Source organism: Oncorhynchus tshawytscha, linkage group LG16 (assembly GCF_018296145.1).
Source record: "Oncorhynchus tshawytscha isolate Ot180627B linkage group LG16, Otsh_v2.0, whole genome shotgun sequence".
NCBI classification, from domain to species: Eukaryota; Metazoa; Chordata; class Actinopteri; order Salmoniformes; family Salmonidae; genus Oncorhynchus; species Oncorhynchus tshawytscha.
The window spans coordinates 88,241,303-88,313,391 of record NC_056444.1 but is presented as its reverse complement, the minus strand read 5'-3'; the positions used below and the strand labels follow the sequence as shown (position 1 = coordinate 88,313,391).

The 72,089-nt window shown below is 48.8% G+C and overlaps 3 protein-coding genes across 4 annotated transcripts in view; 1 reads left to right on the top strand and 2 right to left on the bottom strand.

The window, feature by feature from the left end:
• Positions 1-7,843, bottom strand: part of LOC121839711 (putative protein TPRXL) — an 8,274-nt gene extending 431 nt beyond the window's left edge. The window contains exons 1-2 of the mRNA XM_042299964.1: positions 7,712-7,843; positions 4,927-5,491 (exon numbers count right to left, since the gene is read on the bottom strand). Of these exons, the coding sequence (XP_042155898.1) occupies positions 4,927-5,491; positions 7,712-7,843 (697 nt within the window). The remainder of the gene's footprint in view (positions 1-4,926; positions 5,492-7,711) is intronic.
• An 18,907-nt stretch (positions 7,844-26,750) lies between these two features.
• On the bottom strand, positions 26,751-43,744 carry LOC112240843 (transcription factor PU.1). Of its 2 annotated transcripts, XR_006079180.1 has the most exons (7): positions 43,632-43,744; positions 41,534-41,569; positions 33,626-33,809; positions 33,243-33,361; positions 32,265-32,433; positions 28,058-28,934; positions 26,751-27,454 (listed from the first exon to the last, which is right to left on the bottom strand). XR_006079180.1 is itself a non-coding variant. In XM_024409078.2 (6 exons), exons 2-6 carry the CDS (start codon positions 41,552-41,554, stop codon positions 28,636-28,638), a joined length of 792 nt encoding a protein of 263 aa, XP_024264846.2. In that variant the 5' UTR covers positions 41,555-41,569; positions 43,632-43,744; the 3' UTR covers positions 26,751-28,635. The 2 variants fall into 2 exon arrangements, 1 of the variants encoding a protein (XP_024264846.2); XM_024409078.2 differs by having other exon boundaries at positions 26,751-28,934.
• Positions 43,745-61,782: 18,038 nt separating this feature from the next.
• Positions 61,783-62,334, top strand: LOC121839710 (circumsporozoite protein-like; the record flags this gene model as incomplete). Its single annotated transcript, XM_042299963.1, has 1 exon — positions 61,783-62,334. A coding segment is annotated over one exon (552 nt), but the record flags the coding sequence as incomplete, so codon positions are not given.
• Between the last annotated feature and the right edge of the window lie 9,755 nt (positions 62,335-72,089).

Sequence of the window (72,089 nt, the reverse complement as noted above, 5' to 3'; positions counted from 1 at the left end):
CATATTAGCAGGCAAAATCCTGAGTTGAAATCAAAACAGGAAGTCAGACATCTGAGCTTTGTATGTATTCACCAGAGTCCCCAATGAAATCCCCTTGGAATATGAATGATGTTGCACTGCCTAGGGGTTCCACTAGATGTCAACCATCAATAGAAATTATAATGAGACTTCTATGATGTTGTGGGAGTGAATGATAGCAGAATCAGTCAGGTGTCTGGCAGTCAGCCATTTTCTGATCACTCTTATTCCTCATGGTAGTCCCTTGTGTTCCATTGCTCACGTAGACAAGAAGGAGTACTCCGGTTGGAACTTTATTGTAGTTATATGTTAAAAACACCCCAATGATTGATTCTGTACTTAGTTTGAACTGTATCTTCAACCGGTAATATCACTTTTTGAAGTTTTTGTCCGATATAACGCTGACCAGAATTAGTGTTTGGATATGTATACTAAATGCTCTAACAAAAGAAGGTATTTGGACATAAATAACAGACATTATCGAACAAAACAAACATTTACTTGTAGACCGGGGATTCCTGGAATGCTTTCTGATGTAGAGCATCAAAGGTAAGGGAATATTTATCATGTGATTTCTTGTTTATGTTGATGCCATCTTTGCGACTGTGGTGTTTTTACTTTTGAGCGCCGTCTCAGATTGCATGCATTACTTTTTCCGTAAAGTTTTTTTTAAATCTGACACAGCGGTTGCATTAAGGAGAGGTATATCTATAATTCCATGTGTAGAACTTGTATTATCTTCTACATTTATGATGAGTATTTCTGTTGAATTGTAACGGTTTTCTAGTGGTGATGAAGGGTCGGACCAAACTGCAGCGTGTCGATTGCGATCCATGTTTATTTAAACAAACGTAAACACGACTAAACACGAACACTACAAACAATAAACGAAACGAAAACCGAAAAAACAGCCTATACTTGTGTCAACTAACATCAAACAAGGACATCAAGACACTAAGGACAATCACCCACGACAAACTCAAAGAATATGGCTGCCTAAATATGGTTCCCAATCAGAGACAACGATAAGCACCTGCCTCTGATTGAGAACCACTCCAGACAGCCATAGACCTTGCTAGACAACCCACTAAGCTACAATCCCAATACCACCACCAAAACCCCAAGACAAACACACCACAATTACAAAAAAACCCCATGCCACACCCTGGCCTGACCAAATACATAAAGATAAACACAAAATACTTTGACCAGGGTGTGACAGAACCCCCCTAAGGTGCGGACTCCCGAACGCACCTCAAAACAATAGGGAGGGTCCGGGTGGGCGTCTGTCCATGGTGGCGGCTCCGGCGCGGGACGTGGACCCCACTCCTTTAATGTCTTAGTCCCCTCTCCCTTCGTCCCTGGATAGTCCACCCTCGCCGCCGACCATGGCCTAGTAGTCCTCACCCAGAACCCCACTGGACTGAGGAGCAGATCGGGACTGAAGGACAGCTCGGGACCGAGGCAGCTCGGGACTGAGGGGAAGCTCGGGAGTGAGAGGAAGCTCAGGAGTGAGGAAGCTCAGGAGTGAGAGGAAGCTCAGGAGTGAGAGGAAGCTCAGGAGTGAGAGGAAGCTCAGGAGTGAGAGGAAGCTCAGGCAGGTAGATAGATCTACCAGCTCCTGGCTGGCTGGTGGTTTCAGCAGATCCTGGCTGACTGGCAGATCCTGGCTGACTGGCAGATCCTGGCTGACTGGCAGATCTGGAAGAGTCTGGTTGACTGGCAGATCTGGAAGAGTCTGGTTGACTGGCAGATCTGGAAGAGTCTGGCTGACTGGCAGATCTGGAAGAGTCTGGCTGACTGGCAGATCTGGAAGAGTCTGGCTGACTGGCAGATCTGGCGGCGCTGGGCAGACTGGCGGCGCTGGGCAGACTGGCGGCGCTAGGCAGCTTGGCGGCGCTGGGCAGACTGGCGGCGCTGGGCAGACTGGCGGCGCTGGGCTGGCGGCGCTGGGCAGACTGGCGGCGCTGGGCAGACTGGCGGTGCTGGGCAGACTGACGACGCTGGGCAGACTGACGACGCTGGGCAGATTGGCGGTGCTGGGCAGACTGGCGATGCTGGGCAGACTGGCGATGCTGGGCAGACTGACGGCGCTGGGCAGACTGGCGACGCTGGGCAGACTGGGGGCACTGGCGGCGCTGGGCAGACTGGCGGCACTAGCTGCTCCATATAGGCTGACAGCTCTGGCGGCTTCTTACAGACTGACCGCTCTGGCGGCTCCGTGCTGACTGGCAGCTCCTTGCAGACTGGCAGCTCCTTACAGACTGACAACTCCGTGCAGACTGACAGCTCCGTGCAGACTGACAGCTCTGGCTGCTTCATGCAGACTGACATCTCTGGCTGCTCCATGTAGACTGGCTGCTTCATGCAGACTGACAGCTCGGGCTGCTTCATGTAGACTGACAGCTCTGGCTGCTCCATGCGGACTGACAGCTCTGGCTGCTCCATGTAGACTGACTGCTTCATGCAGACTGGCAGCTCGGGCTGCTTCATGTAGACTGACAGCTCTGGCTGCTCCATGCAGACTGACAGCTCTGACTGTTCCATGCAGACTGACAGCTCTGGCTGCTTCATGCTGACTGGCAGCTCTGGCTGCTCCATGTAGACTGGCTGCTTCATGCAGACTGACAGCTCGGGCTGCTTCATGTAGACTGACAGCTCTGGCTGCTCCATGCGGACTGACAGCTCTGGCTGCTCCATGTAGACTGGCTGCTTCATGCAGACTGGCAGCTCGGGCTGCTTCATGTAGACTGACAGCTCTGGCTGCTCCATGCAGACTGACAGCTCTGACTGCTCCATGCAGACTGACAGCTCTGGCTGCTTCATGCAGACTGGCAGCTCTGGCTGCGCTGAACAGGCGGGAGACTCCTGCAGCGCTGTGTCGGAGGAAGGCTCTGGCTGCGCTAAACAGGCGGGAGACTCCGGCAGCGCTGGAGATGAGGAAAGCTCTAACAGCGCTAGATAGGCGGGAGACTCCGGCAGCGCTGTAGAGGAGGAAGGCTCTGGCTGCGCTGAACAGGCGGGAGGCTCCGGCAGCGCTGTAGAGGAGAAAGGCTCTGGCTGCGCTAAACAGGCGGGAGACTCCAGCAGCGCAGGAGAGGAGAAAAGCGCTGGCTGCGCTGAACATGCGAGGCACACTGAAGGCCTGGTGCGTGGTGCTGGAACTGGTGGTACTGGATCGAGGACACGCACAGGAAGCCTGGTGCGGGGAGCTGCTACCGGAGGGCTGGGGTGTGGAGGTGGTACTGGATAGACCGGACCGTGCAGGCGCACTGGGGCTCTTGAGCACCGAGCCTGCCCAACCTTACCTGGTTGAATGCTCCCGGTTGCCCTGCCAGTGCGGCGAGGTGGAATAGCCTGCACTGGGCTATGCAGGCGAACCGGAGACACCGAGCACAAGGCTGGTGCCATGTAAGCCGGCCCAAGGAGACGCACTGGGGACCAGATGCGTAGAGCCGGCTTCATGGCATTTGGCTCGACGCTCAATCTAGCCCGGCCGATACGCGGAGCTGGAATATACCGAACCGGGCTGTGCACCCGCACTGGAGACACCGTGCGCTCCACAGCATAACACGGTGCCTGCCCGGTCTCTCCAGCCCCCGGTAAGCACAGGGAGTTTGCGCAGGTCTCCTACCTGGCATAGCCATACTCCCTGTAAGCCCCCCAAGAAATTTTGGGGCTGACTCTCGGGCTTCCATCCGCTCTGCCGTGCTAGCTCCTCATAATGCCGCCTCTCTGCTTTTGCTGCCTCCAGCTCGGCTTTGGGGCGACAATAATCTCCAGGCTGATTCCAGGGTCCTTTACCGTCCAGTACGTCCTCCCATGTCCATTTCTCCAGGTGGTGCAGCCTCTCCCACTGCAGCTGCTGCTCCTGCTGTTGCTGCCTCTGTTGCCTCTGTTGCCTCTGTTCCTGCTGCTCCTTTGGGCGGCTACACTCCCCTGGTTTAGCCCAGGGTCCTCTCCCGTCGAAGATCTCCTCCCATGACCAGAAATCCTTGTTGAGCATCTCCTTTTTCGGCTGCTCCTGCCTGTTGACACGCCGCTTGGTCCGTTGGTGGTTGGGTGATTCTGTAACGGTTTTCTAGTGGTGATGAAGGGTCGGACCAAACTGTAGCGTGTCGATTGCGATCCATGTTTATTTAAACAAACGTAAACACGACTAAACACGAACACTACAAACAATAAACGAAACGAAAACCGAAAAAACAGCCTATACTTGTGTCAACTAACATCAAACAAGGACATCAAGACACTAAGGACAATCACCCACGACAAACTCAAAGAATATGGCTGCCTAAATATGGTTCCCAATCAGAGACAACGATAAGCACCTGCCTCTGATTGAGAACCACTCCAGACAGCCATAGACCTTGCTAGACAACCCACTAAGCTACAATCCCAATACCACCACCAAAACCCCAAGACAAACACACCACAATTACAAAAAACCCCATGCCACACCCTGGCCTGACCAAATACATAAAGATAAACACAAAATACTTTGACCAGGGTGTGACATGAATGATGTGGCTATGCAAAATCACTGGATGTTTTTGAAACTAGTGAATGTAACGCGCCAATGTAAAATCAGATTTCTTTATATAAATATGAACTTTATCAAACAAAACATGCATGTATTGTGTAACATGAAGTCCTATGAGTGTCATCTGATGAAGATTATCAAAGGTTAGTGATTCATTTTATCTCTGTGCCTTTTCTCTCTCTCTCTCTCTCTCTCTTTGGCTGGTAAAATTGGCTGTGTATTTTAGTGAGTTGTTGGTGACCTAACATAATAGGTAAGTTGTGGTTAGGTAGGTAAGTAGTGGGTAGGTAGGTAAGTAGTGGGTAGGTAGGTAAGTAGTGGGTAGGTAGGTAAGTAGTGGGTAGGGGAGCAGGCACTGGACGTACCGGACTGGGAAGGTGTACTGGAAATCTGGTGTGTGGAGCTGGCACAGGACTTACTGGGCTGGGAAGGCATACTGGAGACCTGGTGTGTGGAGCTGGCACAGGACTTACTGGGCTGGGAAAGCGTACTGGAGACCTGGTGCGTGGAGCTGGCACAGGACTTACTGGGCTGGGAAGGCGTACTGGAGACCTGGTGCGTGGAGCTGGCACAGGACTTACTGGGCTGGGAAGGCGTACTGGAGACCTGGTGTGTGGAGCTGGCACAGGACTTACTGGGCTGGGAAGGCGTACTGGAGACCTGGTGTGTGGAGCTGGCACAGGACTTACTGGGCTGGGAAGGCGTACTGGAGACCTGGTGTGTGGAGCTGGCACAGGACTTACTGGGCTGGGAAGGCGTACTGGAGACCTGGTGTGTGGAGCTGGCACAGGACTTACTGGGCTGGGAAGGTGTACTGGAGACCTGGTGTGTGGAGTTGGCACAGGACTTACTGGGCTGGGAAGGTGTACTGAAGACCTGGTGTGTGGAGCTGGCACAGGACTTACTGGGCTGGGAAGGTGTACTGGAGACCTGGTGTGTGAACCAGCACAGATTTTACCAGACTGATAGCACGCTCCTCAGGACGAGTACAGAGAGCTGACTCAGGTGGCATTAAACTGAGAACACGCGGTTTAGGGCAAATGTCTTGCACCAACTCAACAACTCTCTCTGTTCTCTTTCCTCCAATATCTCCATCCACTCACTGACGGCCTCGGACTTTCTCCGTTCACTCTCCTCCAGTTTCTCTCTCTTCTCCCAGACTCTGGTTCACTCCTCGGCTCCGCAACCACCCCTTGTGTCCCACCCCCCCAAATATTTTCGGGCTGATTTTTGGGCTTTCTTTGTGGCCGTGAATCCCGGCATTGTCGCTGTCCTTCCTTTTCTCCTTGCGTCTGCCGCCAAGGAAGGCTATCCTATCCTATCATGATTTCCTCCCAATTCCAGGATCCCTTCTCCTCCTGGGCACGCTGCTTGGTCCTGTTATGGTGGGATCTTCTGTCACGTTTGTCGTAAGAATTATCGGACCAAGGTGCAGCGTGATATATTTTCCACATGTTTTTTTAACTTGAAACGCACAAAAACAATAAAGAATACACAAAACGTGAAGACAATGGAGTGCTCACAGGCAACTACACAAAAACAATAACTACTTAAATATAATCCCCAGAGACAACGATTTCCAGCTGCCACTAATTGGGAATCATACAAAACACCAACATAGAAAAATAAACTAGAATACAACATAGACATAGATATACTAGATCACCCCCTAGTCACGCCCTGTCCTACTACGCCATAGAGAAACAATGGCTCTCTATGGTCAGGACGTGACACTGCCCCCACCTTTTCCTGGATTTTATACAGGTGTCTTCCCTGTCTCTCTCTGCCCTCCTGGATCTTATACAGGTGTCTTCCCTGTCTCTCCCTGCCCTCCTGGATCTCATACAAGTGTCTTCCCTGTCTCTCCCTGCCTCTACCTTATCCTGGATCTTATACAGGTGTCTTCCCTGTATCTCCCTGCCTCTACCTTTTCCTGGATCTTATACAAGTGTCTTCCCTGTCTCTCCCTGCCGCTACCTTATCGTGGATCTCATACAAGTGTCTTCCCTGTCCCTCCCTGCCCCTACTGGATCTAATACAGGTGTCTTCCCTGTCCCTCCCTGCCCCTACTGGATCTAATACAGGTGTCTTCCCTGTCTCTCCCTGCCCCTACCTTTTCCTGGATCTCATACAACTCTTCCCTGTCCCTCCCTGCCCCTACTGGATCTTATACAGGTGTCTTCCCTGCCTCTACCTTATCCTGGATCTCATACAGGTGTCTTCCCTGTCTCTCCCTGCCCTCCTGGATCTTATACAGGTGTCTTCCCTGTCTCTCCCTGCCTCTACCTTATCCTGGATCTCATACAAGTGTCTTCCATGTCTCTCCCTGCCTCTACCTTATCCTGGATCGTATACAGGTGTCTTCACTGTCTCTCCCTGCCTCTACCTTATCCTGGATCTCATACAAGTGTCTTCCATGTCTCTCCCTGCCTCTACCTTATCCTGGATCTCATACAGGTGTCCTCCCTGTCTCTCCCTGCCCTCCAGGATCTCATACAAGTGTCTTCCCTGTCTCTCCCTGCCTCTACCTTATCCTGGATCTCATACAGGTGTCCTCCCTGTCTTTCCCTGCCCTCCTGGATCTCATACAAGTGTCTTCCCTGTCCCTCCCTGCCTCTACCTTATCCTGGATCTCATACAAGTGTCTTCCATGTCTCTCCCTTCCCTCCTGGATCTCATACAAGTGTCTTCCATGTCTCTCCCTGCCTCTACCTTATCCTGGATCTTATACAAGTGTCTTCCATGTCTCTCCCTGCCTCTACCTTATCCTGGATCTCATACAATTGTCTTCCCTGTCTCTCCCTGCCTCTACCTTATCCTGGATCTTATACAGGTGTCTTCCCTGTCTCTCCCTGCCTCTACCTTATCATGGATCTTATACAGGTGTCTTCCCTGTCTCTCCCTGCCTCTACCTTATCATGGATCTTATACAGGTGTCTTCCATGTCTCTCCCTGCCCTCCTGGATCTTATACAGGTGTCTTCCCTGTCTCTCGCTGCCCTCCTGGATCTTATACAGGTGTCATCCATGTCTCTCCCTGCCCCCACCTTTTCCTGGACCCTGTCATTTGACCCTGTCATTTGACCCTGTCATTTGAACATAGTCCTTTGACCCAGTCCTTTGACCCAGTCCTTTGACCCAGTCCTTTGACCCAGTCCTTTGACCCGGTCCTTTGACCCGGTCCTTTGACCCGGTCCTTTGACCCAGTCCTTTGACCCGGTCCTTTGACCCGGTCCTGTGACAGGTCCTTTGACCCGGTCCTGTGACCCGGTCCTTTGAACATAGTCCTTTGACCCTGTCATTTGAACATAGTCCTTTGACTCTGTCATTTGAACATAGTCCTTTGACCCTGTCATTTGAACATAGTCCTTTTGACCCTGTCATTTGAACATAGTCCTTTGACCCTGTCATTTGAACATAGTCCTTTGACCCTGTCATTTGAACATAGTCCTTTGACCCTGTCATTTGAACATAGTCCTTTGACCCTGTCATTTGAACATAGTCCTTTGACCCTGTCATTTGAACATAGTCCTTTGACCCTGTCATTTGAACATAGTCCTGTGACCCGGTCCTGTGACCCGGTCCTTTGACCCTGTCCTTTGACCCGGTCCTTTGACCCGGTCCTTTGACCCTGTCATTTGAACATAGTCCTTTGACCCTGTCATTTGAACATAGTCCTTTGACCCTGTCATTTGAACATAGTCCTTTGACCCTGTCATTTGAACATAGTCCTTTGACCCTGTCATTTGAACATAGTCCTGTGACCCGGTCCTGTGACCCGGTCCTGTGACCCGGTCCTTTGACCCAGTCCTTTGACCCAGTCCTTTGACCCGGTCCTTTGACCCTGTCATTTGAACATAGTCCTTTGACCCGGTCCTTTGACCCTGTCCTGCAAATGTAGGAAAGGAACGTAGCAGACAAAGTCATTTCACTGTCGTGGAAGAATCAGAATTTGTTGGTAACATATGTAAGATGTTTTATATTCATCAAATGTGTGTAAATTACTTCTCATCAAGAATGTTATGTTTGTATAATACTGTGGCAGGGTTGCAGTTATCTGTTCTATGTCAAGACTAAGTTGCATGGGCTGGGGAGAGGTCAAAGTTTCATCATGTGTAAACATATCTTTTGCTCCACTGTGTCTGTGTGCCAGTCACTCCCTACTTTTCCCATCGGGGAGAGGAGGATGGCAGTGTCTGGAATCATTCTATCCTCTCCGTGAGTTTGTCCAGGATTGGTTGTATTTAGAGTTGGTTGTATCTAAATGACAATTTGATATATGCCTGTTGATATGGAGGATTGGTTTATGGTTCTAGGGTTTGAGTAAGGAGACAAAGCTGAACGATTTATTATGTCTATGCTGTCTGACTATGTGTGATCTTTGCTATAAAGGATCCCATTTTGCCATTGTGTGGGAACTCTCAACTTTTCATTAGAGATACTGAACTGTTGAAAGTCAAAAGGCTATTGCAATGTGGAAGGGGCTCTCAGAGAATTCATTGAGAGACACTGAATTACCTGAGAGTCACCGGATTGTGATAGAGCTGATATAATTAAAGATGGACTTTGATAACTAACTCTGACTTGTGTGTGTGGTTTGCTCCCATGATTTGGTAAATAGAGGAAATTTCCACGACAGAACTGAAACACTCTGTCAACCACACTCCAATGAACAGACATCAGTCAGGGTCATTTTTATTTATTTTATTTATTTCACCTTTATTTAACCAGGTAGGCAAGTTGAGAACAAGTTCTCATTTACAATTGCGACCTGGCCAAGATTTTTTTATTTTTTTATTTTTTATTTCACCTTTATTTAACCAGGTAGGCTAGTTGAGAACAAGTTCTCATTTGCAACTGCGACCTGGCCAAGATAAAGCATAGCAGTGTGAACAGACAACACAGAGTTACACATGGAGTAAACAATTAACAAGTCAATAACACAGTAGAGAAAAAAAGGGGAGTCTATATACATTGTGTGCAAAAGGCATGAGGAGGTAGGAGAATAATTACAATTTTGCAGATTAATAACACTGGAGTGATAAATGATCAGATGGTCATGTACAGGTAGAGATATTGGTGAGCAGAAAAGTAAATAAATAAAAACAGTATGGGGATGAGGTAGGTAAAAATGGGTGGGCTATTTACCGATAGACTATGTACAGCTGCAGCGATCGGTTAGCTGCTCAGATAGCAGATGTTTGAAGTTGGTGAGGGAGATAAAAGTCTCCAACTTCAGCGATTTTTGCAATTCGTTCCAGTCACAGGCAGCAGAGAACTGGAATGAAAGGCGGCCAAATGAGGTGTTGGCTTTAGGGATGATCAGTGAGATACACCTGCTGGAGCGCGTGCTACGGATGGGTGTTGCCATCGTGACCAGTGAACTGAGATAAGGCGGAGCTTTACCTAGCATGGACTTGTAGATGACCTGGAGCCAGTGGGTCTGGCGACGAATATGTAGCGAGGGCCAGCCGACTAGAGCATACAAGTCGCAGTGGTGGGTGGTATAAGGTGCTTTAGTGACAAAACGGATGGCACTGTGATAAACTGCATCCAGTTTGCTGAGTAGAGTGTTGGAAGCAATTTTGTAGATGACATCGCCGAAGTCGAGGATCGGTAGGATAGTCAGTTTTACGAGGGTAAGTTTGGCGACGTGAGTGAAGGAGGCTTTGTTGCGGAATAGAAAGCCGATTCTTGATTTGATTTTCGATTGGAGATGTTTGATATGTCTGGAAGGAGAGTTTACAGTCTAGCCAGACACCTAGGTACTTATAGATGTCCACATATTCAAGGTCGGAACCATCCAGGGTGGTGATGCTGGTCAGGTGTGCGGGTGCAGGCAGCGAACGGTTGAAAAGCATGCATTTGGTTTTACTAGCGTTTAAGAGCAGTTGGAGGCCACAGAAGGAGTGTTGTATGGCATTGAAGCTCGTTTGGAGGTTAGATAGCACAGTGTCCAAGGACGGGCCGGAAGTATATAGAATGGTGTCGTCTGCGTAGAGGTGGATCAGGGAATCGCCCGCAGCAAGAGCAACATCATTGATATATACAGAGAAAAGAGTCGGCCCGAGGATTGAACCCTGTGGCACCCCCATAGAGACTGCCAGAGGACCGGACAGCATGCCCTCCGATTTGACACACTGAACTCTGTCTGCAAAGTAATTGGTGAACCAGGCAAGGCAGTCATCCGAAAAACCGAGGCTACTGAGTCTGCCGATAAGAATATGGTGATTGACAGAGTCAAACGCCTTGGCAAGGTCGATGAAGACGGCTGCACAGTACTGTCTTTTATCGATGGCGGTTATGATATCGTTTAGTACCTTGAGCGTGGCTGAGGTGCACCCGTGACCGGCTCGGAAACCCGATTGCACAGCGTAGAAGGTACGGTGGGATTCGAGATGGTCAGTGACCTGTTTGTTGACTTGGCTTTCGAAGACCTTAGATAGGCAGGGCAGGATGGATATAGGTCTGTAACAGTTTGGGTCCAGGGTGTCTCCCCCTTTGAAGAGGGGGATGACTGCGGCAGCTTTCCAATCCTTGGGGATCTCAGAAGATATGAAAGAGAGGTTGAACAGGCTGGTAATAGGGGTTGCGACAATGGCGGTGGATAGTTTCAGAAATAGAGGGTCCAGATTGTCAAGCCCAGCTGATTTGTACGGGTCCAGGTTTTGCAGCTCTTTCAGAACAAGGGGAACCTGGAGAGGCTTGGGCAAGTAGCTGCGGGGGGTGCGGAGCTGTTGGCTGAGGTTGGAGTAGCCAGGCGGAAGGCATGGCCAGCTGTTGAGAAATGCTTGTTGAAGTTTTGGATAATCATGGATTTATCGGTGGTGACCGTGTTACCTAGCCTCAGTGCAGTGGGCAGCTGGGAGGAGGTGCTCTTGTTCTCCATGGACTTCACAGTGTCCCTGAACTTTTTGGAGTTGGAGCTACAGGATGCAAACTTCTGCCTGAAGAAGCTGGCCTTAGCTTTCCTGACTGACTGCGTGTATTGGTTCCTGACTTCCCTGAACAGTTGCATATCGCGGGGACTATTCGATGCTATTGCAGTCCGCCACAGGATATTTTTGTGCTGGTCGAGGGCAGTCAGGTCTGGAGTGAACCAAGGGCTGTATCTGTTCTTAGTTCTGCATTTTTGAACGGAGCATGCTTATCTAAAATGGTGAGGAAGTTACTTTTAAAGAATGACCAGGCATCCTCAACTGACGGGATGAGGTCAATGTCCTTCCAGGATACCCGGGCCAGGTCGATTAGAAAGGCCTGCTCACAGAAGTGTTTTAGGGAGCGTTTGACAGTAATGAGGGGTGGTCGTTTGACAGCGGCTCCGTAGCGGATACAGGCAATGAGGCAGTGATCGCTGAGATCCTGGTTGAAGACAGCAGAGGTGTATTTGGAGGGCCAGTTGGTCAGGATGACGTCTATGAGGGTGCCCTTGTTTACAGATTTAAGGTTGTACCTGGTGGGTTCCTTGATGATTTGTGTGAGATTGAGGGCATCTATCTTAGATTGTAGGACTGCCGAGGTGTTAAGCATATCCCAGTTTAGGTCACCTAACAGAACAAACTCTGAAGCTAGATGGGGGGCGATCAATTCACAAATGGTGTCCAGGGCACAGCTGGGAGCTGAGGGGGTCGGTAGCAGGCGGCAACAGTGAGAGACTTATTTCTGGAGAGAGTAATTTTCAAAATTAGTAGTTCGAACTGTTTGGGTATGGACCTGGAAAGTATGACATTACTTTGCAGGCTCTCTCTGCAGTAAACTGCAACTCCTCCCCCTTTGGCAGTTCTATCTTGACGGAAGATGTTATAGTTGGGTATAGAAATCTCAGAACTTTTGGTGGCCTTCCTGAGCCAGGATTCAGACACGGCAAGGACATCAGGGTTAGCAGAGTGTGCTAAAGCAGTGAGTAAAACAAACTTAGGGAGGAGGCTTCTGATGTTGACATGCATGAAACCAAGGCTTTTTCGATCACAGAAGTCAACAAATGAGGGTGCCTGGGGACATGCAGGGCCTGGGTTTACCTCCACATCACCCGCGGAACAGAGGAGGAGTAGAATGAGGGTGCGGCTAAAGGCTATCAAAACTGGTCGCCTAGAGCGTTGGGAACAGAGAATAAAAGGAGCAGATTTCTGGGCATGGTAGAATATATTCAGGGCATAATGCGCAGACAGGGGTATGGTGGGGTGCGGGTACAGCGGAGGTAAGCCCAGGCACTGGGTGATGATGAGAGAGGTTGTATCTCTGGACATGCTGGTTGTAATGGGTGAGGTCACCGCATGTGTGGGAGGTGGGACAAAGGAGGTATCAGGGGTATGAAGAGTGGAACTAGGGGCTCCATTGTAAACTAAAACAATGATAACTAACCTGAACAACAGTATACAAGGCATATTGACATTTGAGAGAGACATACAGCGAGGCATACAGTAATCACAGGTGTTGAATTGGGAGAGCTAGCTAAAACAGTAGCTAAAACAGTAGGTGAGACAACAACAGCTAATCAGCTAGCACAACAACAGCAGGTAAAATGGCGATGACTAGGCAGGGAGGGGTCGGATTAACTACACACAGAGCCTGAGTGCAGCTGGGGCCGACAGATAAAACATAAACAAGCAGAATGGAGTACCGTGATTAATGGACAGTCCAGCATGCATCAGCTATGTAGCCAAGTGATCAGTGTCCAGGGGGCAGCGGTGGATGGGGCAGGGAAGCTGGACGGGCGAGTATTATCCAGGTAAGGTAAAAGCCGCTAGCAGTGGCTAACAATGACTAAATAGCTTGTAGCTAGTTAGCTGGTTAGCTTCTTGAGGTTCTTGAGTGTGTTCTAAAAATGAAAAATAATAGCGATTCCGTATCACATTGGGTGAGGCAGGTTACCGGAAGGTATAAACAAATTAAAAATCGAAAAGAGATTGAAAGTAAATATGGGTCCAGTGAGTGTTTGGGACGCGGCGATTCAGACGGTTAGCAGGCCTGTGCTAACAAGCTAACAGTTATTAGGCCGGGGCTAAACAAGGTAGCAGTTAGCGGACCGGGGCTAAAAAAGGTAGCAGTTAGCAGGCCGAATTAGCAAGCAAGGTGATAGCAAGGGCTAGAAAGTTAGCCTTTGGGGGGCGTCGCGATGGGGTGAGTCTGTTTATGCCTCTTCATGCGGTGACATCGATAGACCGGTCGTGGGTCCGGATATTGTAGCCCAGGAGTATGCTTCGGTGGTAGCACAGGAGCTCTGGCCGGGCTAGCTTCAAGCTAAGTGGGTGGAGTAAACCCCGGAGTAATCATCCGGGGTTGCGGTTAGCTAGTTGTGAAGATCCAGCTGAAAATGTTCCGTTTACGGTGGGAATCCGGGGATAAAAAATATATATATATATAGGTTCGTTATGCTCTGGTTAGAGTCACGTTGTTCGAGCTGGCGAGAGCTTTCCGAGCTAAAGGTTAGCTGATGACCGGTTAGCTGAAGACCGCTAGCAATGGTTTGTTGACTGATACCTGGTAGTTAGCTGGCTAGCTTCAGTTGAGGGGATCCGAAGTAAATATAAGTACTTTAGAGAAAAATAGCTACATTGGGTGAGGCGGGTTGCAGGAGAGTATTTAGAAGTTGAGGTTTAGCAAAATGTTTTAAAAGATATGCGAAGAAAAATATGTTTAAAAAAAACGATATATACGATATATACAAGGGACACGACACGACAAGACGTCCGACTGCTACGCCATCTTGGATCGGCTTCAGATAAAGCAAAGCAGTTCGACTGATACAACGACACAGAGTTACACATGGAGTAAAAAAAACATACAGTCGATAATACAGTATAAACAAGTCTATATACAATGTGAGCAAATGAGGTGAGAAGGGAGGTAAAGGCAAAAAAGGCCATGGTGGCAAAGTAAATACAATATAGCAAGTAAAACACTGGAATGGTAGTTTTGCAATGGAAGAATGTGCAAAGTAGAAATAAAAATAATGGGGTGCAAAGGAGCAAAATAAATAAATCAATTAAATACAGTTGGGAAAGAGGTAGTTGTTTGGGCTAAATTATAGGTGGGCTATGTACAGGTGCAGTAATCTGTGAGCTGCTCTGACAGTTGGTGCTTAAAGCTAGTGAGGGAGATAAGTGTTTCCAGTTTCAGAGATTTTTGTAGTTCGTTCCAGTCATTGGCAGCAGAGAACTGGAAGGAGAGGCGGCCAAAGAAAGAATTGGTTTTGGGGGTGACTAGAGAGATATACCTGCTGGAGCGTGTGCTACAGGTGGGAGATGCTATGGTGACCAGCGAACTGAGATAAGGGGGGACTTTACCTAGCAGGGTCTTGTAGATGACATGGAGCCAGTGGGTTTGGCGACGAGTATGAAGCGAGGGCCAGCCAACGAGAGCGTACGGGTCGCAATGGTGGGTTGTATATGGGGCTTTGGTGACAAAACGGATTGCACTGTGATAGACTGCATCCAATTTGTTGAGTAGGGTATTGGAGGCTATTTTGTAAATGACATCGCCAAAGTCGAGGATTGGTAGGATGGTCAGTTTTACAAGGGTATGTTTGGCAGCATGAGTGAAGGATGCTTTGTTGCGAAATAGGAAGCCAATTCTAGATTTAACTTTGGATTGGAGATGTTTGATATGGGTCTGGAAGGAGAGTTTACAGTCTAACCAGACACCTAAGTATTTGTAGTTGTCCACGTCAGAGCCGTCCAGAGTAGTGATGTTGGACAGGCGGGTAGGTGCAGGTAGCGATCGGTTGAAGAGCATGCATTTAGTTTTACTTGTATTTAAGAGCAATTGGAGGCCACAGAAGGAGAGTTGTATGGCATTGAAGCTTGCCTGGAGGGTTGTTAACACAGTGTCCAAAGAAGGGCCGGAAGTATACAGAATGGTGTCGTCTGCGTAGAGGTGGATCAGAGACTCACCAGCAGCAAGAGCGACTTCATTGATGTATACAGAGAAGAGAGTCGGTCCAAGAATTGAACCCTGTGGCACCCCCATAGAGACTGCCAGAGGTCCGGACAGCAGACCCTCCGATTTGACACACTGAACTCTATCAGAGAAGTAGTTGGTGAACCAGGCGAGGCAATCATTTGAGAAACCAAGGCTGTCGAGTCTGCCGATGAGGATGTGGTGATTGACAGAGTCGAAAGCCTTGGCCAGATCAATGAATACGGCTGCACAGTAATATATCTTATCGATGGTGGTTATGATATCTTTTAGGACCTTGAGCGTGGCTGAGGTGCACCCATGACCAGCTCTGAAACCAGATTGCATAACGGAGAAGGTACGGTGGGAATCTAAATGGTCGGTAATCTGTTTGTTAACTTGGCTATCGAAGACCTTAGAAAGGCATGGTAGGATAGATATAGGTCTGTAGCAGTTTGGGTCTGGAGTGTCTCCCCTTTGAAGAGGGGGGATGACCGCAGCTGCTTTCCAATCTTTGGGAATCTCAGACGACACGAAAGAGAGGTTGAATAGGCTAGTAATAGGGGTGGCAACAATTTCGGCAGATAATTTTAGAAAGAAAGGGTCCAGATTGTCTAGCCCGGCTGATTTGTAGGGGTCCAGATTTTGCAGCTCTTTCAGAACATCGGCTGAATGGATTTGGGAGAAGGAGAAATGGGGAAGGCTTGGGCGAGTTGCTGTTGGGGGTGCAGTGCTGTTGACCGGGGTAGGAGTAGCGAGGTGGAAAGCATGGCCAGCCGTAGAAAAATGCTTATTGAAATTCTCAATTATGGTGGATTTATCAGTGGTGACAGTGTTTCCTTTCTTCAGTGTAGTGGGCAGCTGGGAGGAGGTGTTCTTATTCTCCATGGACTTTACAGTGTCCCAGAACTTTTTTGAGTTGGTGTTGCAGGAAGCAAATTTCTGCTTGAAAAAGCTAGCCTTGGCTTTTCTAACTGCCTGTGTATAATGGTTTCTAGCTTCCCTGAACAGCTGCATATCACGGGGGCTGTTCGATGCTAATGCAGAACGCCATAGGATGTTTTTGTGTTGGTTAAGGGCAGTCAGGTCTGGGGAGAACCAAGGGCTATATCTGTTCCTGGTTCTAAATTTCTTGAATGGGGCATGTTTATTTAAGATGGTTAGGAAGGCATTTAAAAAAAATATCCAGGCATCCTCTACTGACGGGATGAGATCAATATCCTTCCAGGATACCCCGGCCAGGTCGATTAGAAAGGCCTGCTCGCTGAAGTGTTTCAGGGAGCGTTTTACAGTGATGAGTGGAGGTCGTTTGACCGCTGACTCATTACGGATGCAGGCAATGAGGCAGTGATTGCTGAGATCTTGGTTGAAGACAGCAGAAGTGTATTTAGAGGGGAAGTTGGTTAGGATGATATCTATGAGGGTGCCCGTGTTTAAGGCTTTGGGGAGGTACCTGGTAGGTTCATTGATAATTTGTGTGAGATTGGCTATGGCTATTCCTTTAATTGTATTGATCTTTATCCCTTTAGGACACCCTTTTTAAAACACCAAAATGGTTATTCTTAAAAAAAAGAGTTAAACTCACATTGAGTAGCCTATTAGGAACTGTCTATACACCTGACAAGGTTGGTGTTTAAATACTTTACTCAGTAAGGTCACTCCTATAGAATGTAATGTTCCCGCCCACTAAGATGAACTCTGATTGGTTGATATCCCAGGCTAATATGCGCTGTGTGTTCAATAACCTGGAGACGACGTTACACCAAGAAACACCTTGATGAAAGCCCGCAACCTATAGAAACACCTTGATAAAAGCACCCAACCTATAGAAACACCTTGATGAAAGCACCCAACCTACAGAAACACCTTGATGAAAGCCCCCAACCTATAGAAACACTAACCTTGATGAAAGCCCCCAACCTACAGAAACACCTTGATGAAAGCCCCCAACCTATAGAAACACCTTGATAAAAGCCCCCAACCTACAGAAACACCTTGATGAAAGCCCCCAACCTATAGAAACACCTTGATGAAAGCCCCGAACCTATAGAAACACCTTGATGAAAGCCCCCAACCTATAGAAACACCTTGATGAAAGCCCCCAACCTATAGAAACACCTTGATGAAAGCCCCCAACCTATAGAAACACCTTGATGAAAGACCCCAACCTATAGAAACACCTTGATGAAATCCCCCAACCTATAGAAACACCTTGATGAAAGCCCCCAACCTACAGAAACACTAACCTTGATGAAAGCCCCCAACCTACAGAAAAACTAACCTTGATGAAAAGCCCCCAACCTACAGAAACACTAACCTTGATGAAAGCCCCCAACCTACAGAAACACCTTGATGAAAGCCCCCAACCTATAGAAACAACTTGATGAAAGCCCCCAACCTATAGAAACACCTTGATGAAATCCCCCAACCTATAGAAACACAAACCTTGATGAAAGCCCCCAACCTATAGAAACAACTTGATGAAAGCCCCCAACCTATAGAAACACCTTGATGAAAGCCCCCAACCTATAGAAACACAAACCTTGATGAAAGCCCCCAAGCTATAGAAACACTAACCTTGATGAAAGCCTCCAACCTATAGAATCTTCTTGATGAAAGCCCCCAACCTACAGAAACACTAACGTTGATGAAAGCCCCCAACCTACAGAAACACCTTGATGAAAGCCCCCAACCTATAGAAATGCTAACCTTGATGAAAGCCCCCAACCTACAGAAGCACCTTGATGAAAGCCCACAACATACAGAAACACTAACCTTGATGAAAGCCCCCAACCTACAGAAACACCTTGATAAAAGCCCCCAACCTACAAAAACACCTTCATGAAAGCCCCCAACCTACAGAAACACTAACCTTGATGAAAGCCCCCAACCTACAGAAACACCTTGATGAAAGCCCCCAACCTACAGAAACATCTTGATGAAAGCCCCCAACCTACAGAAACACTAACCTTGATGAAAGCCCCAACCTACAGAAACACCTTGATGAAAGCCCCCAACCTACAGAAACATCTTGATGAAAGCCCCAACCTACAGAAACACTAACCTTGATGAAAGCCCCCAACCTACAGAAACACCTTGAAGAAAGCCCCCAACCTACAGAAACACCTTGATAAAATCCCCAACCTATAGAAACACTAACCTTGATGAAAGCCCCCAACCTACAGAAACACTAACCTTGATGAAAGCCCCCAACCTACAGAAACACTGACGTTGATGAAAGCCCCCGACCTATAGAAAAACTAACCTTGATGAAAGCCCCCAACCTACAGAAACACTAACCTTGATGAAAGCCCCCAAACCTACAGAAACACTAACCTTGATGAAAGCCCCCAACCTATAGAAACACCTTGATGAAACCCACAAACCTACAGAAACACCTAGATGAAAGCCCCCAACCTACAGAAACACTAACCTTGATGAAAGCCCCCAACCTATAGAAAAACTAACCTTGATGAAAGCCCCCAACCTACAGAAACACTAACCTTGATGAAAGCCCCCAACCTACAGAAACACTAACCTTGATGAAAGCCCCCAACCGACAGAAACACTAACCTTGATGAAAGCCCCCAACCTATAGAAACACTAACCTTGATGAAAGCCCCCAACCTATAGAAACACTAACCTACATGAAAGCCCCCAACCTACAGAAACACTAACCTTGATGAAAGCCCCCAACCTACAGAAACACCTTGATGAAAGCCCCCAACACACAGAAACACTAACCTTGATGAAAGCCCCCAACCTACAGAAACACCTTGATGAAAGCCCCCAACCTATAGAAACACCTTGATGAAAGCCCCCAACCTACAGAAACACCTTGATGGAAGCCACCAACCTATCGAAACACTAACGTTGATGAAAGCCCCCAACCTACAGAAACACCTTGATGAAAGCCCCCAACCTACAGAAACACCTTGATGAAACCCCAAACCTACAGAAACACCTTGATGGAAGCCCCCAACCTATAGAAACACTAACCTTGATGAAAGCCCCCAACCTACAGAAACACTAACTTTGATGAAAGCCCCCAACCTATAGAAACACCTTGAAGAAAGCCCCCAACCTACAGAAACACTGACCTTGATGAAAGCCCCCAACCAACAGAAAAACCTTGATGGAAGCCCCCAACATACAGAAACACCTTGATGAAAGCCCCCAACATACAGAAACACTTTGATGAAAGCCCACAACCTATAGAAACACTAACCTTGATGAAAGCCCCCAACCTATAGAAACACCTTGATGAAAGCCCCCAACCTACAGAAACACCTTGATGAAAGCCCCCAACCTACAGAAACACAAACCTTGATGAAAGCCCCCAACCTATAGAAACACCTTGATGAAAGCCCCCAACCTACAGAAACACTAACCTTGATGAAATCCCCCAACCTATAGAAACACCTTGATGAAAGCCCCCAACCTACAGAAACACTAACGTTGATGAAAGCCCCCAACCTACAGAAACACTAACCTTGATGAAAGCCCCCAACCTATAGAAACACTAACCTACATGAAAGCCCCCAACCTACAGAAACACTAACCTTGATGAAAGCCCCCAACCTACAGAAACACCTTGATGAAAGCCCGCAACACACAGAAACACTAACCTTGATGAAAGCCCCCAACCTACAGAAACACCTTGATGAAAGCCCCCAACCTATAGAAACACCTTGATGAAAGCCCCCAACCTACAGAAACACAAACCTTGATGAAAGCCCCCAACCTATAGAAACACCTTGATGAAAGCCCCCAACCGACAGAAACACTAACCTTGATGAAAGCCCCCAACCTATAGAAACACCAACCTTGATGAAAGCCCCCAACCTACAGAAACACTAACCTTGATGAAAGCCCCCAACATGTAGAAAAACTAACCTTGATGAAAGCCCCCAACCTACAGAAACACTAAACTTGATGAAATCCCCCAACCTACAGAAACACCTTGATGAAAGCCCCCAACCTATAGAAACACTAACGTTGATGAAAGCCCCCAACCTACAGAAACACCTTGATGAAAGACCCCAACCTATAGAAACACTGACGTTGATGAAAGCCCCCAACCAATAGAAACACTAACCTTGATGAAAGCCCCCAACCTATAGAAACACTAACCTTGATGAAAGCCCCCAACCTATAGAAACACTAACCTTGATGAAAGCCCCCAACCTATAGAAACACTAACCTACATGAAAGCCCCCAACCTACAGAAACACTAACCTTGATGAAAGCCCCCAACCTACAGAAACACCTTGATGAAACACAGAAATACTAACCCCCCAACCTATAGAAACACCTTGATGAAAGCCCCCAACCTACAGAAACACCTTGATGAAAGCCCCTTGATGAAAGCCCCCAACCTTGATGAAAGCCCCCAACTACAGAAACACCTTGATGAAACCCCAAACCTACAGAAACACCTTGATGGAAGCCCCCAACCTACAGAAACACTAACTTTGATGAAAGCCCCCAACCTATAGAAACACCTTGAAGAAAGCCCCCAACCTACAGAAACACTGACCTTGATGAAAGCCCCCAACCAACAGAAACACCTTGATGGAAGCCCCCAACATACAGAAACACCTTGATGAAAGCCACCAACCCACAGAAACACCTTGATGAAAGCCCACAACCTATAGAAACACTAACCTTGATGAAAGCCCCCAACCTATAGAAACACCTTGATGAAAGCCCCCAACCTACAGAAACACTAACCTTGATGAAATCCCCCAACCTATAGAAACACCTTGATGAAAGCCCCCAACCTACAGAAACACTAACGTTGATGAAAGCCCCCAACCTACAGAAACACTAACCTTGATGAAAGCCCCCCCAACCTATAGAAACACTAACCTACATGAAAGCCCCCAACCTACAGAAACACTAACCTTGATGAAAGCCCCCAACCTACAGAAACACCTTGATGAAAGCCCCCAACACACAGAAACACTAACCTTGATGAAAGCCCCCAACCTACAGAAACACCTTGATGAAAGCCCCCAACCTATAGAAACACCTTGATGAAAGCCCCCAACCTACAGAAACACAAACCTTGATGAAAGCCCCCAACCTATAGAAACACCTTGATGAAAGCCCCCAACCTACAGAAACACTAACCTTGATGAAAGCCCCCAACCTATAGAAACACCTTGATGAAAGCCCCCAACCTACAGAAACACGAACGTTGATGAAAGCCCTGTACTTAGTTTAACGTCAAACCCCTTTGGTCATACATTTCACATACAGTACCAGTCAAAGTTTGGACACATCTACTCATTAAAGGGATTTTATTTATTTTCTCACTATTTTCTACATTGTAGTGAAGAAATAAAAAACAAGTTGTTGACGTTGCTATGGGCAGACAGAACAAGTCTGAGACGTTGCTATGGGCAGACAGAACAAGTCTGAGACGTTGCTATGGGCTGACAGAACAAGTCTGAGACGTTGCTATGGGCAGACAGAACAAGTCTGAGACGTTGCTATGGGCAGACAGAACAAGTCTGAGACGTTGCTATGGGCAGACAGAACAAGTCTGAGACGTTGCTATGGGCAGACAGAACAAGTCTGAGACGTTGCTATGGGCAGACAGAACAAGTCTGAGACGTTGCTATGGGCAGACAGAACAAGTCTGAGACGTTGCTATGGGCAGACAGACCAAGTCTGAGACGTTTCTATGGGCTGACAGAACAAGTTGGAGACATTATTATGGGCAGACAGAACAAGTCGGTGATGTTGCTATGGGCTGACAGAACAAGTCGGTGATGTTGCTATGGGCTGACAGAACAAGTCGGTGATGTTGCTATGGGCTGACAGAACAAGTCGGAGACCTTGCTATGGGCAGACAGAACAAGTCGGCGACGTTGTTATGGGCAGACAGAACAAGTCGGAGACGTTGCTATGGGCAGACAGAACAAGTCGGCGACGTTGTTATGGGCAGACAGAACAAGTCGGCGACGTTGTTATGGGCAGACAGAACAAGTCGGAGACGTTGCTATGGGCAGACAGAACAAGTTGGAGACATTATTATGGGCTGACAGAACAAGTCGGAGACGTTGCTATGGGCAGACAGAACAAGTCGGCGACGTTGTTATGGGCAGACAGAACAAGTCGGCGACGTTGTTATGGGCAGACAGAACAAGTCGGAGACGTTGCTATGGGCAGACAGAACAAGTCGGCGACGTTGCTATCGGCAGACTCTCAGCACAAGTGGCATCACTGAAGAAAACATCTACATCAGCAACACTCACCAGCTTTCATTGTTTATGTGACATGGTCATGCTACAGCATTTCAATGACTGTACTGGGGCTGAGACACACAGGGAGCCAGGAGACACTGCCTGGGATCTGGGACTGTACTGGGACATACAGGGAGCCAGGAGACACTGCCTGGGATCAGGGACTGAGACACACAGGGAGCCAGGAGACACTGCCTGGGATCTGGGACTGTACTGGAACACACAGGGAGCCAGGATACACTGCCTGGGATCAGGGGCTGAGACACACAGGGAGCCAGGAGACACTGCCTGGGATCTGGGACTGTACTGGGACACACAGGGAGCCAAGAGACACTGCCTGGGATCAGGGACTGAGACACACAGGGAGCCAGGAGACACTGCCTGGGATCAAGGACTGTACTGGGACTGAGACACACAGGGACCCAGGAGACACTGCCTGGGATCAGGGACTGTACTGGGACTGAGACACACAGGGAGCCAGGAGACACTGCCTGGGATCGGGGACTGTACTGGGGCTGAGACACACAGGGAGCCAGGAGACACTGCCTGGGATCAGGGACTGTACTGGGGCTGAGACACACAGGGACCCAGGAGACACTGCCTGGGATCAGGGACTGTACTGGGACTGAGACACACAGGGAGCCAGGAGACACTGTCTGGGATCAGAGACTGTACTGGGACACCTAGGGACCCAGGAGACACTGCCTGGGATCAGGGACTGTACTGGGACACACAGGGACCCAGGAGACACTGCCTGGGATCAGGGACTGTACTGGGACACACAGGGACCCAGGAGACACTGCCTGGGATCAGGGGCTGAGACACACAGGGAGCCAGGAGACACTGCCTGGGATCTGGGACTGTACTGGGACACACAGGGAGCCAGGAGACACTGCCTGGGATCAGGGACTGAGACACACAGGGAGCCAGGAGACACTGCCTGGGATCTGGGACTGTACTGGGACACACAGGGAGCCAGGATACACTGCCTGGGATCAGGGGCTGAGACACACAGGGAGCCAGGAGACACTGCCTGGGATCTGGGACTGTACTGGGACACACAGGGAGCCAAGAGACACTGCCTGGGATCAGGGACTGAGACACACAGGGAGCCAGGAGACACTGCCTGGGATCAAGGACTGTACTGGGACTGAGACACACAGGGACCCAGGAGACACTGCCTGGGATCAGGGACTGTACTGGGACTGAGACACACAGGGAGCCAGGAGACACTGCCTGGGATCAGGGACTGTACTGGGGCTGAGACACACAGGGAGCCAGGAGACACTGCCTGGGATCAGGGACTGTACTGGGGCTGAGACACACAGGGACCCAGGAGACACTGCCTGGGATCAGGGACTGTACTGGGACTGAGACACACAGGGAGCCAGGAGACACTGTCTGGGATCAGGGACTGTACTGGGAAACCTAGGGACCCAGGAGACACTGCCTGGGATCAGGGACTGTACTGGGACACACAGGGACCCAGGAGACACTGCCTGGGATCAGGGACTGTACTGGGACACACAGGGACCCAGGAGACACTGCCTGGGATCAGGGACTGTATTGGGACACACAGGGACCCAGGAGACACTGCCTGGGATCAGGGACTGTACTGGGACACACAGGGACCCAGGAGACACTGCCTGGGATCAGGGACTGTACTGGGACTGAGACACACAGGGACCCAGGAGACACTGCCTGGGATCAGGGACTGTACTGGGACACACAGGGACCCAGGAGACACTGCCTGGGATCAGGGACTGTACTGGGACACACAGGGACCCAGGAGACACTGCCTGGGATCAGGGACTGTACTGGGACACACAGGGACCCAGGAGACACTGCCTGGGATCAGGGACTGTACTGGGACACACAGGGACCCAGGAGACACTGCCTGGGATCAGGGACTGTACTGGGACTGGGACACACAGGGACCCAGGAGACACTGCCTGGGATCAGGGACTGTACTGGGACACACAGGGACCCAGGAGACACTGCCTGGGATCAGGGACTGTACTGGGACACACAGGGACCCAGGAGACACTGCCTGGGATCAGGGACTGTATTGGGACACACAGGGACCCAGGAGACACTGCCTGGGATCAGGGACTGTACTGGGACACACAGGGACCCAGGAGACACTGCCTGGGATCAGGGACTGTACTGGGACTGAGACACACAGGGACCCAGGAGACACTGCCTGGGATCAGGGACTGTACTGGGACACACAGGGACCCAGGAGACACTGCCTGGGATCAGGGACTGTACTGGGACACACAGGGACCCAGGAGACACTGCCTGGGATCAGGGACTGTACTGGGACACACAGGGACCCAGGAGACACTGCCTGGGATCAGGGACTGTACTGGGACACACAGGGACCCAGGAGACACTGCCTGGGATCTGTCTGTTGATGAGCTGGAAACGTTCATTTCAATCCTGTAAGTCTGTGGAGCATTCGGTGGAGAGCGAGTGTCTAAGGAGACTTTCTGCTCAGACATGTATGGGTTACTCTTCTTTAGAGAAACCACATCACAGGATCACTTCAGAGAGATCATGGGTTACCTCAGTTTTGATGACAAAGAATCAGACTAATTCGGCATGCTATCCAACATATAAATGGACTATTTTTGACTGCTGTCATATTGACACCTATTCACTATAATGCCATTATTGCTTTTTATGCTGGTTTTCACTTTTTATCAAGCACACTTGGTGCTTTATAATGATGTTTTGGCTACTGATGTTTTGACCATTTACAAAAAAACTACATCAGTAATTTTTTTGTTTTTTTTGTTTTTTTTGTTTTTACATAATTCCACTTTGACATTGAGCTGTATCCAGATGTTCATATCATCATACCATCCTTCTCTCATACTGGGATCTACGGTATTACCGGCTTAGTACACAAGGCGGCGCCATAAAACGCAAAGAGTGGGTGTGGAAATAGCGCCCCGCTGTGGCTCCTACTGGAATTGTATGTGTGGTGAGCGTTTGAATATGAGAGTCAAGTTGAAAGCTATTTAAATATAACATAATCCGTTCACTGTGTAGCCTGGTTACTTCCTTCATTTGCATGAAGACTTACAGATATAAAATTATATTATTGATAACACTGAACAAGAGCGCAAGCGTATCTAATCTAACAACAACCTTCTCTTTCTCCCCTATTTGTGAGTGAGTAGGTGTGTGTATGTAACAGTGGAGGCTGGTGAGGGGAGGGCGGCTCATCATAATGGATGGAACGGAGTCCATGGAATGGTATCAAAACACAAACAGGTGGTGTTCATGTGGTTGATTCCATTCCATTGACTCTGTTCCAGACATTATTATGAGCCGTCCTCCCCTCGGCAGAGCCCAGTGGTGTTTTGGTGGTGTTGAGTTACTCTGGTGCTGTTATTCATTAGCCAGACTGTTGGTCTGCCTGGTTGCTTTGCATACAGCCCGTGGGAACTGTGTGGGGGTATATCTATGTGCAGTGTGTATATGAATCACTTCTCTCTCCAGCATTTGTTTTTTTAATGTAACCTTTATTTAACTAGGCAAGTCAGTTAAGAACAAATTCTTATTTACAATGACGGCCTAGACCGGTCAAACCCGGACGACGCTGGGCCAACACCATCACAGTATGAAGGCAGATACCAGACATTTGATTAAAATCATAGGACAAAAGACCAATGGTATAAAACGTCATTTCCAAACACATGGATCTTCTCTAAACCGGTTTATCAACACACACGATTAAAGACTACATTTAAAACAAAAAGAAAGTGTATAAAAATATCATCCGCTCCAACATTTTCTTCATTAGGTGTACAAAATAATCAGTGCCGTTTGAGATTCATTCAAACTCTACTTATGAAGTAGTTTTCATTTAATGACAATCCTCAGATTTACAAATAATGTTCAAAGTCAATGTTCAAAGGCTTGTCCCTTCTGTAGCCCCTGAATACCATTTCCCTAGCTTCAACATGTTGAAGGCTCTTTCCCTTGCTTCAACATGTTGAAGGCCCTTTTCCTAGCTTCTACATGTTGAAGGCCCTTTCCCTAGCTTCTACATGTTGAAGGCCCTTTCCCTAGTTTCTACATGTTGAAGGCCCTTTCCCTAGCTTCTACATGTTGAAGGCCCTTTCCCTAGCTTCTACATGTTGAAGGCCCTTTCCCTAGCTTCTACATGTTGAAGGCCCTTTCCCTAGCTTCTACATGTTGAAGGCCCTTTCCCTAGCTTCTACATGTTGAAGGCCCTTTCCCTAGCTTCTACATGTTGAAGGCCCTTTCCCTAGTTTCTACATGTTGAAGGCCCTTCCCTAGCTTCAACATGTTGAAGGCCCTTTCCCTAGCTTCTACATGTTGAAGGCCCTTTCCCTAGCTTCTACATGTTGAAGGCCCTTTCCCTAGCTTCTACATGTTGAAGGCCCTTTCCCTAGTTTCTACATGTTGAAGGCCCTTTCCCTAGCTTCTACATGTTGAAGGCCCTTTCCCTAGCTTCTACATGTTGAAGGCCCTTTCCCTAGCTTCTACATGTTGAAGGCCCTTTCCCTAGCTTCTACATGTTGAAGGCCCTTTCCCTAGCTTCTACATGTTGAAGGCCCTTTCCCTAGCTTCTACATGTTGAAGGCCCTTTCCCTAGTTTCTACATGTTGAAGGCCCTTTACCTAGTTTCTACACGTTGAAGGCCCTTTCCCTAGCTTCTACATGTTGAAGGCCCTTTCCCTAGCTTCTACATGTTGAAGGCCCTTTCCCTAGCTTCTACATGGTGTCTACATTTTGAAGGCCCTTTCCATAGCTTCTACATTTTGAAGGCCCTTTCCCTAGCTTCTACATGTTGAAGGCCCTTTCCATAGTTTCTACATGTTGAAGGCCCTTTTCCTAGCTTCTACATGTTGAAGGCCCTTTTCCTAGCTTCTACATGTTGAAGGCCCCTTCCCTAGCTTCTACATGTTGAAGGCCCTTTACCTAACTTCTACATGTTGAAGGCCCTTTCCCTAGCTTCTACATGTTGAAGGCCCTTTCCCTAGCTTCTACATGTTGAAGGCCCTTTCCCTAGCTTCTACATGTTGAAGGCCCTTTCCCTAGCTTCTACATGTTGAAGGCCCTTTCCCTAGCTTCTACATGTTGAAGGCCCTTTCACTAGCTTCTACATGGTGTCTACATTTTGAAGGCCCTTTCCATAGCTTCTACATGTTGAAGGCCCTTTCCATAGTTTCTACATGTTGAAGGCCCTTTTCCTAGCTTCTACATGTTGAAGGCCCTTTTACCTAGCTTCTACATGTTGAAGGCCCTTTCCCTAGCTTCTACATGTTGAAGGCCCTTTCCCTAGCTTCTACATGTTGAAGGCCCTTTACCTAGCTTCTACATGTTGAAGGCCCTTTCCCTAGCTTCTACATGTTGAAGGCCCTTTCACTAGCTTCTACATGGTGTCTACATTTTGAAGGCCCTTTCCATAGCTTCTACATGTTGAAGGCCCTTTCCATAGTTTCTACATGTTGAAGGCCCTTTTCCTAGCTTCTACATGTTGAAGGCCCTTTCCATAGCTTCTACATGTTGAAGGCCCTTTCCCTAGCTTCTACATGTTGAAGGCCCTTTCCCTAGCTTCTACATGTTGAAGGCCCTTTACCTAGCTTCTACATGTCGAAGACCCTTTTCCTAGCTTCTACATGGTGTCTACCTGTTGAAGACAGAAGAGTTAGGGGTTAGGGTGATGTTGCTCCTCACCCTCCTCTTCCTGCTCCTGCTCTTCTTCCTCCTCCTCCCCCTCTTCATACTCTTCCTTCTCCTCCTCTTCCTCCTCCTGCTTCTCCTCCTCTTCCTCCTCCCCCTGCTCCTCCTCCTCTTCTACTTCCTCATCTTACAAATACTCAGTATTTATCTTTGTGCCCTGCCAGGTAACTGTGCTAGCATATGTTCCTCCTTCTCACTCTCCCTAACACGCTCCCTGCAGCCCCCTCAGTGTTCCCTCACTAAACTGGTACGTGAGCTTCCTCTTCACCTTACAGATCTCTCCTGTTCTGCTGTAGTTTCTGAGTGCTCGAGCCATCTTCTGGTATGTCATGGTCTTGCGATTTCCCTTCCTTCGGCCCCACAGCTGGGCCAGACGTTCCTTGTTCTGGGAGGAGAACTGGAAGGTGCCGGAGCAGGACTGTACCCACCAGATGCAGCTCCGCATGGAGGGGGTCTGTAGCATCTCAAACAGAAAGTGGAACAGACGCTCCTTCTTCTTTCCTGTCGGGGCAAAAGGTGGGATACAGGAAGTAAGTATATTGTTATTTATTAGTGTTTATTCATTATTAAGGTTGGTGTGTGTAAGTGTTTGTCAGTGTGGTAGTGTGTGTGGGTGGCTGGATGGGACGTGGGTCTGATAGAAGAGTGAGACAGGGGTCACTGGTAAGGCTGTGATGTGGTGGTGTCAGCGTGTGCTGTGGTGTCAGCGTGTGCTGTGGTGTCAGCGTGTGCTGTGGTGTCAGCGTGTGCTGTGGTGTCAGCGTGTGCTGTGGTGTCAGCGTGTGCTGTGGTGTCAGTGTGGGTTGTGGTGTGGGTGTGTGTTTGTTGGTGTGTAATGGTGTGGGTGGTGGTAGTGTGTTGTGGTATGGGTGTATGTAGTGGTGTGGTAGTGTGTAGTGATGTGGGTAAGTGGTTGTCAGTGTGTAGTGGTGTGGTAGTGTGTAGTGGTGTGGTAGTGTATAGTGTTGTGGGTGTGTGTAGTGGTGTGGGTAGGTGTTTGCCAGTGTGTAGTGGTGTGGTACTGTGTACTGGTGTGTGTAGTGGTGTGGGTGTGTGTAGTGGTGTGGGTGTGTGTAGTGTGGGTGTGTGTGTAGTGGTAGTGTGTAGTGGTGTGTGTAGCGGTGTGGTAGTGTGTAGTTGTGTGTAGTGGTGTGATAGTGTGTAGGGGTGTGGGTGTGTGTTTGTGGTGTAGTGGTGTGGGTAGGTGTTTGTTGGTGTGTAATGGTGTGGGTGTGTAATGGTGTGGGTGGTTGTAGTGGTGTGGTAGTGTGTAGTGGTGTGATAATGTGTAGTGGTGTGGGTGTGTGTTTGTTGGTGTGTAATGGTGTGGGTGTGTAATGGTGTGGGTGGTTGTAGTGGTGTGGTAGTGTGTTGTGGTATGGGTGTATGTAGTGGTGTGGTAGTGTGTAGTGATGTGGTGGTGTGTAGTGTTGTGGGTAGGTGTTTGTCAGTGTGTAGTGGTGTGGGTAAGTGTTTGTCAGTGTGGTAGTGTGTAGTGATGTGGGTGTTTGTCAGTGTGTAGTGGTGTGGTAGTGTATAGTGTTGTGGGTGTGTGTAGTGGTGTGGGTAAGTGGTTGTCAGTGTGTAGTGGTGTGGTAGTGTGTAGTGGTGTGGTAGTGTATAGTGTTGTGGGTGTGTGTAGTGGTGTGGGTAGGTGTTTGCCAGTGTGTAGTGGTGTGGTACTGTGTACTGGTGTGTGTAGTGGTGTGTGTAGTGGTGTGGGTGTGTGTAGTGGTGTGGTGGTGGTGTGGGTGTGTGTAGTGGTGTGGGTGTGTGTGTAGTGGTAGTGTGTAGTGGTGTGTGTAGCGGTGTGGTAGTGTGTCGTTGTGTGGTAGTGTGTAGTGGTGTGATAGTGTGTAGGGGTGTGGGTGTGTGTTTGTGGTGTAGTGGTGTTGGTAGGTGTTTGTCTGTGTAGTGCTGTGGTAGTCTGTAGTGGCGTGGTAGTGGTGTGGTAGTGTGTAATCGTGTGGTAGTGTGTACTGGTGTGGGTGTGTGGTGTGGTAGTGGTGAGGTAGTGTGTAGTGGTGTGTGTAGTGGTGTGGAAGTGTGTAGTGGTGAGGTAGTGTGTAGTTGTGTGGTAGTGTGTAGTGGTGTGGTAGTGGTGTGGTAGTGTGTGGTGGTGTGGGTGTGTGTAGTGGTGTGGTATTGTGTAGTGGTGTGGTAGTGTGTAGTGGTGTGGTAGTGTGTATTGGTGTGGGTGTGTGTAGTGGTGTGGTAGTGTGTAGTGGTGTGGTATTGTGTAGTGGTGTGGTAGTGTGTAGTGGTGTGGTAGTGTGTATTGGTGTGGGTGTGTGTAGTGGTGTGGTAGTGTGCATTGGTGTGGTAGTGTGTAGTGGTGTGGTAGTGTGTAATGGTGTGGTAGTGTGCATTGGTGTGGGTGTGTGTAGTGGTGTGGTATTGTGTAGTGGTGTGGTAGTGTGTAATGGTGTGGTAGTGTGTATTGGTGTGGGTGTGTGTAGTGGTGTGGTGGTGTGGTAGTGTGTATTGCAGTGTGGTAGTGTAGTGGTATGTGTGTATGTAGTGGTAGTGTGTAGGGGTGTTGTAGTGGTATGGGTGTGTATGTAGTGGTAGTGTGTAGTGGTGTGGTAGTGTGTAGTGGTGTGGGTGTGTGTAGTCGTGTGGGTGTATGTAGTGCTATGGTAGTATGTATTGGTGTGGGTGTGTGTAGTGGTGTGGTAGTGTGTAGTGGTATGGGTGTATGTAGTGGTGTGTGTATGTAGTGTGTAGTGGTGTTGTATGGGTGTGTGTAGTGGTGTGGTGTGGTAGTGTGTAGTGGTAGTGTGTAGTGGTGTGGGTGTATGTAGTGTGTAGTGATGTGGGTATGTGTAGTGGTGTGGTAGTGTGTAGTGTTGTGGTCGTGTGTAATGGTGTGGTATTGTGTACAGTGGTGTGGGTGTGTATAGTGGTGTGTGGAGTGGTGTGGGTGTGTAGTGGTGTGGGTGTGTAGTGGTGTGGGTGTGTGTAGTGGTGTGGGTGTGTGGTGTGGGTGTGTGTGTGTAGTGGTGTGGTGTGGGTGTGTGTAGTGGTGTGGGTGTGTGTAGTGGTGTGGTAGTGTGAAGTGGTGTGATAGCGTGTAGTGGTGTGATAGCATGTTGTGGTGTGGGTGTGTGTAGTGGTGTGGGTGTGTGTAGTGGTGTGGTAGTGTGTAGTGTGTAGTGGTGTGGGTGTGTGTGGTAGTGTGAAGTGGTGTGGGTAGGTGTTTGCCGGTGTGATAGCGTGTAGTGGTGTGATAGCGTGTAGTGGTGTGATAATGTGTTGTGGTGTGATAGTGTGTAGTGGTGTGATAGTGTGTGGGTGTGTGTTTGTGGTAGTGTGTAGTGGTGTGGTATTGTGTAGTGGTGTGGGTGTGGGTAGTGCTGTTGGTGTGGGTAGTGCTGTTGGTGTGGGTAGTGGTGTGGGTGTGTTTAGTGGTGTGGGTGTGGGTAGTGCTGTGGGTGTATGTAGTGGTGTGGGTGTTTGTAGTGCTGTTGGTGTATGTAGTGGTGTGGGTGTGGGTGTGTGTAGTGATGATAGTGTGTGTAGTGGTGTGGGTGTGTAGTGGTGTTAGTGTGTGTAGTGGTGTGGGTGTTTGTAGTGCTGTTGGTGTATGTAGTGGTGTGGGTGTGTGTAGTGGTGTGGGTGTGTGTAGTGGTGTGGGTGTTTGTCGCGGTGTGGGTGTTTGTCGCGGTGTGGGTGTGTGTGTGTGTAGTGGTGTGGTGTGTAGTGGTGTAGTGTTGTGGGTGTATGTAGTGGTGTGGGTGTGTAGTGGTGTGGTGTGGGTGGGTGTGTGTAGTGGTGTGTGTGTAGTGGTGTGGGTGTGTGTAGTGCTGTTGGTGTGTGTAGTGTTGTTACCTGAGTGTGATGTGAGGGGCAGTATTTCGCTCGTCTTCCTGCCTCTCCTCTCAGCAGGGGGGCAGGAGAGAGCGTCGGAGGGAGAGGATGGAGGGTAGTCTAGACAGAGGGAGCTGGAGGAGTCAGACTCACTGCAGGGAGTTGTCTCACTGGAATAGGTGCTGTGCTCCTGAAACACACATCCCCTCAGTCAGACAGTTTAAATATCAGTCTGACTTACATTATTACATTCAATCTCTTTCCTTATTAATGTGTAGTACTGTCTAGTATGTGTGTAGTAAACGTGTAGTAGTCATGTTGAGGGTTGTATGTGTGTAGTAGTCATGTTGAGGGTTGTATGTGTGTAGTAGTCATGTTGAGGGTTGTCTGTGTGTAGTAGTCATGTTGAGTGTTGTAGGTGTGTAGTAAACGTGTAGTAGTCATGTTGAGTGTTGTAGGTGTGTAGTAAACATGTAGTAGCCCTGTTGAGTGTTGTAGGTGTGTAGTAAATGTGTAGTAGCCCTGTTGAGTGTTGTAGGTGTGTAGTAAATGTGTAGTAGCCCTGTTGTATTGTGTAGTAGAGCAGCCATCTCAGTAGTCACCACAGGAGTCAGTGTTAAAAGCAGTGAATCTGACACCAATAAAACCATTTAAAACCTTCTCCCTTTGACCTTTTTATAGCAATCAACAGTTTACAAAGGAAATGAACTGAACAGTCCATCCACTTCTTCTTGCCTAATGAGCATAGCAATAATGTCAGGCATATGATGTCACACATGCTAAACTAATGGAGAGAACGAACAGGGGCTTTTCCTATACAAATATCTATAGTGGAATGGCCTAAATATTAACATTAAACAAATGTCTATTGTGGAATGGCCTAAATATTAAAATTATACAAATGTGCAAATATACATAAATAATAATATTGTGAAGACTTCTGCATTACGGCCCCTACAGTATGCATGTTGTGTGAGAGGGTGTGTTCATTGTACTCACCCAGTGGTTGCCATGAAGACGAGGCCATTCTGTGGGCGGAGCCTGTTTTTCATATTCCTTATTAGGAGAACTATAGTCATAATGCCACTGGTAGGCATACTGACCAGACCAGCTGTTCTCTGAAGAGACAATACATCAATACGTCAACAAATGAATCAATCAGGCAATCAGGTAATCAGGTAATCAACCAATCAATCAGGCAATCAGGTAATCAACCAAACAACCAATCAATCAGGCAATCAGGTAGTCAACCAATCAACCAATCAATCAGGCAATCAGTTTATTAATCAATCAATAAGAGAATAAACAAATGTATAAATCAATCAGTCGATCAATTAAATCAATCGACCACTCAATCAATCAATAAACACACACACGCTCACCTATGACGCTGGTCTCCTGGTGTTGGTGTGAGTGTGTGTGTGTTTGCTGAGCGGGCGTGGCAGGAGGCGTAGGAGGTGTGTGTCGGACGTCCAGGGAGTGTTCCTGTAGATATTCCTCTATGACGTCCAGGTCCACCTCTACCGGGGTCTGGGCAGGACCGGGCCAGCCTGGGATATAACCCATCTGGAGGAGACAGCACGGTCAGTGTATATGTACTGTCTATATATATATAATATTGAGTTGCACCCCCTTTTGCCCTCAGAACAGCTTCAATTCGTCGGGTCATGGACTCTACAAGGTGTTGAAAGCATTCAAGGTGACTCCAATGCTTCCCACAGTTGTGTCAAGTTGGCTGGATGTCCTTTGGGTGGTGTAACATTCTAGGTACATACATGAAACTGTTGAGTGTGACCCACCAAACCCACCAGAGCTGCAGTTCTTGACAGACTGAAACCAGTGCCCCTGGGCACCTAGTACCGTACCCCATTCAAAGGAACTGAAATATTTAGTCTTTCCCATTCACCCTCTGAATGGCACACATACACAATCCATGTCTCAATTCTCTCAATTCTTAATAATCCTTCTTCAGCCTGTCTCCTCCCCTTCATCTACACTGATCGAAGTGGATTTAATAAGTGACATCAATAAGGGATGAAAGCTTTCACCTGGATTCACCTGGTCAGTCGATGTCCTAATGTTTCTCACCCTCACCCTAACCCTCACCTGGATTCACCTGGTCAGTCGATGTCCTAATGTTTCTCACCCTCACCCTAACCCTAACCCTCACCTGGATTCACCTGGTCAGTCGATGTCCTAATGTTTCTCACCCTCACCCTAACCCTAACCCTCACCTGGATTCACCTGGTCAGTCGATGTCCTAATGTTTCTCACCCTCACCCTAACCCTCACCCTCTATCCCTAACCCTAACCCTCTCATCCTCACCCTCACCCTAACGCTCACCCTAACCCTAACCTGGATTCACCTGGTCAGTCCATGTCCTAATGTTTCTAACCCTAACCCTCACCCTCTAACCCTAACCCTAACCCTCTCATCCTCACCCTCACCCTAACGCTCACCCTAACCCTAACCTGGATTCACCTGGTCAGTCCATGTCCTAATGTTTCTAACCCTAACCCTCACCCTAACTCTCACCCTAACCCTCACTCTCCCTCACCCTAACCCTCCCCCTCACTCTCCCTAACCCTAACCCTAACCCTCACCCTCCCTAACCCTAACCCTCACCCTCACTCTCACCTTCACCCTAACCCTCACCCTAACCCTCACCCTAATCCTCACCCTCACCCTAACCCTCACCCTCACCGTAACCCTCACCTGGATTCACCTGGTCAGTCCATGTCCTAATGTTTCTAACCCTAACCCTCACCCTCACCCTAACCCTCACCGTCACCTGGATTCACCTGGTCACTCCATGTCCTAATGTTTCTCACCCTAACCTTCACCCTAACCTTTACCCTAACCCTCACCCTCACCCTGACCCTCACCTGGATTCACCTGGTCAGTCGATGTCCTAATATTTCTAACCCTAACCCCTAACCCTCACCCTCACCCTAACCCTCACCCTAACCCTCACCTGGATTCACCTGGTCAGTCCATGTCCTAATGTTTCTAACCCTAACCCTCACCCTCACCCTAACCCTCACCGTCACCTGGATTCACCTGGTCACTCCATGTCCTAATGTTTCTCACCCTAACCTTCACCCTAACCTTTACCCTAACCCTCACCCTCACCCTGACCCTCACGTGGATTCACCTGGTCAGTCGATGTCCTAATATTTCTAACCCTAACCCCTAACCCTCACCCTCACCCTCACCCTAACCCTCACCCTAACCCTCACCTGGATTCACCTGGTCAGTCCATGTCCTAATGTTTCTAACCCTAACCCTCACCCTAACCCTCATCCTCACCCTAACCCTCACCCTAACCTTAACCCTCACTCTCCCTAACCCTCACCCTCCCTAACCCTCACCCTCCCTCACCCTAACCCTCACCCTAACCCTCACCCTCACTCACCCTCACCCTAACCCTCACCCTCACTCACCCTCCCTAACCCTCTAACCCTAACCCTCACCCTAACCCTCACCCTCACCCTAACCCTCACCCTCACCTGGATTCACCTGGTCAGTCCATGTCCTAATGTTTCTAACCCTAACCCTCACCCTAACCCTCATCCTCACCCTAACCCTCACCCTAACCTTAACCCTCACCCTCACTCTCCCTAACCCTCACCCTCCCTAACCCTCACCCTCCCTCACCCTAACCCTCACCCTAACCCTCACCCTCACTCACCCTCACCCTAACCCTCACCCTCACCCACCCTCCCTAACCCTCTAACCCTAACCCTCACCCTAACCCTCACCCAAATCCTCACACTCACCCTAACCCTCACCCTAACCCTCACCCTCACCCTAACCTTCACCCTCACCCTAACCCTCACCCTAACTCTCAGCCTCATCCTCACCCTAACCCTAACCCTCACCCTAACCTTCACCCTAACCTTCACCCTCACCCTCACCCTCACCCTAACCCTCATCCTAACCCTCACCCTCACCCTAACCCTAACCTTCACCCTAACCTTCACCCTAACCTTCACCCTCACCCTAACCTTCACCCTAACCTTCACCCTCACCCTAACCTTCACCCTCACCCTCACCCTAACCCTCACCCTAACCCTAACCCCCACCTGGATTCACCTGGTCAGTCCATGTCCTAATGTTTCTCACCCTAACCCTCACCCTCACCCTAACCTTCACCCTCACCCTCACCCTAACCCTCACCCTCACCCTAACTCTCAGCCTCATCCTCACCCTAACCCTAACCCTCACCCTAACCCTCACCCTAACCCTCACCCTCACCCTCACCCTAACCCTAACCCTCACCCTAACCTTCACCCTAACCCTCACCCTAACCCTCACCCTCACCCTCACCCTAACCTTCACCCTCACCCTAACCCTCACCCTAACCCTAACCCCAACCCCCACCTGGATTCACCTGGTCAGTCCATGTCCTAATGTTTCTCACCCTCACCCTCACCCTAACCCTCACCTGGATTCACCTGGTCAGTCCATGTCCTAATGTTTCTCACCCTAACCCTCACCCTCACCCTCACCTGGATTCACCTGGTCAGTCCATGTCCTAATGTTTCTCACCCTAACCCTCACCCTAACCCTCACCCCCTAACCCTCACCCTAACCCTCACCTGGATTCACCTGGTCAGTCCATGTCCTAATGTTTCTCACCCTAACCCTCACCCTCACCCTAACCCTCACCCTAACCCTCACCCTCACCCTCACCTGGATTCACCTGGTCAGTCCATGTCCTAATGTTTCTCACCCTAACCCTCACCCTCACCCTAACCCTCACCCTCACCCTCACCCTTACCCTAACCCTCACCTGGATTCACCTGGTCAGTCCATGTCCTAATGTTTCTCACCCTCACCCTAACCCTCACCCTCACCCTAACCCTAATATGTTATAAACTGAGTGTATATAAACACCTTCAAGCTCAAACATACTAAGCACAAAATCACTAGAATATAACTTTGTAACAAGGACTGGGACTGTAACAAGGACTGGGACTGTAACAAGGACTGGGACTGTAACAAGGACTGGGACTGTAACAAGGACTGGGACTGTAACGAGGTCTGGGACTGTAACAAGGACTGGGACTGTAACAAGGACTGGGACTGTAACAAGGACTGGGACTGTAACAAGGACTGGGACTGTAACAAGGACTGGGACTGTAACAAGGACTGTCACATGGACTGTAGCAATGACTATAACAATGACTGTAGCAAGGACTGGGACTGTAACAAGGACTGGGACTGTAACAAGGACTGGGACTGTAACAAGGACTGTCACATGGACTGTAGAAATGACTATAACAATGACTGTAGCAAGGACTGGGACTGTAACAAGGACTGGGACTGTAACAAGGACTGTCACATGGACCGTAGCAATGACTATAACAATGACTGTAGCAAGGACTGTCACATGGACTGTAGCAATGACTATAACAATGACTGTAGCAAGGACTGTCACATGGACTGTAGCAATGACTACAACAATGACTGTAGCAAGGACTGTCACATGGACTGTAGCAATGACTATAACAATGACTGTAGCAAGGACTGTCACATGGACTGTAGCAATGACTATAACAATGACTGTAGCAAGGACTGTCACATGGACTGTAGCAATGACTATAACAATGACTGTAGCAAGGACTGGGACTGTCACATGGACTGTAGCAATGACTATAACAATTACTGTAGCAAGGACAGGAACTGTCACATGGACTGTAGCAATGACTATAACAATGACTGTAGCAAGGACTGGGACTGTCACATGGACTGTAGCAATGACTATAACAATGACTGTAGCAAAGACTGGGACTGTCACATGGACTGTAGCAATGACTATAACAATGACTGTAGCAAGGACTGGGACTGCCACATGGACTGTAGCAATGACTATAACAATGACTGTAGCAAGGACTGGGACTGTCACATGGACTGTAGCAATGACTATAACAATGACTGTAGCAAGGACTGGGACTGCCACATGGACTGTAGCAATGACTATAACAATGACTGTAGCAATGACTGGGACTGTCACATATGGACTGTAGCAATGACTATAACAATGACTGTAGCAAGGACTATAACATGGACTATAACATGGACTGTAACAATGAATGTAACAAATCACTGCCATCAACATATTCTAATGACATCTGGAATCCCACAAAAATGAAGAAGGGTGATCACATCTGAACTGGGATCACATCTGAACTGGGATCACATCTGAACGGGGATCACATCTGAACTGGGATCACATCTGAACTGGGATCACATCTGAACGGGGATCACATCTGAACTGGGATCACATCTGAACTGGGATCACATCTGAACTGGGATCACATCTGAACTGGGATCACATCTGAACGGGGATCACATCAGAACGGGGATCACATCAGAACGGGGATCACATCAGAACGGGGATCACATCTGAACGGGGATCACACCTGAACTGGGATCACATCTGAACTGGGATCACATCTGAACGGGGATCACATCGGAAGGGGGATCCTGTGTGAAAGGGGGATCCCGTGTGAAAGGGGGATCCCGTGTGAAAGGGGGATCACATCGGAAGGGGGATCCCGTGTGAAGGGGGATCCCATGTGAAAGGGGGATCACATCGGAAGTGGGATCCCGTGTGAAAGGGGGATCCCGTGTGAAAGGGGTATCTGGTGTGAAAGGGGGATCTGGTGTGAAAGGGGGATCTGGTGTGAAAGGGGGATCCCGTGTGAAAGGGGGATCCCGTGTGAAAGGGGGATCCCGTGTGAAAGGGGGATCCCGTGTGAAAGGGGGATCCCGTGTGAAAGGGGATCACATCGGAAGGGGATCACGTCTGCATGTGATATTTCCTCACATCACTGTCTGGTTTTTGAATTCTATAACTGACAAGACACCTTTCCAATATCAGATAACTCCTACTTTGAGACACCTTTCCAATATCAGATAACTCCTACTTTGAGACACCTTTCCAATATCAGATAACTCCTACTTTGAGACACCTTTCCAATATCAGATAATTCCTACTTTGAGACACTTTATAAACGCAGGACCTGGTCTCTCTTGTAAAAGTTCTGTTAGTACTGATCTGTAGTTACTGTATAGTAATACACAGTAGTATATATTTAATAGTTGTGTACGGACCAGAATCTGTTAGTACTGATCTGTAGTTACTGTATAGTAATACACAGTAGTATATATTTAATAGTTGTGTACGGACCAGAATCTGTTAGTAGAGTACTGTAATTAATAACTGGCAGTTTGTTGTTGTTCTGAAGACGCACAACAGCCTGCTCGCTACTTTGACTACACACACACACACACACACACACACACACACACACACACACACACACACCTTTAACCCCACTGTCTGCTTTGACTAGCAAATATATGCAAGTGTTGGTCACTCTCACAGCAACATCAATATAAAGACACAGAAAATAAATACTTATTTTGAAATATTCTAGCTGCATAGCTACAGTACATTGATTGTGTGTCTGGGAGTCAACCACATGATGTTATGAGTCCGGTCAGTCTGTCTGGGAGTCAACCAAATGATGTTATGAGTCCGTCAGTCAGTCTGGGAATCAACCACATGATGTTATGAGTCCGGTCAGTCAGTCTGGGAGTCAACCACATGATGTTATGAGTCCGGTCAGTCAGTGATCAACCACATGATGTTATGAGTCCGTCAGTCTGTCTGGGAGTCAACCACATGATGTTATGAGTGAGTCTGTCTGGGAGTCAACCAAATGATGTTATGAGTCTGTCTGGGAGTCAACCACATGATGTTATGAGTCCGTCAGTCAGTCTGGGAGTCAGTCTGTCTGGGAATCAACCACATGATGTTATGAGTCCGGTCAGTCAGTCTGGGAGTCAACCAAATGATGTTATGAGGTCAGTCAGTCTGGGAGTCAACCACATGATGTTATGAGTCCGGTCAGTCAGTCTGGGAGTCAACCACATGATGTTATGAGTCCGTCAGTCTGTCTGGGAATCAACCACATGATGTTATGAGTCCGTCAGTCAGTCAGTCAACCAAATGATGTTATGAGTGTCAGTCAGTCTGGGAGTCAACCACATGATGTTATGAGTCCGTCAGTCTGTCTGGGAATCAACCACATGATGTTATGAGTCCGGTCAGTCTGTCTGGGAATCAACCACATGATGTTATGACCGGTCACATGATGTTATGAGTCCGGTCAGTCTGTCTGGGAGTCAACCACATGATGTTATGAGTCCGGTCAGTCATGAGTCAACCAAATGATGTTATGAGTCCGGTCAGTCTGTCTGGGAATCAACCACATGATGTCAGTCAGTCTGGGAGTCAACCAAATGATGTTATGAGTCCGGTCAGTCTGTCTGGGAGTCAACCACATGATGTTATGAGTGAGTCAGTCTGGGAGTCAACCAAATGAAGTTATGAGTCCGTCAGTCAGTCTGGGAGTCAACCACATGATGTTATGAGTCCGTCAGTCAGTCTGGGAGTCAACCAAATGAAGTTATGAGTCCGTCAGTCAGTCTGGGAGTCAACCACATGATGTTATGAGTCCGTCAGTCAGTCTGGGAGTCAACCAAATGAAGTTATGAGTCCGTCAGTCTGTCTGGGAATCAACCAAATGAAGTTATGAGTCCGGTCAGTCTGTCTGGGAATCAACCACATGATGTTATGAGTCCGGTCAGTCAGTCTGGGAGTCAACCACATGATGTTATGAGTCCGGTCAGTCTGTCTGGGAATCAACCACATGATGTTATGAGTTCAGTCTGTCTGGGAGTCAACCAAATGAAGTTATGAGTCCGTCAGTCTGTCTGGGAATCAACCACATGATGTTATGAGTCCGGTCAGTCTGTCTGGGAATCAACCACATGATGTTATGAGTCCGGTCAGTCTGTCTGGGAATCAACCACATGATGTTATGAGTGTCAGTCTGTCTGGGAGTCAACCACATGAAGTTATGAGTCCGGTCAGTCTGTCTGGGAATCAACCACATGATGTTATGAGTCCGGTCAGTCTGTCTGGGAGTCAACCACATGATGTTATGAGTCCGGTCAGTCTGTCTGGGAATCAACCACATGATGTTATGAGTCCGGTCAGTCTGTCTGGGAATCAACCACATGATGTTATGAGTCCGGTCAGTCTGTCTGGGAGTCAACCACATGATGTTATGAGTCCGTCAGTCTGTCTGGGACTTTGGCAGAAGGGTGAAAGAAGGATTCACAGCTTCCACACACACAGAAACAGACCACCCTGACCCTTTTTACGGTAGAAAACACAGTCTGTTGAGGTATAAAATAAACCCTCTCTTACCGTCTCCAGAGTAGCCAGCATGTCGACACACACTATCTGAAAATCATTAAACACAACCTTTAAATACCAGGATACCAGCATGTCGACACACACTATCTGAAAATCATTAAACACATTCTTTAAATACCAGAATACCAGGAGAAAGACACAGCACAGACATCATGTCACACGTGAGACTGTTCAGTAACTGAAAGTGGAACATGCAGTAGTTCAATTTGAGAATTATGTAATTATGTAATTATGTAACTCCAAAAACCGAAACAAACTGCTCAACATGATACACAATAAAACCTTTGTCAGAAATACTCAAAAAGAGTAATTACAAAATATAATATGGTTTAGTTTGACATTCAAATATCAACATAACATTAATATCACTTCACATTGTAGCAGGTTAACAGCAGGTTAACAGCAGGAGAACAGCAGGTGGACAGCAGGTGGACAGCAGGTGGACAGCAGGTGGACAGCAGGTTAACAGCAGGAGAACAGCAGGTTAACAGCAGGAGAACAGCAGGTTAACAGCAGGAGAACAGCAGGTGGACAGCAGGTGGACAGCAGGTTAACAGCAGGAGAACAGCAGGAGAACAGCAGGTTAACAGCAGGAGAACAGCAGGTTAACAGCAGGAGAACAGCAGGTGGACAGCAGGTGGACAGCAGGTTAACAGCAGGAGAACAGCAGGAGAACAGCAGGTGGACAGCAGGTTAACAGCAGGAGAACAGCAGGAGAACAGCAGGTTAACAGCAGGAGAACAGCAGGAGAACAGCAGGTTAACAGCAGGAGAACAGCAGGTTAACAGCAGGAGAACAGCAGGTGGACAGCAGGTGGACAGCAGGTTAACAGCAGGAGAACAGCAGGTGGACAGCAGGTGGACAGCAGGTGGACAGCAGGTGGACAGCAGGTTAACAGCAGGTTAACAGCAGGAGAACAGCAGGTTAACAGCAGGTGGACAGCAGGTGGACAGCAGGTTAACAGCAGGAGAACAGCAGGTGGACAGCAGGTTAACAGCAGGTGGACAGCAGGTGGACAGCAGGTTAACAGCAGGTGGACAGCAGGTGGACAGCAGGTTAACAGCAGGTTAACAGCAGGAGAACAGCAGGAGAACAGCAGGAGAACAGCAGGTGGACAGCAGGTTAACAGCAGGTGGACAGCAGGTTAACAGCAGGTGGACAGCAGGTTAACAGCAGGTGGACAGCAGGTTAACAGCAGGTGGACAGCAGGTGGACAGCAGGTTAACAGCAGGTTAACAGCAGGTGGATAGCAGGTTAACAGCAGGTGGACAGCAGGGTAACAGCAGGTTAACAGCAGGTGGATAGCAGGTTAACAGCAGGGTAACAGCAGGGTAACAGCAGGTGGACAGCAGGTTAACAGCAGGTTAACAGCAGGTGGACAGCAGGTTAACAGCAGGTGGACAGCAGGTGGACAGCAGGTGGACAGCAGGTTAACAGCAGGTTGACAGCAGGTTAACAGCAGGTTAACAGCAGGTGGACAGCAGGTGGACAGCAGGTGGATAGCAGGCTAACAGCAGGTTAACAGCAGGTGGACAGCAGGTTGACAGCAGGTGGACAGCAGGTGGACAGCAGGTGGATAGCAGGTTAACAGCAGGTTAACAGCAGGTGGACAGCAGGTGGACAGCAGGTTAACAGCAGGTGGACAGCAGGGGGACAGCAGGTGGACAGCAGGTTAACAGCAGGTGGATAGCAGGTTAACAGCAGGTTAACAGCAGGTGGACAGCAGGTTAACAGCAGGTGGACAGCAGGTTAACAGCAGGGGGACAGCAGGTGGACAGCAGGTTAACAGCAGGTGGATAGCAGGTTAACAGCAGGTTAACAGCAGGTTAACAGCAGGTTAACAGCAGGAGAACAGCAGGAGAACAGCAGGTTAACAGCAGGTTAACAGCAGGTGGACAGCAGGTTAACAGCAGGTTGACAGCAGGTGGACAGCAGGTTAACAGCAGGTTAACAGCAGGAGAACAGCAGGTTAACAGCAGGTTAACAGCAGGTGGACAGCAGGTTAACAGCAGGTTAACAGTGCAAAAGTGCATCAAATGAAAGCCAGCAAAATTAAAACTCTCAATGAGAGATGGAGGGACATCTCTACCTGTTTGAGTCCTTTAAGTTGTTTGTTTGACAGATTGATGCAGTAATATCCTTCAGAGAGAGAGGTGTGATGGAGGAAGAGAGACAGAACGAGTGGGCAGGTGAAAGCTCCTCCAGTCCTTTATATACTCTCTCTGTCTCTCTCTCTCTTCCCTCTCTCTCTTCCCTCCCTCTCTCTCTCTCTCTCTCTCTCTCTCTCTCTCTCTCTCTCTCTGACTCTTCACTAGTCACTATCATTATGTAAAATTTCTCACCATCAGTTTAGGTGGGTGTAATGGAGAGGCGGAGCCTACTCTCTCACCATGAGTTTCAGTATCACCATTCCTCTGTATTAAAGGTGGACAGGTGAGCTGAGGTCCAAGAAGGACACCTGTTTAAATAATGAGCACACCTGCAAACAATATTCATATCTAATGTGTTGCGCTACAAATGCATAAATGCAATGCAATGCGTGTACACACACACACACACACACGAGGAGGCTGATTTCAGATCCGGGTTTGAGGTCCGCTGAGTTAGCAGTTCCACATCCTTTTCTAGAACCTCTCTGTTATATACCGTCTGAACTCTGTTCTGAAAAACACACACAGTAGGAAATGACCACAAAACGACAACCTCAGTCCGTCACAGGATGGACAAAATAACAAAGCAGAATGACACAATATCCAACATCCTCACTGGAATTGGGGAACAAAACAGCGGCTTCTCTCTCCTTGTGATCAGATTAGGGAACATCAGGCGGAGGAAGCTAGAGTCACATTATTTTGCCGAGGTGCATATATACTAATGTGGCATAGAACAATATTAATCAGAATATAATTCATAGGGAAATGAGGACAGTGCGACATCATGTGTCCACCGTGGCCTCGACCAGTCCTGTGACAGCCTTATGACCTGTTGCACAATGTTATGACAGTGTTATAACCTCCTATTCATCACAAAGCAAGGCTGCTACGTCATGTCATGGTGTGTGTTTGATAGCAGGATGGACAACACGTACAGATATAATAAATCACAGTTTATCAGTATGCTGTCAACCCAGGAACAGGCGTAAGAACAGGTAGGTTTATATGGAGAGGTAGGACAGAATTAACCCATAAAACACTGTCCCTTCCTGTCCTCTCTCATACAATAATTGTTCTTGCCTTTTGATCCAAGTACTTTGTGCGATATAAGAAACTGGCAACATACAATCTTGATTTACACTGTATGTATCAGGACATGACTACCCAACTCCATACAGGTGTGTTATCAGGACATGACTAGGCTCTGAGGTGTTCATGGCTCTATGAGATGAGGCTCTGAGGTGTTCATGGCTCTATGAGATGAGGCTCTGAGGTGTTCATGGCTCTATGAGATGAGGCTCTGAGGTGTTCATGGCTCTATGAGATGAGGCTCTGAGGTGTTCATGGCTCTATGAGATGAGGCTCTGAGGTGTTCATGGCTCTATGAGATGAGGCTCTGAGGTGTTCATGGCTCTATGAGATGAGGCTCTGAGGTGTTCATGGCTCTATGAGATGAGGCTCTGAGGTGTGTTCATGGCTCTATGAGATGAGGCTCTGAGGTGTTCATGGCTCTATGAGATGAGGCTCTGAGGTGTTCATGGCTCTATGAGATGAGGCTCTGAGGTGTTCATGGCTCTATGAGATGATAGGGGGATGAAGCTGTGGTTTATAGGGGGTGAAGCTGTGGGTTATAGGGGGTGAAGCTGTGGCTTATAGGGGGTGAAGCTGTGGTTTATAGGGGGTGAAGCTGTGGTTTTATAGGGGGTGAAGCTGTGATTTATAGGGGGTGAAGCTGTGGGTTATAGGGGGTGAAGCTGTGGGTTATAGGGGGGTGAAGCTGTGGGTTATAGGGGGTTGTTTGATTGAAATTGATTGATCTGAGATGTAATATAAAGGTGTGTGTTTGCTAAACAAGAAATCAATGTTTGAAAGAAACATCAAGGTGTGTATTCGAGTGTGGGAGATTCTTAAGGTGCGGTCATTAGTCCCAACAGCACATGGCAGCTGAGACAATACGACCAGTGATTTGCCCCTGAGTGTGATAGCATGACCATCTGGAGTACGGGGCCTGTGTGTGTGTGTGTGTGTGTGTGCGGGCGTACTCTTGCGTGTGTGTGTGTGTGTGCGGGCACAGAGCAAACAGCTTGAACCGTGTGACTGTGTGATAACAGGTCTTTAGAAACACACACAGTGCCTTTGGAAATCTTTAACAGGTATAGTTTTAATTGACCAAAATATGGTTTGTTCTCAATAAGTAGTCTTGGAGATGTCATTCAGCATTTCCAAGCTGCTGTCATCAGATAGTCCTGTTGTCATCAGATAGTCCTGTTGTCTTACCGCTGTCATCAGATAGTCCTGTTGTCATCAGATAGTCCTGTTGTCTTACTGCTGTCATCAGATAGTCCTGTTGTCATCAGATAGTCCTGTTGTCTTACTGCTGTCATCAGATAGTCCTGTTGTCTTACTGCTGTCATCAGATAGTCCTGTTGTCATCAGATAGTCCTGTTGTCTTACCGCTGTCATCAGATAGTCCTGTTGTCATCAGATAGTCCTGTTGACTTACTGTTGTCATCAGATAGTCCTGTTGTCATCAGATAGTCCTGTTGTCATCAGATAGTCCTGTTGTCATCAGATAGTCCTGTTGTCATCAGATAGTCCTGTTGTTTTACTGCTGGCTGCTTAGTGTAGTGGAAAAACCAGATTTGCTGCTCTGAGAGAGAAACTTTCCAGAAATGTTGGCAGAACTTCCCATTACCTACCTGTACTGTACAGTACCTGTCAGACACACAGCATGACTGATCTTCCCACGTATCCTCCCCTCCCAGTTACTAGGTGTGCTCTATATGGTAGAGTGGGGTGTGTGAATGTGTCTGTCCCCCTCCCTCCCCCTCCCAGTTACTAGGTGTGCTCTATATGGTAGAGTAGGGTGTATGAATGTGTCTTTGTGTTGGTTGGGGGAACCCCCTGATGTGTGTTGGTTGGGGGAACCCCCTGATGTGTGTTTACCTGATTTGCCTACAGAGAGACCACAATAATACAGAGGCGTCACTCTAACTGTAGTCACACACACACACACACACACACACACACACACACGCGCACACGCACACGCACAAACTGTAAACCCACCACACCTGGGTTGCAGGGTTATGACCTTTCAAATATAACAACTGTGTGTGTGTGTGTGTGTTAACTGATGTTTAGTTTTTGAATCCCTTTAGTGATATTCAAACTAGGTGGTTTCTCTCTCACCTGTCTGACTGACCGTTATCCACTACTATGATTCAGACATAACACACAGAGACACACACACACACACACACACACACACACACACACACACACACACACACACACACACACACACACACACACACACACACACACACACACACACACACACACACACACACACACACATATGTGGTGATTTATAAAATAATGTTGACATTAATAGTTTCAGTGTTACCTGTCAGGAACATGACCATAACTCTATTTCCTACAGAACCTCCTACAGCATCTCCAACAGCAGCTCCTACAGCATCTTCTATAGCAGCACCTACAGACTTCAGCACCTATAGCAGCTCCTACAGCAGCTCCTACAGCATCTTCTACAGCAGCTCCTACAGCAGCACCTACAGCAACTCCTACAAAACTCCTACATCAAGTCCTAAAGCATCTCCTACAGCAATTCCTACATCATCTCCTACAGCAACGTCTACAGCATCTCCTAAGAGCAACTCCTACAGCATCTCCTACAGCAGCTCCTTCAGCAGTACCTTCAGACAGCATCTCCTACAGCAGCATCTCTGTAGGACTGGAGAGATGCAACACACACACACACACACACACACATGGGTGGCAATTTATAAAAGAATGTTGACATTAATAGTTTCAGTGTTACCTGTCAGGAAAAGGACCATAACTCTATTTCCTACAGAACCTCAGACAGCAGCTCCTACAGCAGCTCCTACAGTAGGTTCTACAGCAAGTCCTACAGCATCTCCTACAGCAACTCCTACTGCATCTCAAACAGCATCTCCTACAGCATCTCCTACAGCATCTCCTACAGCAGCTCCTACAGCAACTCCTACAGCATCTCATACATTAGCACCTACAGCAACTCCTACATTAGCAACTACGACAGCATCTCCTATAGCAACTCCTACAGCAGCTCCTACAGCATCTTCTACAGCATCTCCTACAGCAGCACCTACAGCTTCTCCTACAGCAGCTCCTACAACATTTCCTACAGCAGCTCAAACAGCAGTTTCTACAGCAGCACCTATAGCATCTCCAACAGAAGCACCAAGAGCAACTCCTACAGCATCTCCTACAGCAACTCCTACAGCATCTCCTACAAAAGCATCTACAGCAACTCCTACAGCAACTCCTACAGCATCTCCTACAGCATCACCTACAGCAGCACCTACTGCAGCTCCTACAGCATCTCCTACAGAAGCACCGAGAGCAACACCTACAGCATCTCCTACAGCAACTCCAACACAATCTCCTACAGCAGCTTCTACAGCAGCACCAATAGCAGCTCCGACAGCAGCACCTACAGCAGCTCCTACAGCATCTCCTACAGAAGCACCAAGAGCAACACCTACAGCATCTCCTACAGCAACTCCAACACAATATCCTACAGCAGCTTCTACAGCAGCACCAATAGCAGCTCCGACAGCAGCACCTACAGCTACTCCTACAGCAAGTCCTACCGCATCTCCTACAGCAGCAACTACAGTAACTCCTACAGCATCTCCTACAGCATCTCCTACAGCAACTCCTACAGCAGCTCCTACAGCAGCTCCTACAGCAGCACCTACAGACAGCATCTTCCACAGCAGCTCCTATAGCAGCTCCTAGAGCAGCACAAACAGACAGCATATCCTACAGGATCTCCTACAGCATCTTCCACAGCAGCTCATACAGCATCTCCCACAGCAGCTCCTACAGCATCTCCCACAGCAGCTTATACAGCAGCTCCTACAGACAGCAGCTCCTACAACATATCCTACAGCATCTCATACAGCATCTTCTACAACAGCTTCTACAGCAGCTCCGACAGCAACTCCTACAGCAACTTTCACAGCTTCTCCTACAGCAGATCCTACAGCAGCTCCTACTGCAGCTCCTATAGCAACACCTACAGACAGCAGCACCTATAGCAGCTCTTACAGCAGTTCCTACAGCATCTCCTACAGCAGCTCCTACAGCATCTTCTACAGCAGCTCCCATAGCAGCTCCTACAGTAGCACCTACAGTAACTCCTACAGCATCTCCTTCAGCAACTTTTACAGCTTCGCCTACAGCAGCTCCTTCAGCAGCTCCTCCAGACACTATCTCCTACAGCAGCTCCTACAGCAGCTCCTATAGCAACACCTACAGACAGCATCTTCTACAGTAGCTCCATAAGAACTTCCGGCGCCGACAGAGATGGCCGCCTCGCTTCGCGTTCCTAGGAAACTATGCATTTTTTTTTTTTTACGTGTTATTTCTTACATTAGTACCCCAGGTCATCTTAGGTTTCATTACATACAGTCGAGAAGAACTACTGAATATAAGATCAGCGTCAACTCACCATCAGTACGACCAAGAATATGTTTTTCGCGACGCGGATCCTGTGTTCTGCCTTACAAACAGGACAACGGAGTGGATCCCATGCAGCGACCCAAAAAAACGACTCCGAAAAAGAGGGAAACGAGGCGGTCTTCTCGTCAGACTCCGGAGACGGGCACACCGTGCACCACTTCCTAGCATTCTTCTTGCCAATGTCCAGTCTCTTGACAACAAGGTTGATGAAATCCGAGCAAGGGTAGCATTCCAGAGGGACATCAGAGACTGTAACGTTCTTTGCTTCACGAAAACATGGCTCACTGGAGAGACGCTATCCGAGGCGGTGCAGCCAGCGGGTTTCTCCGCGCATCACGCCGACAGAAACAAACATCTTTCTGGTAAGAAGAGGGGCGGGGGCGTATGCCTTATGGCCAACGAGACATGGTGTGATGAAAGAAACATACAGGAACTCAAATCCTTCTGTTCACCTGATTTAGAATTCCTCACAATCAAATGTAGACCGCATTATCTACCAAGAGAATTCTCTTCGATTATAATCACAGCCGTATATATCCCCCCCCAAGCAGACACATCGATGGCTCTGAACGAACTTTATTTAACTCTTTGCAAACTGGAAACCATTTATCCGGAGGCTGCATTCATTGTAGCTGGGGATTTTAACAAGGCTAATCTGAAAACAAGACTCCCTAAATTTTATCAGCATATCGATTGCGCAACCAGGGGTGGAAAGACCTTGGATCATTGTTACTCTAACTTCCGCGACGCATATAAGGCCCTGCCCCGCCCCCCTTTCGGAAAAGCTGACCACGACTCCATTTTGTTGATCCCTGCCTACAGACAGAAACTAAAACAAGAGGCTCCCACGCTGAGGTCTGTCCAACGCTGGTCCGACCAAGCTGACTCCACACTCCAAGACTGCTTCCATCACGTGGACTGGGATATGTTTCGTATTGCGTCAGATAACAACATTGAAGAATACGCTGATTCGGTGTGCGAGTTCATTAGAACGTGCGTTGAAGATGTCGTTCCCATAGCAACGATTAAAACATTCCCTAACCAGAAACCGTGGATTGATGGCAGCATTCGCGTGAAACTGAAAGCGCGAAAAACTGCTTTTTTCAGGGCAAGGTGTCTGGTAACATGACCGAATACAAACAGTGCAGCTATTCCCTCCGCAAGGCTATCAAACAAGCTAAGCGTCAGTACAGAGACAAAGTAGAATCTCAATTCAACGGCTCAGACACAAGAGGCATGTGGCAGGGTCTACAGTCAATCACGGACTACAGGAAGAAATCCAGCCCAGTCACGGACCAGGATGTCTTGCTCCCAGGCAGACTAAATAACTTTTTTGCCCGCTTTGAGGACAATACAGTGCCACTGACACGGCCTGCAATGAAAACATGCGGTCTCTCCTTCACTGCAGCCGAGGTGTGTAAGACATTTAAACGTGTTAACCCTCGCAAGGCTGCAGGCCCAGACGGCATCCCCAGCCGCGCCCTCAGAGCATGCGCAGACCAGCTGGCCGGTGTGTTTACGGACATATTCAATCAATCCCTATACCAGTCTGCTGTTCCCACATGCTTCAAGAGGGCCACCATTGTTCATGTTCCCAAGAAAGCTAAGGTAACTGAGCTAAACGACTACCGCCCCGTAGCACTCACTTCCGTCATCATGAAGTGCTTTGAGAGACTAGTCGAGGACCATATCACCTCCACCCTACCTGACACCCTAGACCCACTCCAATTTGCTTACCGCCCAAATAGGTCCACAGACGATGCAATCTCAACCACACTGCACACTGCCCTAACCCATCTGGACAAGAGGAATACCTATGTGAGAATGCTGTTCATCAACTACAGCTCGGCATTCAACACCATAGTACCCTCCAAGCTCGTCATCAAGCTCGAGACCCTGGGTCTCGACCCCGCCCTGTGCAACTGGGTACGGGACTTCCTGACGTGCCGCCCCCAGGTGGTGAGGGTAGGCAACAACATCTCTTCCCCGCTGATCCTCAACACTGGGGCCCCACAAGGGTGCGTTCTGAGCCCTCTCCTGTACTCCCTGTTCACCCACGACTGCGTGGCCACGCACGCCTCCAACTCATTCATCAAGTTTGTGGACGACACAACAGTGGTAGGCCTGATTACCAACAACGACGAGACGGCATACAGGGAGGAGGTGAGGGCCCTCGGAGTGTGGTGTCAGGAAAATAACCTCACACTCAAAGTCAACAAAACTAAGGAGATGATTGTGGACTTCAGGAAACAGCAGAGGGAACACCCCCCTATCCACATCGATGGAACAGTAGTGGAGAGGGTAGCAAGTTTTCAGTTCCTTGGCATACACATCACAGACAAACTGAATTGGTCCACTCACACAGACAGCATCGTGAAGAAGGCGCAGCAGCGCCTCTTCAACCTCAGGAGGCTGAAGAAATTCGATTTGTCACCAAAAGCACTCACAAACTTCTACAGATGCACAATCGAGAGCATCCTGGCGGGCTGTATCACCGCCTGGTACGGCAACTGCTCCGCCCTCAACCGTAAGGCTCTCCAGAGGGTAGTGAGGTCTGCACAACGCATCACCGGGGGCAAACTACCTGCCCTCCAGGAAACCTACACCACCCGATGTTACAGGAAGGCCATAAAGATCATCAAGGACATCAACCACCCGAGCCACTGCCTGTTCACCCCGCTATCATCCAGAAGGCGAGGTCAGTACAGGTGCATCAAAGCTGGGACCGAGAGACTGAAAAACAGCTTCTATCTCAAGGCCATCAGACTGTTAAACAGCCACCACTAACATTGAGTGGCTGCTGCCAACACACTGACACTGACTCAACTCCAGCCACTTTAATAATGGGAATTGATGGGAAATGATGTAAATATATCACTAGCCACTTTAAACAATGCTACCTTATATAATGTTACTTACCCTACATTATTCATCTCATATGCATACGTATATACTGTACTCTATATCATCGACTGCATCCTTATGTAATACATGTATCACTAGCCACTTTAACTATGCCACTTTGTTTACATACTCATCTCATATGTATATACTGTACTCGATACCATCTACTGTATCTTGCCTATGCTGCTCTGTACCATCACTCATTCATATATCCTTATGTACATATTCTTTATCCCCTTACACTGTGTATAAGACAGTTTTGGAATTGTTAGTTAGATTACTTGTTGGTTATTACTGCATTGTCGGAACTAGAAGCACAAGCATTTCGCTACACTCGCATTAACATCTGCTAACCATGTGTATGTGACAAATAACATTTGATTTGATTTGATTTACACAGTTCCTACAGCAGCTCCCACAGCAGCACCTACAGCAGCTCCTACAGCAGCTCCTACAACAGCACCTACAGACAGCAGCTCCTACAACATCACCTACAGACAGCAGCTCCTACAACATCTCCTACAGCATCTTCTACAGCAGCTTCTACAGCAGCACCTACAGACAGCAGCACCTATAGCAGCTCCTACAACAGCACCTACAGACAGCAGCTCCTACAGCAGCTCCTATAGCAACACCTACAGACAGCATCTTCTACATCAGCTCCTACAGCAACTCCTTCACCAGCTCCCACAGAAGCACCTACAGCAGATCATACAGCTTCTCCTACAGCATCTCCTACAGCGGCTTCTACAGCAACTCTTACAGCAGCTCCTACAGCAACTCCTACAGCAACTCCTACAGCATCTCCTACAGCAACTCTTACAGCATATCCTACAGCATCTCCTACATTAGCACCTACAGCAACTCCTACAGCATCTCCTACAGCAACTCCTACATCAGCTCCTACAACATCTCCTACAGCATCTTCTACAGCAGCTCCTACAGCAGCTTCTACAGCATCTTCTAAAGCAGCTCCTACAGTAGCACCTACAGTAACTCCTACGGCATCTCCTGCAGCAACTCCTACAGCAAGTCCTACAGCATCTCCTAGTGCAGCACCTATAGCATCTCATACAGAAGCACCTAGAGCAACTCCTACAGCATCTCCTACAGCAAATCCTACAGCACCTCCTACAGCTTCTCCTACAGCAACTCCTACAGCATCTCCTACAGCAGCTCCTACAGCAGCTCCTAGAACAGCACCTACAGACAGCGTCTCCCACAGCAGCTCCTATAGCAACACCTACAGACAACAGTTCCTACAGCAGCTCCTAGAGCAGCTCCCACAGCAGCAGCTACAGCAGCTCTTACAGCAGCTCCTACAACAGCACCTACAGACAGCAACTCCTACAGCATCTCCTACAGCATCACCTACAGAAGCAACCTACAGCATCTCCTACAGAATCACCTAGAGCAATTCCTACAGCATCGCCTACAGCAACTCCGACACCATCTCCTACAGCAGCTTCTACAGCAGCAACTATAGCAGCTCCTAGAACAGCACCTACAGACAGCGTCTCCCACAGCAGCTCCTATAGCAACACCTACAGACAACAGTTCCTACAGCAGCAACTACAGCAACTCCTACAGCAACTCATACAGCATCTCCTACAGCAACTCCTACAGCAGTTCCTACAGCAGCTCCTACAGCAGATCCTACAGCAGCTCCTACAGACAGCAGATCCTACAACATATCCTAGAGCACCTCCTAAAGCATCTTCTACAACAGCTTCTACAGCAGCACCTACAGACTGCAGCACCTATAGCAGCTGCTACAGCAGTTCCTACAGCAGCACTTACAGTATCACCTACAGCATCTACTACAGCATGTCCTACAGCATCACCTACAGCATCTCCTACAGCAACTCCTACAGCAACTCCTACAGCATCTTCTACAGCAGCACCTACAGCAACTCCTACAGCATCTCCTACAGCATCTTCTACAGCATCTTCTACAGCAGCACCTACAGACAGCAGCACCTACAACATCTCCTACAGCAGTTCTACAGCATCTCTTTCAGCATCTCCTACAGACAGCATCTCCCACAGCAGCTCCTACAGCAGCACCTACAGACAGCATCTCCTACAGCAGCTCCTACAGCATCTGCTACAGCAGCTCCTACAGCAGCTCCTACATCAGCTCCTACAGCAGCTCCTACAGCATCTCCTACAGCAGCTCCTACATCAACTCCTACAGCAGCTCCTACAGCAACTCCTACAGCAGCTCTCCTACAGCAGCAACTACAGCAGCTCCTACAGCAGCTCCCACAGCAGCTCCCATAGCATCTCCTACAGCAGCTCCTACAGCAGCAGCTACATCAGCTCCTACATCAGCCCCTACAGCATCTTCTACAGCAGCTTCTACAGCAGCACCTATAGCATATCCTACAGCAACTACAGCAGCTCCTACGGCATCTCCTACAGCATCTCCTACAGCATCTTCTACAGCATCTTCTACAGCAGCACCTACAGACAGCAGCACCTATAACATCTTCTACAGCAGTTACTACAGCATCTCTTTCAGCATCTCCTACAGCAACTCCTACAGCAGCTCATACAGCATCTTCTACAGCAGCTCCTACAGCAGCTCCTACAGTAGCACCTAGAGCATCTCCTACAGCATCTCCTACAGCAACTCCTACAGCAACTCCTACAGCATCTCCTACATTAGCACCTACAGCAAACTTTACAGCATCTCCTACAGCAACTCCTACAGCATCTCCTACATTAGCAACTACAGCAAACTTTACAGCATCTCCTACAGCAGCACCCATAGCAGCTTCTACAGCAGCACCTACAGCAACTCCCACAGCAGCTCCTACAGCAGCTCCTACAGCATCTCCTACAGCAGCACCTACAGCAGCTCCACAGCATCTCCTACAGCAGCTCCTACAGCAGCTCCTACAGCAGCTCCTACAGCAGCATCTCCTACAGAAGCTCCTACAGCAGCTCCTACAGCAGCACCTACAGACAGCATGTCCTACAGCAGTTCCTACCGACAGCAGCTCCTACAGCAGCTCCTACAGCAGCACCTACAGCATGTCCTACAGCAGCTGCTACAGCATCTCCTACAGACAGCAGCTCCTACAACATGTCCTACAGCATCTCCTACAGCATCATCTACTGCAGCTTCTACAGCAGCACCTACAGCAGCTCCGACAGCAATTCCTACAGCAGCTCCTACAGCAGCACCTACAGCACCTCATACAGCAGCACCTACAGCAGCACCTACAGACTGCAGCACCTATAGCAGCTGCTACAGCAGTTCCTACAGCAGCACTTACAGTATCACCTAGAGCATCTACTACAGCATGTCCTACAGCATCACCTACAGCATCTCCTACAGCAACTCCTACAGCATCTTCTACAGCAGCACCTACAGCAACTCCTACAGCATCTCCTACAGCATCTTCTACAGCATCTTCTACAGCAGCACCTACAGACAGCAGCACCTATAACATCTCCTACAGCAGTTACTACAGCATCTCTTTCAGCATCTCCTACAGCAACTCCTACAGCAGCTCATTCAGCATCTTCTACAGCAGCTCCTACAGCAGCTCCTACAGCAGCACCTATAGCATCTCCTACAGCAGCACCTAGAGCAACTCCTACAGCATCTCCTACAGCAACTCCTACAGCAACTTATACAGCATCTCCTACAGCAGTTCCTACAGCAGCTCCTACAGACAGCATTTTTACATCAGCTCCTATAGCATCTGCTACAGCAGCTCCTACAGCAGCTCCTACATCAGCTCCTACAGCAGCTCCTACAGCAGCAACTACAGCAGCTCCTACATCAGCTCCTACAGCAGCAACTACAGCAGCTCCTACAGCAGCTCCTACAGCAGCAACTACAGCAGCTCCTACAGCAGCTCCCACAGCAGCTCCCATAGCATCTCCTACAGCAGCTCCTACAGCAGCAGCTACATCAGCTCCTACATCAGCTCCTACAGCAGCACCTACAGCAGTTCCTACAGCATCTCCTACAGCATCTTCTACAGCAGCTTCTACAGCAGCACCTATAGCATATCCTACAGCAACTACAGCAGCTCCTACAGCATCTCCTACAGCATCTCCTACAGCATCTTCTACAGCATCTTCTACAGCAGCACCTACAGACAGCAGCACCTATAACATCTCCTACAGCAGTTACTACAGCATCTCTTTCAGCATCTCCTACAGCAACTCCTACAGCAGCTCATACAGCATCTTCTACAGCAGCTCCTACAGCAGCTCCACAGCAGCACCTACAGCATCTCCTACAGCAGCACCTAGAGCATCTCCTACAGCATCTCCTACAGCAGCTCCTACAGCAACTCCTACAGCATCTCCTACAGCAGCACCTACAGCATCTTTACAGCATCTCCTACAGACAGCAACTCCTACAGCATCTCCTACATTAGCAACTACAGCAAGCTTTACAGCATCTCCTACAGCATCTCCTACAGCAGCACCCATAGCATCTTCTACAGCAGCACCTACAGCAACTCCACAGCATCTCCTACAGCAACTCCTACAGCATCTCCTACAGCAACTCCTACAGCATTTCCTACAGCAGCTCCTCAACAGCATCTCCTACAGCAGCTCCTACAGCAGTTCCTACAGCAGCACCTACAGACAGCATGTCCTTTCCATCAGCTCCTATAGCATCTCCTACAGCAGCTCCTACAGCAGCTCCTACATCAGCTCCTACAGCAGCTCCTACAGCAGCAACTACAGCAGTCCTACAGCAGCTCCTACAGCAGCAACTACAGCAGCTCCTACAGCAGCTCCTGACAGCAGCAACTACAGCAGCTCCTACAGCAGCTCCACAGCAGCACCCACAGCATCTCCTACAGCAGCTCCTACAGCAGCAGCTACATCAGCTCCTACATCAGCTCCTACAGCAGCACCTACAGCAGTTCCTACAGCATCTCCTACAGCATCTTCTACAGCAGCTTCTACAGCAGCACCTACAGCATATCCTACAGCAACTACAGCAGCTCCTACAGCATCTCCTACAGCATCTCCTACAGCATCTTCTACAGCATCTTCTACAGCAGCACCTACAGACAGCAGCACCTATAACATCTCCTACAGCAGTTACTACAGCATCTCTTTCAGCATCTCCTACAGCAACTCCTACAGCAGCTCATACAGCATCTTCTACAGCAGCTCCTACAGCAGCTCCTACAGCAGCACCTATAGCATCTCCTACAGCAGCACCTAGAGCATCTCCTACAGCATCTCCTACAGCAACTCCTACAGGAACTCCTACAGCATCTCCTACATTAGCACCTACAGCAAACTTTACAGCATCTCCTACAGCAACTCCTACAGCATCTCCTACATTAGCAACTACAGCAAACTTTACAGCATCTCCTACAGCATCTCCTACAGCAGCACCCATAGCAGCTTCTACAGCAGCACCTACAGCAACTCCTACAGCATCCACAGCATCTCCTACAGCAACTCCTACAGCATCTCCTACAGCACTCCTACAGCATTTCCTACAGCAGCTCCTTCACACAGCACCTACAGCCCACAGCAGCATCTCCTACAGCATCTCCTACAGAAGCTCCTATAGCAGCTCCTACAGCAGCAGCACCTACAACTCCTACAGCATCTCCTACAGCTACAGCATCTCCTACAGACAGCAGCTCCTACAACATGTCCTACAGCATCTCCTACAGCATCATCTCCTGCAGCTTCTACAGCAGCACCTACAGCAGCTCCGACAGCACATCAGCTCCTACAGCAGCTCCTACAGCAGCACCTACAGCATCTTCTACAACAGCTTCTACAGCAGCACCTACAGACTGCAGCACCTATAGCAGCTCCTACAGCAGTTCCTACAGCAGCACTCCTACAGTATCACCTAGAGCATCTACTACAGCATGTCCTACAGCATCACCTACAGCATCTCCTACAGCAACTCCTACAGAATCTCCTACAGACAGCTCCTACAACATGTCCTACAGCAGCTCCTACAGCAGCAACTACAGCCTACAGCAGCTCCTCCAGCTCATACAGCATCTCCTACAGCAGCTCCTACAGCACCTACAGCAGCACCTACAGCAGCACCTACAGCAGCACCTACAGACTGCAGCACCTCAGCAGCTCCTACAGCAGTTCCTACAGCAGCACTTACAGTATCAGCTACAGCATCTACTACAGCATGTCCTACAGCATCACCTACAGCATCTCCTACAGCAACTCCTACAGCAACTCCTACAGCATCTTCTACAGCAGCACCTACAGCATCTCCTACAGCATCTTCTACAGCATCTTCTACAGCAGCACCTACAGACAGCAGCACCTATAACATCTCCTACAGCATGTCCTACAGCATCACCTACAGCAACTCCTACAGCATCTCCTACAGCAACTCCTACAGCAACTCCTACAGCATCTTCTACAGCAGCACCTACAGCAACTCCTACAGCATCTTCTACAGCATCTTCTACAGCAGCACCTACAGACAGCAGCACCTATAACATCTCCTACAGCAGTTACTACAGCATCTCTTTCAGCATCTCCTACAGCAACTCCTACAGCAGCTCATTCAGCATCTTCTACAGCAGCTCCTACAGCAGCTCCTACAGCAGCACCTATAGCATCTCCTACAGCAGCACCTAGAGCAACTCCTACAGCATCTCCTACAGCAACTCCTACAGCAACTCATACAGCATCTCCTACATTTGCACCTACAGCAAACTTTACAGCATCTCCTACAGCAACTCCTACAGCATCTCCTACATTAGCAACTACAGCAAACTTTACAGCATCTCCTACAGCATCTCCTACAGCAGCACCCATAGCAGCTTCTACAGCAGCACCTACAGCAACTCCCACAGCATCTCCTACAGCAACTCCTACAGCATCTCCTACAGCAACTCCTACAGCAACTCATACAGCATCTCCTACAGCAGTTCCTACAGCAGCTCCTACAGCAGATCCTACAGCAGCTCCTACAGACAGCAGATCCTACAACATATCCTAGAGCACCTCCTAAAAATCTTCTACAACAGCTTCTACAACAGCACCTACAGACTGCAGCACCTCCTAGCAGCTGCTACAGGAGTTCCTACAGCAGCACTTACAGTATCACCTACAGCATCTACTACAGCATGTCCTACAGCATCACCTACAGCATCTCCTACAGCAACTCCTACAGCAACTCCTACAGCATCTTCTACTGCAGCACCTACAGCAACTCCTACAGCATCTCCTACAGCATCTTCTACAGCAGCACCTACAGACAGCAGCACCTATAACATCTCCTACAGCAGTTACTACAGCATCTCTTTCAGCATCTCCTACAGACAGCATCTCCCACAGCAGCTCCTACAGCAGCACCTACAGACAGCATCTTTTACAGCAGCTCCTATAGCATCTGCTACAGCAGCTCCTACAGCAGCTCCTACATCAGCTCCTACAGCAGCTCCTACAGCAGCAACTACAGCAGCTCATACAGCAGCAACTACAGCAGCTCCTACAGCAGCTCCTACAGCAGCAACTACAGCAGCTCCTACAGCAGCTCCCACAGCAGCTCCCATAGCATCTCCTACAGCAGCTCCTACAGCAGCAGCTACATCAGCTCCTACATCAGCTCCTACAGCAGCACCTACAGCAGTTCCTACAGCATCTCCTACAGCATCTTCTACAGCAGCTTCTACAGCAGCACCTATAGCATATCCTACAGCAACTACAGCAGCTCCTACGGCATCTCCTACAGCATCTTCTACAGCATCTTCTACAGCAGCACCTACAGACAGCAGCACCTATAACATCTCCTACAGCAGTTACTACAGCATCTCTTTCAGCATCTCCTACAGCAACTCCTACAGCAGCTCATACAGCATCTTCTACAGCAGCTCCTACAGCAGCTCCTACAGCAGCACCTATAGCATCTCCTACAGCAGCACCTAGAGCATCTCCTACTGCATCTCCTACAGCAACTCCTACAGCAGCTCATACAGCATCTTCTACAGCAGCTCCTACAGCAGCTCCTACAGCAGCTCCTACAGCAGCACCTACAGCATCTCCTACAGCAGCACCTAGAGCATCTCTTTCAGCATCTCCTACAGCAACTCCTACAGCAGCTCATACAGCATCTTCTACAGCAGCTCCTACAGCAGCTCCTACAGCAGCACCTATAGCATCTCCTACAGCAGCACCTAGAGCATCTCCTACAGCATCTCCTACAGCAGCACCTACAGCAACTCCTACAGCATCTCCTACAGCAACTCCTACAGCATTTCCTACAGCAGCTCCTTCAACAGCATCTCCTACAGAAGCTCCTACAGCAGCTCCTACAGCAGCACCTACAGACAGCATGTCCTACAGCAGTTCCTACCGACAGCAGCTCCTATAGCAGCTCCTACAGCAGCACCTACAGCATGTCCTACAGCAGCTGCTACAGCATCTCCTACAGACAGCAGCTCCTACAACATTCCTACAGCATCTCCTACAGCATCTTCTACAGCAGCTTCTACAGCAGCACCTATAGCATATCCTACAGCAACTACAGCAGCTCCTACGGCATCTCCTACAGCATCTCCTACAGCATCTTCTACAGCATCTTCTACAGCAGCACCTACAGACAGCAGCACCTATAACATCTCCTACAGCAGCTCATACAGCATCTTCTACAGCAGCTCCTACAGCAGCACCTATAGCATCTCCTACAGCAGCACCTAGAGCATCTCCTACAGCAACTCCTACAGCAACTCCTACAGCATCTCCTACATTAGCACCTACAGCAAACTTTACAGCATCTCCTACAGCAACTCCTACAGCATCTCCTACATTAGCAACTACAGCAAACTTTACAGCATCTCCTACAGCATCTCCTACAGCAGCACCCATAGCAGCTTCTACAGCAGCACCTACAGCAACTCCCACAGCATCTCCTACAGCAACTCCTACAGCATCTCCTACAGCAGCACCTACAGCAACTCCTACAGCATCTCCTACAGCAACTCCTACAGCATTTCCTACAGCAGCTCCTACAGCAGCACCTACAGACAGCATGTCCTACAGCAGTTCCTACCGACAGCAGCTCCTATAGCAGCTCCTACAGCAGCACCTACAGCATGTCCTACAGCAGCTGCTACAGCATCTCCTACAGACAGCAGCTCCTACAACATGTCCTACAGCATCTCCTACAGCATCATCTACTGCAGCTTCTACAGCAGCACCTACAGCAGCTCTGACAGCAGCACCTACAGCAGCTCCGACAGCAATTCCTACAGCAGCTCCTACAGCAGCACCTACAGCATCTTCTACAACAGCTTCTACAGCAGCACCTACTGACTGCAGCACCTATAGCAGCTGCTACAGCAGTTCCTACAGCAGCACTTACAGTATCACCTAGAGCATCTACTACAGCATGTCCTACAGCATCACCTACAGCAACTCCTACAGCAACTCCTACAGCATCTTCTACAGCAGCACCTACAGCAACTCCTACAGCATCTCCTACAGCATCTTCTACAGCATCTTCTACAGCAGCACCTACAGACAGCAGCACCTATAACATCTCCTACAGCAGTTACTTCAGCATCTCTTTCAGCATCTCCTACAGTAACTCCTACAGCAGCTCATTCAGCATCTTCTACAGCAGCTCCTACAGCAGCTCCTACAGCAGCACCTATAGCATCTCCTACAGCAGCACCTAGAGCAACTCCTACAGCAACTCCTACAGCAACTCCTACAGCATCTCCTACATTAGCACCTACAGCAAACTTTACAGCATTTCCTACAGCAACTCCTACAGCATCTCCTACATTAGCAACTACAGCAAACTTTACAGCATCTCCTACAGCATCTCCTACAGCAGCACCCATAGCAGCTTCTACAGCAGCATCTACAGCAACTCCCACAACATCTCCTACAGCAACTCCTACAGCATCTCCTACAGCAGCACCTACAGCAACTCCTACAGCATCTCCTACAGCAACTCCTACAGCATCTCCTACAGCATCTCCTTCAACAGCACCTACAGCAACTCCTACAGCATCTCCTACAGCAACTCCTACAGCATCTCCTACAGCATCTTCTACAGCATCTCCTACAGCATCTCCTACAGCAGCACCTACAGCATCTCCTACAGCATCTCCTACAGCAGCTCCTTCAGCAGCACCTTCAGACAGCATCTCCCACAGCAGCTCCTACAGCAGCACCTACAGACAGCATATTTTACAGCAGCTCCTATAGCATCTAGCATACAGCAGCTCCTACAGCAGCAACTACAGCAGCTACAGCAGCTCCTACAGCAGCACCTACAGCAGTTCCTACAGCATCTCCTACAGCATCTTCTACAGCAGCTCCTACAGCAGCAACTACAGCAGCTCCTACAGCAGCTCCTACAGCAGCTCCTACAGCAGCAACTACAGCAGCTCCTACATCAGCTCCTACAGCAGCAACTACAGCAGCTCCTACAGCAGCTCCTACAGCAGCAACTACATCAGCTCCTACATCAGCTCCTACATCAGCTCCTACAGCAGCACCTACAGCAGTTCCTACAGCATCTTCTACAGCATCTTCTACAGCAGTTTCTACAGCAGCACCTACAGACAGCAGCACCTATAGCATCTCCTACAGCAGTTACTACAGCATCTCCTACAGCATCTCCTACAGCAGCTCATACAGCATCTCCTACAGCAGCTCCTACAGCAGCACCTATAGCATATCCTACAGCAACTACAGCATCTCCTACAGCATCCCCTACAGCATCTCCTACAGCATCTTCTACAGCATCTTCTACAGCAGCACCTACAGACAGCAGCACCTATAACATCTCCTACAGCAGTTACTACAGCATCTCTTTCAGCATCTCCTACAGCAACTCCTACAGCAGCTCATACAGCATCTTCTACAGCAGCTCCTACAGCAGCTCCTACAGCAGCACCTATAGCATCTCCTACAGCAGCACCTAGAGCATCTCCTACAGCATCTCCTACAGCAACTCCTACAGCAACTCCAACAGCATCTCCTACAGCAAACTTTACAGCATCTCCTACAGCAACTCCTACAGCATCTCCTACATTAGCAACTACAGCAAACTTTACAGCATCTCCTACAGCAGCACCCATAGCAGCTTCTACAGCAGCACCTACAGCAACTCCCACAGCAACTCCTACAGCAACTCCTACAGCATCTCCTACAGCAGCACCTACAGCAACTCCTACAGCATCTCCTACAGCAACTCCTACAGCAGCTCCTACAGCAGCTCCTTCAACAGCATCTCCTACAGAAGCTCCTACAGCAGCTCCTACAGCAGCACCTACAGACAGCATGTCCTACAGCAGTTCCTACCGACAGCAGCTCCTATAGCAGCTCCTACAGCAGCACCTACAGCATGTCCTACAGCAGCTGCTACAGCATCTCCTACAGACAGCAGCTCCTACAACATGTCCTACAGCATCTCCTACAGCATCATCTACTGCAGCTTCTACAGCAGCACCTACAGCATCTCCTAGAGCAGCTTCTACAGCAGTTTCTACAGCAGCACCTACAGACAGCAGCACCTATAGCATCTCCTACAGCAGTTACTACATCATCTCCTACGGCATCTCCTACAGCAGCTCATACAGCAGCACCTATAGCATATCCTACAGCAACTACAGCATCTCCTACAGCATCCCCTACAGCATCTCCTACAGCATCTTCTACAGCATCTTTTACAGCAGCACCTACAGACAGCAGCACCTATAACATCTCCTACAGCAGTTACTACAGCATCTCTTTCAGCATCTCCTACAGCAACTCCTACAGCAGCTCATACAGCATCTTCTACAGCAGCTCCTACAGCAGCTCCTACAGCAGCACCTATAGCATCTCCTACAGCTGCACCTAGAGCAACTCCTACAGCATCTCCTACAGCAACTCCTACAGCAACTCCAACAGCATCTCCTACAGCAAACTTTACAGCATCTCCTACAGCAACTCCTACAGCATCTCCTACATTACCAACTACAGCAAACTTTACAGCATCTCCTACAGCAGCACCCATAGCAGCTTCTACAGCAGCTGCTACAGCATCTCCTACAGACAGCAGCTCCTACAACATGTCCTACAGCATCTCCTACAGCATCATCTACTGCAGCTTCTACAGCAGCACCTACAGCATCTCCTAGAGCAGCTCCTACATCACCTACAGCAGCACCCATAGCAGCTTCTACAGCAGCACCTACAGCAGCTCCTACAGCAGCACCTACAGACAGCATGTCCTACAGCAGTTCCTACAGCATCTTCGACAGCAGCTCCTAGCAGCTCCTACAGCAGCACCTACAGCATGTCCTACAGCAGCTGCTACAGCAGCTTCTACAGCAGCACCTACAGCAACTCCCACAACATCTCCTACAGCAACTCCTACAGCATCTCCTACAGCAGCACCTACAGCAACTCCTACAGCATCTCCTACAGCAACTCCTACAGCATCTCCTACAGCATCTCCTTCAACAGCACCTACAGCAACTCCTACAGCATCTCCTACAGCAACTCCTACAGCATCTCCTACAGCATCTTCTACAGCATCTCCTACAGCATCTCCTACAGCAGCTCCTTCAACAGCATCTCCTACAGAAGCTCCTACAGCAGCTCCTACAGCAGCACCTACAGACAGCATGTCCTACAGCAGTTCCTACCGACAGCAGCTCCTATAGCAGCTCCTACAGCAGCACCTACAGCATGTCCTACAGCAGCTGCTACAGCATCTCCTACAGACAGCAGCTCCTACAACATGTCCTACAGCATCTCCTACAGCATCATCTACTGCAGCTTCTACAGCAGCACCTACAGCAGCTCCGACAGCAATTCCTACAGCAGCTCCTACAGCAGCACCTACAGCACCTCATACAGCAGCACCTACAGCACCTACAGACTGCAGCACCTATAGCAGCTGCTACAGCAGTTCCTACAGCAGCACTTACAGTATCACCTACAGCATCGACTACAGCATGTCCTACAGCATCACCTACAGCATCTCCTACAGCAACTCCTACAGCAACTCCTACAGCATCTTCTACTGCAGCACCTACAGCAACTCCTACAGCATCTCCTACAGCATCTTCTACAGCATCTTCTACAGCAGCACCTACAGACAGCAGCACCTATAACATCTCCTACAGCAGTTACTACAGCATCTTTTTCAGCATCTCCTACAGCAACTCCTACAGCAGCTCATTCAGCATCTTCTACAGCAGCTCCTACAGCAGCTCCTACAGCAGCACCTATAGCATCTCCTACAGCAGCACCTAGAGCAACTCCTACAGCATCTCCTACAGCAACTCCTACAGCAACTCATACAGCATCTCCTACATTAGCACCTACAGCAAACTTTACAGCATCTCCTACAGCAACTCCTACAGCATCTCCTACATTAGCAACTACAGCAAACTTTACAGCATCTCCTACAGCATCTCCTACAGCAGCACCCATAGCAGCTTCTACAGCAGCACCTACAGCAACTCCCACAGCATCTCCTACAGCAACTCCTACAGCATCTCCTACAGCAACTCCTACAGCAACTCATACAGCATCTCCTACAGCAACTCCTACAGCAGTTCCTACAGCAGCTCCTACAGCAGATCCTACAGCAGCTCCTACAGACAGCAGATCCTACAACATATCCTAGAGCACCTCCTAAAGCATCTTCTACAACAGCTTCTACAGCAGCACCTACAGACTGCAGCACCTATAGCAGCTGCTACAGCAGTTCCTACAGCAGCACTTACAGTATCACCTACAGCATCGACTACAGCATGTCCTACAGTATCACCTACAGCATCTCCTACAGCAACTCCTACAGCAACTCCTACAGCATCTTCTACTGCAGCACCTACAGCAACTCCTACAGCATCTCCTACAGCATCTTCTACAACATCTTCTACAGCAGCACCTACAGACAGCAGCACCTATAACATCTCCTACAGCAGTTACTACAGCATCTCCTACAGACAGCATCTCCCACAGCAGCTCCTACAGCAGCACCTACAGACAGCATCTTTTACAGCAGCTCCTATAGCATCTGCTACAGCAACTCCTACAGCAGCTCCTACATCAGCTCCTACAGCAGCTCCTACAGCAGCAACTACAGCAGCTCCTACATCAGCTCCTACAGCAGCAACTACAGCAGCTCCTACAGCAGCTCCTACAGCAGCAACTACAGCAGCTCCTACAGCAGCTCCCACAGCAGCTCCCATAGCATCTCCTACAGCAGCTCCTACAGCAGCAGCTACATCAGCTCCTACATCAGCTCCTACAGCAGCACCTACAGCAGTTCCTACAGCATCTCCTACAGCATCTTCTACAGCAGCTTCTACAGCAGCACCTATAGCATATCCTACAGCAACTACAGCAGCTCCTTCGGCATCTCCTACAGCATCTCCTACAGCATCTTCTACAGCATCTTCTACAGCAGCACCTACAGACAGCAGCACCTATAACATCTCCTACAGCAGTTACTACAGCATCTCTTTCAGCATCTCCTACAGCAGCTCATACAGCATCTTCTACAGCAGCTCCTACAGCAGCTCCTACAGCAGCACCTATAGCATCTCCTACAGCAGCACCTACAGCATCTCCTACAGCATCTCCTACAGCAACTCCTACAGCAACTCCTACAGCATCTCCTACATTAGCACCTACAGCAAACTTTACAGCATCTCCTACAGCATCTCCTACAGCAACTCCTACAGCAACTCCTACAGCATCTCCTACATTAGCACCTACAGCAAACTTTACAGCATCTCCTACAGCAACTCCTACAGCAACTCCTACAGCATCTTCTACAGCAGCACCTACAGCAACTCCTACAGTATCTTCTACAGCAGCTGCTACAGCATCTCCTACAGACAGCAGCTCCTACAACATCTCCTACAGCAGTTACTACAGCATCTCTTTCAGCATCTCCTACAGCAACTCCTACAGCAGCTCATTCAGCATCTTCTACAGCAGCTCCTACAGCAGCTCCTACAGCAGCACCTATAGCATCTCCTACAGCAGCACCTAGAGCAACTCCTACAACAGCAACTCCTACAGCAACTCCTACAGCAACTCCTACAGCATCTCCTACATTAGCAGCACCACCACCATCCTGAGTTCTGCCTACAACCAGTGTAACCGAGTGGATCACATGCAGCGACCAAAAAAAAAAACGACTCAGAAAAAGAGGGAAACGAAGCGGTCTTCTGGTCAGACTCCGGAGACGGGCACACCGTGCACCACTCCCAGCATTCTTCTTGCCAATGTCCAGTCTCTTGACAACAAGGTTGATGAAATCCGAGCAAGGGTAGCATTCCAGAGGGACATCAGAGACTGTAACGTTCTCTGCTTCACGGAAACATGGCTCACTGGAGAGACGCAATCCTACGGTGCAGCCAGCGGGTTTCTCCACGCATCGCGCCGACAGAAACAAACATCTCTCTGGTAAGAAGACGGGCGGGGGCGTATGCCTTATGGCCAACGTGACATGGTGTGATGAAGGAAACATACAGGAACTCAAATCCTTCTGTTCACCTGATTTAGAATTCCTCACAATCAAATGTAGACCGCATTATCTACCAAGAGAATTCTCTTCGATTATAATCACAGCCGTATATATCCCCCAAGCAGACACATCGATGGCTCTGAACAGAACTTTATTTAACTCTCTGCAAACTGGAAGCAGATTTATCCGGAGGCTGCATTCATTGTAGCTGGGCATTTTAACAAGGCTAATCTGAAAACAAGACTCCCTAAATTTTATCAGCATATTGATTGCGCTACCAGGTGGAAAGACCCTGGATCATTGTTACTCTAACTTCCGCGACGCATATAAGGCCCTGCCCCGCCCCCTTTCGGAAAAGCTGACCACGACTCCATTTTGTTGATCCCTGCCTACAGACAGAAACTAAAACAAGAAGCTCCCACGCTGAGGTCTGTCCAACGCTGGTCCGACCAAGCTGACTCCACACTCCAAGACTGCTTCCATCACGTGGACTGGGAGATGTTTCAGCATCTGCGTCAGGCAACAACATTGACGAATACGCTGATACGGTGTGCGAGTTCATTAGAACGTGCGTTGAAGATGCAGTTCCCATAGCAACGATTAAAACATTCCTAACCAGAAACCGTGGATTGATGGCAGCATTCGTGTGAAACTGAAGGCACGAACCACTGCTTTTAATCAGGGCAAGGTGTCTGGTAACATGACTGAATACAAACAGTGCAGCTATTCCTCAGCAGCACCTATCAAACAAGCTAAGCGCCAGTACAGAGACAAAGTAGAATCTCAATTCAACGGCTCAGACACAAGAGGTATGTGGCAGGGTCTACAATCAATCACGGACTACAGGAAGAAACCCAGCCCAGTCACGGACCAGGATGTCTTGCTCCCAGGCAGACTAAATAACTTTTTGCCCGCTTTGAGGACAATACAGTGCCACTGACACGGCCTGCAACGGAATCATGCGGTCTCTCCTTCACTGCAGCCGAAGTGAGTAAGACATTTAAACGTGTTAACCCTCGCAGGCTGCAGGCCCAGACGGCATCCCCAGCCGCGCCCTCAGAGCATGCGCAGACCAGCTGGCATGTTCTACGGACATATTCAAGCAATCCCTATACCAGTCTGCTGTTCCCACATGCTTCAAGAGGGCCACCATTGTTCCTGTTCCCAGTTAGCTAAGGTAACTCAGCTAAACGACTAGCGCCCGTAGCACTCACATCCGTCATCATGAAGTGCTTTGAGAGACTAGTCAGGACCATATCACCTCCACCCTACCTGACACCCTTGACCCCTCAGCAATTTGCTTACAGCCCAAATAGGTCCACAGACGATGCAATCTCAACCACACTGCACACTGCCCTAACCCATCTGGACAAGAGGAATACCTATCTGAGAATGCTGTTCATCGACTACAGCTCGGCATTCAACACCATAGTACCCTCCAAGCTCGTCATCAAGCTCGAGACCCTGGGTCCTACCCCGCCCTGTGCAACTGGGTACTGGACTTCCTGACGGGCCGCCCCCAGGTGGTGAGGGTAGCAACAACATCTCCTCCCCGCTGATCCTCAACACTGGGGCCCCACAAGGGTGCGTTCTGAGCCCCTCCTGTACTCCCTGTTCACCCACACTGCGTGGCCAGCATCTCCAACTCAATCATCAAGTTTCGGACAGACACAACAGTGGTAGGCTTGATTACCCAACAGCAGACGGCCTACAGGAGGAGGTGAGGGCCCTCGGCAGTGTGGTGTCAGGAAAATAACCTCACACTCAACTTCAACAAAACTAAGGAGATGATTGTGGACTTCAGGAAACAGCAGAGGGAACACCCCCATCCACATCGATGGAACAGTAGTGGAGAGGGTAGCAAGTTTTAAGTTCCTCGGCATACACATCACAGACAAACTGAATTGGTCCACTCACACAGACAGCATCGTGAGGAAGGCGCAGCAGCGCCTCTTCAACCTCAGGAGGCTGAAGAACTTCTACAGCTTGTCACCAAAAGCACTCACAAACTTCTACAGATGCACAGCTCCTCGAGAGCATCCTGGCGGGCTGTATCACCGCCTGGTATGGCAATCTCCACCGCCCTCAACAGTAAGGCTCTCCAGAGGGTAGTGAGGTCTGCACAACGCATCACCGGGGCAAACTACCTGCCCTCCAGGACACCTACACCACCCATGACAGGAAGGCCATAAAGATCATCAAGGACATCAACCACCCAGCCACTGCCTGTTCTCCCGCTGTCATCCAGAAGGCGAGGTCAGTACAGGTGCATCAAAGCTGGGACCGAGAGACTGAAAAACAGCTTCTATCTCAAGGCCATCAGACTGTTAAACAGCCACCACTAACAGCAGTGGCTCCTGCATTAGCAACACACTGTCAATGACACTGACTCTACTCCAGCCACTTTAATCATGGGAATTGATACAGGAAATTATGTAAATATATCACTAGCCACTTTAAACAATGCTACCTTATATAATGTTACTTACCCTACATTGTTCATCTCATATGCATACGTCCTGATACTGTACTCTATATCATCGACTGCATCCTTATGTACAGCATGTATCACTAGCCACTTTAACTATGCCACTTGGTTTACATACTTATCTCATATGTATATACTGTACAGATATCATCTACTGTATCTTGCCTATGCTGCTCTGTACCATCACTCATTCATATATCCTTATGTACATATTCTTTATCCCCTTACACTGTGTATAAGACAGTAGTTTTTTTTTTTTGGAATTGTTAGTTAGATTACTTGCTCGCTTATTACTGCATTGTCGGAACTAGAAGCACAAGCATTTCGCTACACTCGCCTAACATCTGCTAACCATGTGTATGTGACAAATAAAATTTGATTTGATTTGATTTGATTTAGCACCTACAGCAAACTTTACAGCATTTCCTGCAGCAACTCCTACAGCATCTCCTACATTAGCAACTACAGCAAACTTTACAGCATCTCCTACAGCATCTCCTACAGCAGCACCCATAGCAGCTTCTACAGCAGCACCTACAGCAACTCCCACAACATCTCCTACAGCAACTCCTACAGCAGCACCTACAGCAACTCCTACAGCATCTCCTACAGCAACTCCTACAGCAACTCCTACAGCATCTCCTACAGCATCTTCTACAGCATCTCCTACAGCATCTCCTACAGCAGCACCTACAGCATCTCCTACAGCATCTCCTACAGCAGCTCCTTCAGCAGCACCTTCAGACAGCATCTCCCACAGCAGCTCCTACAGCAGCACCTACAGACAGCATCTTTTACAGCAGCTCCTATAGCATCTCTACAGCAGCTCCTACAGCAGCAACTACAGCAGCTCCTACAGCAGCACCTACAGCAGTTCCTACAGCATCTCCTACAGCATCTTCTACAGCAGCTCCTACAGCAGCAACTACAGCAGCTCCTACAGCAGCTCCTACAGCAGCTCCTACAGCAGCAACTACAGCAGCTCCTACATCAGCTCCTACAGCAGCAACTACAGCAGCTCCTACAGCAGCAACTACAGCAGCTCCTACAGCAGCTCCTACAGCAGCTCCTATAGCATCTCCTACAGCAGCTCCTACAGCAGCTCCTACAGCAGCAGCTACATCAGCTCCTACATCAGCTCCTACATCAGCTCCTACAGCAGCACCCACAGCAGTTCCTACAGCATCTCCTACAGCATCTTCTACAGCAGTTTCTACAGCAGCACCTACAGACAGCAGCACCTAGAGCATCTCCTACAGCATCTCCTACAGCAACTCCTACAGCAACTCCAACAGCATCTCCTACAGCAAACTTTACAGCATCTCCTACAGCAACTCCTACAGCATCTCCTACATTACCAACTACAGCAAACTTTACAGCATCTCCTACAGCAGCACCCATAGCAGCTTCTACAGCAGCTGCTACAGCATCTCCTACAGACAGCAACTCCTACAACATGTCCTACAGCATCTCCTACAGCATCATCTACTGCAGCTTCTACAGCAGCACCTACAGCATCTCCTAGAGCAGCTTCTACAGCAGTTTCTACAGCAGCACCTACAGACAGCAGCACCTATAGCATCTCCTACAGCAGTTACTACATCATCTCCTACGGCATCTCCTACAGCAGCTCATACAGCATCTCCTACAGCAGCTCCTACAGCAGCACCTATAGCATATCCTACAGCAACTACAGCATCTCCTACAGCATCCCCTACAGCATCTCCTACAGCATCTTCTACAGCATCTTCTACAGCAGCACCTACAGACAGCAGCACCTATAACATCTCCTACAGCAGTTACTACAGCATCTCTTTCAGCATCTCCTACAGCATCTCCTACAGCATCTCCTACAGCAACTCCTACTGCAACTCCTACAGCATCTCCTACATTACCAACTACAGCAAACTTTACAGCATCTCCTACAGCAGTACCCATAACAGCTTCTACAGCAGCTGCTACAGCATCTCCTACAGACAGCAGCTCCTACAA

Coding starts and splice junctions, on each gene's coding strand:
- LOC112240843 (XM_024409078.2), bottom strand. CDS start 41,554: ATGCTGGCTACTCTGGAGACG. Junction 33,362..33,625: donor CCAGGAGACCAGCGTCATAG/GTGAGCGTGTGT, acceptor TTGTCTCTTCAG/AGAACAGCTGGTCTGGTCAG. Junction 28,935..32,264: donor GCCCCTCACATCACACTCAG/GTAACAACACTA, acceptor TTGCCCCGACAG/GAAAGAAGAAGGAGCGTCTG.